Raw genomic sequence first — 72089 nt, forward strand, 5'->3', positions numbered from 1 at the left:
GTATTGGTCTTAAGTAATATTACAATTTTCTGAGAAACTGAATTTGGGATTTTCATTAGTTGTCAGTTATAATCATCAAAATTAAAAGAAACAAACATTTGAAATATATCAGTCTGTGTGTAATGAATGAATATAATATACACGTTTCACTTTTTTAATGGAATTACTGAATTAAATCAACTTTTTATGTTGTTTTTGATTTTATGTTGATATTCTAATTATATGACCAGCACCTACAGTATATATATATATATATATTTCACTGATTCTTGAGAGTCGGGACAAAACACGTTTTAAAAAACGTAAAAAAAAATACACACTATCTCAATTAGAGTTATACGTTTCTGCAGAGAAAGGTCTTAGCTATTTAACCATGTAAAGGAACAGGTTCTAAATAAAAACACATTTTTAACAAATAAACATGTTTCCCTTCAGAACTGGATTTGTGTCAACTCCGTCAGACACACTAAAAAGTAAACAATTTTAATTCTTCCAATCCAACAAGAATCTAAAGTTCTGAAGTATATTGTAATAGTTTAGTTACTCTGAAATGTAAACAAAATACAATAAATAAACTTAAGTTGTGATTTCACACTATTCTGAAAACTCAGATTTCTAAATATTTGCATTTTCAAACTTTGATTTTAATTTAAATATTGTAAAAACAAATTCCTTAAATAAATAAAACATAAGAGGATGTAGATCAGATGGTCCTTTATTACAAAAACAACATCAATTAAAGGAGGACTATTTTTTCCCCAAAAAAATTTACAAAAACATACATCCAAACGTCGAAGATCTGACGGTGTTGACGAAAAACTGACGGTGTTGACAAAAAAAATTGTGCATTGCTGATTATTGAACAGATGTGCTCTTTAAACACTACTACTAAAACTACTCCTTGTATTGAGTATTGAACTTACTGTAAAGCAAACTATAATAAACATATTGCACATACACCGTTTCCAACTATTTTAAATTACACCGTTTCCAACTATAAAAAAAAAAACAATAAGGGAAACCAGGGGCCGTGATTTTTTTTTTTTTTTTGGCCATATCGCCCAGCCCTACACTGTCTTCTCATTTCTCTATCTCTGTCTCTACATAAATAAATATATATATATATATATATATATATATATATATATATATATATATATATATATATATATATATATATATTAAAGTGCTGGCAAAGTTACATGTTACACAATAATAAGCAGACCACTGCCTGCCCATTCTCTACAAGTCAGATGTGTATGGTTAAATAATGTAATGCATGCTATGTATGTGCATTTATGTGTAAATAAAACCCTGAAATAACAGTTTAACCCTTCACTATATTCACAAATAATATTATATTCGCACATTAAGAGGTTATTGGTGGATTTGTCAACTCCGTCAGACATAGAACCTGACGGAGTTGACGTAAGGGCATGTATTTTCCGCCAAAACATGTATTGTACACTGCAGCTAGGTAGTTTTTCCTCACTTGCTAGCTGTCCCAATAACCTCACTAAAATGCTTAAATTCAATCCACTCTGGTTTAAAAAAAAGTATCTTAACAGAAAGATGGTATTGACATGGTGCAGCTGTGACCATAGGAATATTGACATTGTTTGTCTAAAATATTTAAAAATGTAAAACGTACTAGAGCATGTGTGGTAGTGCTGCATTCACCACAGGCAGGGAGATGAAAAGGGGTCCTCGGATATAGCTGACCATGCTATTTCCTGATTTAAAGGTGCACTTGGTAACTTTTTCAACTTAATAAATCCGTTTAGAAATCATTTGGATGGTTAAATAATCTGTTCTGGTGAGAATGGTTACTTTCCCCGCTCCCCCCAGCGTTCCCAGGCGGAAAACCAGCCTTGCAACATTGGGACTAACGTCCCGGTAAGTTGAAAATAGGAAGTCTCGTGAGAAGCGAGAACGAGCGAGAAACACGAACTGCTTTACGGAATACAAAATGTACATGTCAATGTTAAATTATACTGTGTATGATGTATTACCCACCTCGGTAGACATGCTCCACACGACCGGCTCCGACCATAACAAAAGCACATGAGCAGCGGTAGAAAGGGGGAGGAGTGCGCCGGCGCGCCGCAAGTGACTTTACGACAGTGATGTGAAAAATATACGCACCGCAGCTGTAGGGGGAGCTCGTTGAGAAAATCAGCAAAGCGGTGGCTAGAGTTACCGAGTGCCGCTTTAAAGAGCTTTATGAAAAAATTTGACGGAGTTGACAGAAACTGAGGACACAACTTTAATTGTCAGATTTCTATGGAAAATATTGTTTGATGTTCACTTCATGCATTGTTTTTTATGTTTATACCCCTTATTTTTTATTTGATATATATGTTTTCACAATTGTAGAGCTTTTTTAAAGTTTGTTGGGATGGTAAATATTGTGTTAATATAAACAGTATATACATATAGCCTACATACAGTTGTAATCAAATTTATTTAACCACCATTGCAAATCAGGTTTATAGGCAAAATGTACAGACTTTCAGCTGTTTGCTATAAACAAATCAAACAAAAGTAATTGAATATTAGTTTCCCCAAATTCAAATGAAAATGCATTTTTAATGACTTCTGCAGTCTCAAAATAATTCAACCCCCTGAATTTCTGCCACATTCTTCATAAATAAAACAACCACCATCAGCGGCCAATTTTCCACACCACAAACTGACACACACACATCTTAACAGCTAACACACACATTCTCCCCTCCTTCTCTCTCCTCTTGGAGGTAGAAGTCTTCAAACTCATCCGTTCCCCCTACTACCTGTCCTCTTTATCCATATCCCCACTCATCTACTTCAAGCCATTTCTTCTTTAGTTGTACCCACACTTACTCACATCATCAACACCTCTGTTCACACTGGTACCTTTCCTACAGCATTTAAGCAGGCTCGGGTAACCCCACTGCTTCAGAAACCTACTCTAAATCTAGCACATCTGGAAAAATGCAGACCAGTATCGCTTCTTCCATCCATTGCTAAAACACTTGAACGAGTCATTTTCAACCAAGACTGCCTTTCTTACACAGAAACACCTCCTGGACAACAACCAGTCTGGTTTCAAAAGCGGCCACTCAACTGGTTCAACTCTTACCTCTCAGGGTGTCTTGGAGGAGAGAGGTGTCGATGTCTAACTACCTCCTCCACGAGAGCTGGTATTTCGGCTGGTGACCAGGGTGACCTGAGGGTGACGGTGTGGCACAAAAAAACAACGATTTGTCCTCGGGCCACATCCCCCTCTCCAGTGTTGCAACCCGCGAGCCAACCGGATGATGTCCCCGACCAGTCCCGGCCACCGGCCGCGGGCGGGCCGAGGGTGTCATTTGGCGCTCCAGAGCATCACAAGGCTCAACTGTGTTAAGTATGAGTCCTTCGTCCATGCTAGTCTCACGACAGGGAGCTCAGACTTACGCAGGGCACTGGAGACAGCCGAGGTGGCGTGATTGGACTGGGAATCCCCTTTCATAGTCATTTAACGTAACTCGAAGTGACAACAAAAGGGAATGTCTTGGTTACGGATGTAACCCTCGTTCCCTGAGTAGGAACAGCCTGAGTTCAGTCTTGGCTCCTCAGCGAAGAAACATATCTGCATGTTGCGGCGTTCCTCCTTTTATACCCACGCGGTGGGGCGGAGTTACTCTATGCAAAACCCGCAGACCCATGGCATTTCCTTGCCATTGGCTCGTTTTAATTCTTTCGAAGATGATGCTAATTCTTTCTTCTAAGCGAACCCCATTTCGTCGTCATTTGACGTAACGTCTCCGTTCCCTACTCAGGGAACGAGGGTTACATCTGTAACCGAGATGTTTCTTGGGGTGTGTGGATAACTGGCATGAAAAAAAAAAATACAAGCCTTGCTCAAAGCTCTCCACACTTTGCTAGAAATTGTTATACTAATAATTTGTTGTGGTTAAATGAAACTGGCAAGGCAGGCGTGAGTGGGTCGTCTGATTAGGGGTAAGGATTGCCCTGTGGGAAGAAATGCTAATCTGGACATGCAGCATCCCATTTCCTTCAGGACTATGTGCAGTCAGCCACCGAAACAGACAACAGCTGCCAGATGCGTAAATGGGTAATATTAGCAAGCAAAATGTTATTCAATTGAACACAAATTACTTTTCACAATGACTATGATCCATGTGGCACAGAGCCCAACACAAACCATTTAAAAGACCAATAAACAACAAACACAATATTCCTAAAGGAACAGTTCACCAAAATTTTTTAATTTCTGTTATATACTCATGTTCATATTGGTCCAAACCCATATGCTGGTCAACTTTTCTTAGAAGAAAGAGATATTTTGGGTTATACAGTTTTTGTCATTGATGTATGACCACCAGAATCCCTTGTGAAAAATGTATTGAATAGTACGTAAAGGGATAGTTTACCCAAAAATGAAAAAAATATACCATGATTTACTCACCCTCAAGCTATCCAAGGTGTATATGACTATCTTCTTTCAGACGAACACAACTGGAGTTATATTTAAAAATATCCTGGCTCTTCCAAGCTTTATAATATTAGTGTATGGGGCGTGAGATTTTGAAGCCCAAAAAAATGCTTCCATCCGTCATAAAAGTAATCCATAAGTTAATAAAGGCCTTCTGAAGCGAAGCAATTGGGGTTTTTTTTGTAAGAAAGAGCAAAACAAAACACTGGGCACAAATCAGAAGTCTACACGAGAAATTTTACAGAGAAATGTCAGAGGATTTCGATATAAGAGTAGAGGAGCTTGAGGTTGTTGCACAGCCCTGTTTGTTTAAACCGTGAGAGGCGTCTAAGCTTACGATACTCCTACATCCTACGCCATACATCGCGTCAGGGGTTTCTCTTCTGGTGCAAGTCGACTTGTGCAGTATGCGTAGGCCGTCTGCCGGAAGCTAGTTATTATAGCTAATAAAGTTTTAAATATGGATATTTTTCACACAAACGCATCGCTTCGCTTCAGAAGGCCTTTTTTAACCCCCTGGAGAAGTATGGATTTCTTTTATGATGGATGGGTGCACTTTTTGGGGCTTTAAAATCTCGCCCCCATTCACTCCCATTATAAGGCTTGGAAGAGCAAGAATATTTTTAAATATAACTCCGATTGTGTTCGTCCGATAGAAGAAAGTCATATACACCTAAGATGGCTTGAGGGGGAGTAAATCATGGGATAATTTTCATTTTTGGGTGAACTATGCGCACTTTGTAAAAATGTCAAATTAAACTTTTCATTTAAAGTAGGCAGGCCTACATTTTAAATCTTTATTTATCTTTTGTCATGCTTTAAAGTACACTCCTTTTGATGTCTCGACGTACTAAAAAGCACATGTATAGTCATTTTAACTTTGTTTTTCGATATTATCTTTAAAGTTATTATGATTTGTGCTAAATTGCAAGTATTTAAGTGTATAATTAAATACATGACATACAAGTTTTAATAGAAATTAGATTCAAGTTTATTTTAGTTTACCATAAATAATTGTCAATATTGGTATAGAACACCATATTTCATTTCTAAGACTATATAAATAATTGAAATTACTTAAAGATGCACTTAAGTCCTATTTGATAATGATGATATCCATTCGGTCGTATCCTTCTCTTTTTTTCAGCTGTTTTAAACCTGTGTCACTCTTGATGGTGTCGAGCCACCGCTTTTTTTTTTTTTTGCCAGTAGGTAAGACAGCACTGTAAAGATCAACTAATTGCAATTAATCCAAATTTTAACAATAAAACATTGTCATTTTATTGTGATTAACATGCATTTAAGTGCATGAAAACATTACATTCTGTTCACACTTGATATACACTTTTAAAGTAGCCTATCTTTTTCCATAATAAGTATTCTTTTTAAAGGTATATGATAATGTGTACATATTTTTCACAAGGGTCTCAACAAAGAGAGCCACATTGAATATTATTCAAAACTTCTGAGCAGAATATGGTTGTAATGTTTTTTTTTTTTTCCATTTTTTTTTTTTACTGTTTTAGAAAGCACACTGGATCTTTTTTAATTGCCCTTTCAAATCAAGCAGTGGTAAATGTAATCAGTTACCAAATATTGCACCCTGCCTCCAGTGGTGGTGCATTAAAACCTCTCTCTTCTTGTCATTATAGGCCTAACGACTTCACGATTCAAGCAGCCAGGAAACACCTAAAAGCAGACATTCCCCCATCAGAAAATAAGACGTGATAGAAAAGCAGACGATTAATGAAGATTTTAATGCTGTCGTTTAGAATAAGCCACGTTCATTGTTCCGCAGTCTACCGCAATAAAAGCTTCAATGAAGCGTGCTTACTGGGGCTAAGCATTCGTTCAGAGTAATTGGTGGCGTCTTTGAGAGCGCTTTGAACCAGCTGACCTGAACACTCAGCCCTTGTTAAGAGAGGCCAGCGGAAGGGAAGTGAGCAATGCACCTTCAATGAGTTTACATCATGACCGTGAAGCTCCTTGATTCTGAAACATTTGCATTTTTATTAAAAGAAAATGCAGATGATGTGGAATGTCGTCGATTCGTGAACTGGATGATAGAAAGGAAAAGCATTTGCCTTATAATCTTGTATGACTTTTATGCCCCAGTGGTTTATTTGTATTAAAACTAACAGGTTTCAACTTTTTTCTTTTGGTTATATGAAGGTCACATAAGAATTTGGAAGGTTTTCACCATGCTTTCATTTTTATTATTATTATTCTTTTTTTTTTTTTTGAATGCCTTGTATTTTATTGTATAACACTTGTTCTAGACAAAGACTGTGCATCTTAAATTATGAAAAACCATAATAAAAAATAAATTATATTCATAAAACTATAATATTGTGAACGGAGTGTTTGTTTTGGTTCTCACTGTTTCCTTGTTTGTTGTCAGTCATCATTTAGTTCAGGTGTGTGTGTGTGTGTTTAATAATACTTGTTTGCCTGTGTATTTAAGTTCCCTTCTTTCTGTTCATCACTCTCGGGTGTTTGGATTTGTGATAAGCTATTCTCTTTATGTGGATTTAACGTATTATTTTGATTTATAGATAAGTTCTGGATTGGTGTTATTTTCAACACAACCAACAAATTAGATATTTTTTAGAAGTTAGTGTACTTGGTTACCAATGGGACAACAGTGTCAGCCCTTGTGAAAATGAAGTGCACTTAATTGTTTTGAATGTTCACCTGTGGTGTTCTTCAAATGTTTAATTAAATAAAAGACCACTTAAGTGTACTTTATAGACACTTATATTATTAGTTATTGTTTCTTTATTTTATCATTTTTTTAAAGTACATTTTATATCATGTTGTTGTGTCATGATTAAAATAATTACACCTATTTGGTGTGTGGACTAACAAACTAAAGCACATGTAAAGTCATTTTAAATGAACTAAATACAAATTAGACAATTTAAACAAATGTGTAATGATGTATCTTTAAAAAATATCTTTAAATACAGGAGAAGTATATTTTATTGTTTATTATATTTGAGTATTCAAATGTTGAGTAGCCTATTTGAATGTTCAAAGACAATAGAAGTATGAAATAAAAAAAAAATGTTCTACTTACAGGGATAGTTCTGTCACGACACACACACAGGAAAAGGTAAGGTCCAGGCGCAGTATTTATTAGGGGAAATCCGTACTCACAAAACCAGTCCAGGCAAGGGTCAAAATCCAGTAGAGCAATCCAAAGGAACAAGACATGAACAACAAACGGGCAGCAACAGGAACGGAAGTGTGGGGACATTAAACAAGGACTCCGTGACAAACACTGAAACAGACAGGGTATATATACACACAAGTGCAAACAAGGTGACGAGAGACAGCTGAAGGAATTGAACAATCAGTGACAGACAGGATTATGGGAAGTGTAGTGAAAATGCCTAGACACCGTGAAAACTGAGACCTCTAATGTTAAAGGGGTCATGACATGGTTTTTTTTATTTTATTATTATGTTCCCTTAGGTGCAAATATAGTATTACTATAGTTTTTTTTACAAAAAACTTTTAAAATGTAGTGATTTATTACCTTTTCCCACCCTGTTTCTCATCCTCTGATTCAAACAGCCTGTTTTGGGGGGGTTTCCCCTTTAAGAGTTCAGTGTTAACGCCCACTGTTATGATTGGCTAACGTCATGCATCAATTATTAACGTCCCCAGCCAGAACATTTGCGTATTCAGCGTATTTAAAAAGTAGTTTAAAGTTTTAAACACATTACTTACAGTTTGCGTCGTCGTTGTTGAGCCCAGAATAGTCGGCAAGGACTTATCTTTGAGCAACAGTTTTCTGGCAAAGCCAGCATCATTTTGGGATTTGTTCTCAAAACGGTCATCCTTCAAATGTATCTACAAACGCTTAAACTAACACTGCCGTGACTGAGACGTCCGCAAAAAATAAAGTGCATCCATTTTCCCCTGACGACTGGATCTTTCGCAACGTATTCAAAGATGTTGTTTGTCCACAGCCAGGAACAGCACATCTGTGGCATCGTCATTTCCCTGTACACAGACCCACTCGCGCTGTCCGTCGACTGAACACTTGTGCGGCGCGCGGCGCGCGGGCGCGACAACGATACGAAATGAGCGTAGTTGCCTTGCGCTTTAAGCGTAAGTTGTCTTGTGCTGGAGGCGGTCTATATGCAAACGCTGGTACGTCACTTCGTACCGTGACGTCACTTCTTACCATTAATCCAGAACGAGCTGTATTTAGAGCTTGATTAAATAAATGATTCGTTTATAATGGGGAGGACGTCTTAAGCTATGAAACTTGCAGGACGTTTTAATGGTACAAAGACCTCTTATATACCAAAAGATCAAGGGAAATTTGGTTTCTCATGTCATGACCCCTTTAAACCCAGGGAACCACCAGACACTGTGACATAACCTCCCCTCTACGGAGCGGCTACCAGACGCTCCAAGACCACAAGAAACAAACAAAACAAGAGTCCAGGCGGGAGGAGGAAAGGTGGAGGATCAGGGGGTGGGATGGGGGGCCAGGTCCATGGAGGGGAACAGGAACAAGGGGGAATGGCTTAAGCGGCGGCCAGGGCGAAACAGACAGTCCATCGGGCGGCCAGGGCGGTGAAGACCCCTCGGGCGGCCAGGGCGGTGAAGACCCCTCGGGCGGCCACGGCGGTGAAGACCCCTCGGGCGGCCACGGCGGTGAAGACCCCTCGGGCGGCCACGGCGGTGAAGACCCCTCGGGCGGCCACGGCGGAACAGAGACAGACCCTGGCTCAGGAACAGTTACAACCGGCTCAGGAACAGGAACAGTTACAACCGGCTCAGGAACAGCAACAGACACCACCGGCTCAGGAACGGGAACAGCAACAGACACCACCGGCTCAGGAACGGGAACAGCTACAGACACCACCGGCTCAGGAACGGGAACAGACACCACCGGCTCAGGAACGGGAACAGACACCACCGGCTCAGGAACGGCAACAGACACCACCGGCTCAGGAACGGCAACAGACACCACCGGCTCAGGAACGGCAACAGACACCACCGGCTCAGGAACGGCAACAGACACCACCGGCTCAGGAACGGCAACAGACACCACCGGCTCAGGAACGGCAACAGACACCACCGGCTCAGGAACGGCAACAGACACCACCGGCTCAGGAACGGCAACAGACACCACCGGCTCAGGAACGGCAACAGACACCACCGGCTCAGGAACGGCAACAGACACCACCGGCTCAGGAACGGCAACAGACACCACCGGCTCAGGAACGGCAACAGACACCACCGGCTCAGGAACGGCAACAGACACCACCGGCTCAGGAACTGCAACAGACACCACCGGCTCAGGAACTGCAACAGACACCACCGGCTCAGGAACTGCAACAGACACCACCGGCTCAGGAACTGCAACAGACACCACCGGCTCAGGAACTGCAACAGACACCACCGGCTCAGGAACTGCAACAGACACCACCGGCTCAGGAACTGCAACAGACACCACCGGCTCAGGAACTGCAACAGACACCACCGGCTCAGGAACTGCAACAGACACCACCGGCTCAGGAACTGCAACAGACACCACCGGCTCAGGAACTGCAACAGACACCACCGGCTCAGGAACTGCAACAGACACCACCGGCTCAGGAACTGCAACAGACACCACCGGCTCAGGAACTGCAACAGACACCACCGGCTCAGGAACTGCAACAGACACCACCGGCTCAGGAACTGCAACAGACACCACCGGCTCAGGAACTGCAACAGACACCACCGGCTCAGGAACTGCAACAGACACCACCGGCTCAGGAACTGCAACAGACACCACCGGCTCAGGAACTGCAACAGACACCACCGGCTCAGGAACTGCAACAGACACCACCGGCTCAGGAACTGCAACAGACACCACCGGCTCAGGAACTGCAACAGACACCACCGGCTCAGGAACTGCAACAGACACCACCGGCTCAGGAACTGCAACAGACACCACCGGCTCAGGAACTGCAACAGACACCACCGGCTCAGGAACTGCAACAGACACCACCGGCTCAGGAACTGCAACAGACACCACCGGCTCAGGAACTGCAACAGACACCACCGGCTCAGGAACTGCAACAGACACCACCGGCTCAGGAACTGCAACAGACACCACCGGCTCAGGAACTGCAACAGACACCACCGGCTCAGGAACTGCAACAGACACCACCGGCTCAGGAACTGCAACAGACACCACCGGCTCAGGAACTGCAACAGACACCACCGGCTCAGGAACTGCAACAGACACCACCGGCTCAGGAACTGCAACAGACACCACCGGCTCAGGAACTGGAGGCGTGACGTGAAGCTCAGGCTCGCCAGGCATGCTGTGTCTCCTCCAAGCACGCAGTACTGCTACTGCATAAAAAAGGAAGACAGCCTTATAGGCCGTGGCAGGACTGATGGTGGACAGCCCCGGGGCGACCTCCAGGACGACAGCGGGCTGTTCGAGGACGGCCTCTGGGACAATAGCGGGCTGTTCGGGGACGACCTCTGGTACTGGAACGGTCTCTGGATCGGCAGTGCTCACGTGTCTCCTCCATGCCTGCAGTACAACCCCCACATAAAAAAGGAAGACAGCCCTCTTGGCTGTGGCAGGACTGATGCTGGGCTGCTCCAGGACGACCTCTGGGACGATAGCGGGCTGCTCGGGCACTGCCTCCGGGACAACCGCGGTCTGCACAGGCACGACCTCTGGGATGACAGCGTGCTGCACGGGGACGGCCTCTGGGATGATAGCGGGCTGCACTGGCACGACCTCTGGGGTGAGATCAGTCTCCGGACTGGCAGACTTGAGTCTCCTACCCCCTCTCCGTCTATGACGGCAAAACGGTGGCTCCGACCCGTCCCTCACCAGCCCAGAGTCGAAGGGGGACCATGGTGGAGAGTGGTGTTGGATTCCCTCTCTACCAACCACTCCTCTGCGACCTCCCCGGGTCCCACGAAAAATGACCAGACGGGTTCCCTCAAAACGCTCTCTCCTCTCCCGCTCAGTGGCTGGGGCAGAGAAGTTTGCGAACATACTGCTGGATCCTTGTGTTTGACGGAGTCCTTCTGTCACGACACACACACAGGAAAAGGTAAGGTCCAGGCGCAGTATTTATTAGGGGAAATCCGTACTCACAAAACCAGTCCAGGCAAGGGTCAAAATCCAGTAGAGCAATCCAAAGGAACAAGACATGAACAACAAACGGGCAGCAACAGGAACGGACGTGTGGGGACATTAAACAAGGACTCCGTGACAAACACTGAAACAGACAGGGTATATATACACACAAGTGCAAACAAGGTGACGAGAGACAGCTGAAGGAATTGAACAATCAGTGACAGACAGGATTATGGGAAGTGTAGTGAAAATGCCTAGACACCGTGAAAACTGAGACCTCTAATGTTAAACCCAGGGAACCACCAGACACTGTGACAAGTTCACCCAAAAATATTTATTTTGTCATCATATACTCACCCCCATGTTGTTCCAAACCTATAGATGCATTTCTTTCTTCTGCTGAACACAAAATACGATATTTTGAAGAATATGGGTAACCAAAAAGTTGATAAATAAAAATACAATGGACATCAATGGGGCCCATCAACTGTTTACTGTTTGGCATTCTTTAAAATATCTTCTTTTGTGTTCAGCAGAAGAAAGAAATTCATACAGGTTTGTAACAACATGCGGGTGAGTAAATTATATAAAAGCACTAAAGTTCAGCTAGTTCTTTTAATATAAATATGTACTAGGCCTATAATACATTTTCATTTCATTGCACTTATCAATGCGTTTTTGAAGTGAACATTTTTACATTTAGTATTTGATATTAACAGGGTCTTGACACTAACACACCTCTCCGAATTATGATTATGAAGGGAAGAGAGACATGAAAGAGCAAAAGTTGATAAACGGCATAGGAAAAATGCCAGCAAGTCAAATAATGCATTTTCAATACAGACCTCATGTTTCCATAAATGTGCACTTTAAAAGGGTAGCCTAATATCTTAATCATTGGTTCCATTGATATAATGTGTCCACAATTTGCTGCAGATTGATATATCATCATGATAGATAGATCAAATATTTCGTGTGCACATTTTTAATACAATATGTATGCCCACAAAAAAAAAAATGTCAGGGAAAAATCATTTTTATTCATGTGCCACTAGGTGGAAGCACATGCAAACATTTCCCCTCATCGGTATTGTAGAAGGATTTCTTTTGTGTCCTTGTCGAACGATCATGAACGTCCATCATGGAACCATCTGCTGCATACAAGCATATTCATATACTTCCATTCCAAATGTATTAGTAGCCTATTCATAATTATTGTATTTATTTATTTTTACTGAAGGGACATTTATTGTGGAGTATTAACATTTAATGTTCCTGTTTTTCTTGTGTGTAATTTCAAGCCATAATATTTGTCTAAATATGCTTTTAAGATTAAGTGGGTTTAACAGCGTTACACAGGGACAAAATATGCTTGTTGCTTGTAAAATCATTAATAATTCAGTCCCGGTTCTTCTCCTTTTCCTCTGTTTCAGCAGATGATTGTGTTTTTGGGAATGAGTCCAGATCAGCCACTGCGGGCTCTCCAGGCTTTGGCCCACAGTCGTCCTTAAGGAATATGGCCACATGCTTTTACAGACATCATTTGCGAGAAAATGGATTTCAGGGACGGCTCAAACGTGACACTCGTTTGGGCGATTTGCCAAAAAAAGCTCTCGTTTCTTCGCAATCCCCAACACATGGAAGCCAGAGATCACCCCAATGACATGAAGCCTCTTTTATTTCATTAAAGCATAAAACGGAAGTTGCGATCGTCTTTTCTTCTCTATTATAGGGCTTGATTTTGTCCACTGGGAATTGATTGGATGGTGATTGTTTGAGTGACAACATGTGAGTGACAGGTTGTCCCGCTCTCACGACAGCAAACACGTCTTTAGAGAAGAGATGTCGATGCAGGAGGAAAATGAAGTTATTTTGATTAAAGACTACGAGTACGTGAATTAAATAAACAAATAACCTAGGCCTAATGATGTGGACGGATACATAATTTATAATAAATACCCTACTGCAATGTTTTGAACATGATTTCATGGTGACTTTAATGTTATCCATATCACCCAAAAGCAACCATATGCTTGCTTTCTTTCTTTCTTTCTTTCTTTCTTTCTTTCTTTCTTTCTTTCTTTCTTTCTTTCTTTCTTTCTTTCTTTCTTTCTTTCTTTCTTTCTTTCTTTCTTTCTAACTTGACCCCTAATTAATATTCTCTATAATTAAATATGTATAAAATATATTTTGATCATTTATTTAGACCAGTCACTAGAGCAAAGCCATATTCACATATCATGGAAAACGAGGACAGTAAGGGGAGGCGGGAGCGGGCGCCATGACAACGCCCTCAAACCAATAACGTAAAGCGATGAAGGACGTCGTAAATACTGACGGTTCGATGTTGGAAAGAGTCGGTCGCTGTGGATCGTTGTTAGTGCTGGAGATCAGCAGCAGTGTGTGTGGAGACCGCGCTCGATCAAACTCTTGCTCTCAGACGACCGGGAAAAGAAAAAGAGTCCTGCTCCAGAAGTCTCGTGAAGTCGAGTGATTCATATAAGAGATTGAGAATTAGAGGCTTGACCACTGTTTATGTCTCTCGCTAGGTTGCTAACTGGCTGATCCCCTAATGGAAAGAACATCTGAGTTTGTCTGATGTTAGTATGTGAGCCGCTGAACGGATACAATGTTTTTCGTGTGTGTTTTATCGGAGCGTTTCACGCGCTACAGAGTAACAGCAGCGCGAGCGCTCCATCCTGAACAATGATTCAGAGTAACCGATCCAGAGACTCACTCCTGCAGGACTGACTGAAGAAACTCTCTCTCAGGTTTGTTTCCTGCTTTTTTCTTCACTGTCCTGTTGAAAACGTCTATTGTCCAGTCAGCTTGGTCGTTTCTTAGTTGTAGTGAATTGAATTAAAACAAACTCTTGTTTCTGGACACAATCTTCATTTTATGTCTTCAAGTCACTGGACCACTGGACCAAAACCACTGGAATATCTTAATTTGTGATTTAGTATGAAGTGAATACATGTCGACTAGAAGAGTGTCATCTAAATAAAAACATTCTAATGCCAATAATAATTGTATTCACACTGTAAAAAAAAGAAAAGAAAAAAAGTTGATTTAGGCTAACTTAAAGTGGGTAACCTGGTTGCCTTACAATTTTGAGTTTTGAGGTTTTTTTTGTTAATATAAAGGAGATTGGTTTAATCACCAGAAGCTCAAAATATTATGTTATCTGAACCACATTAATTATCTAAGTTGATCTGACAAAATGAAAAAAAGTTGTGATAAATCACGAACATATTTTGTTTACAGTACATTAATCACAAACGCCTGAAAAGTCATAGAAATACATTGGTTAAAAGATTTGCGAGCCCACATAGCAAAATCAAATTTCTCTGTGTTGTTTTTTTCTTGTTACACAGAATGAAAATACATTTCATAAAATAATAAATGTGTGAGATGTTTATGTACAACTTGGAGTCGAATCGAATTAAAAAGACAAGTTATAACGCAGACAAACTGATGTATCATGTCTTGCTCTCATCTTGTATTCCGAAACAGCACAGCTCAGGAGATCATGAAGTAGGTTTCAGATTTCTTGGCACTGATCTGACACTTGAAATAACATGATAGGATTCAGCTGCTGACCTCAGAGCAGTCTGAAAGATCTCTGGATTATAATGTAATTTACTAAGCATTAACACCCATACACTTATCGATTAAGCCAAGACTATTCAAATGTATGGGTACATGTTGTGTTTATCCTATTAAACGGGCGTATAGCGTTTTTAAGTTAAATGTATGAAGGTGTCTTCGGTGCTGTATCATTTCTTTAACGTTTTAACACTGTTTTTAATTGTCTTTTCAACTTCACTAGTTCGTTTTAAATGATCCTGCAGTCTGACACATTGACAGTAGTCTTGGAAATAATAATATTAAACAAGGCTGTCAAACTAAATGTTTAATATGAAGACCTTGTCATGTTTTTAAAGCATCTGTCTGAGAAGTCCTACTGTCAGGACACTGAGTGTGAGAAAGCCACACCTGGATAAGATAAACCACAGCTCACAACATCAAACTCACTATCAAGTGGAGACATTTTATTAAGCCTTATTTTTAACGACAAGCATCTGGCGTAATCCCCAATAGTATGAGAAACAAGACATCAAGACTTTATAAATGGGAGTTTTCATGCACCCTCTTAATAAAGTAAAGACATCAAGTTGGTGGCTGACAGAAAAAAAGGTCTGGTCGCGTAGTAATTGTGAACACAAGGCGATCATTGTGTCCGATTTAAACTGTAGCATTTGTTCGATTGTCTCTATACAACACACTCATTTGCCTAAAGTACTTGCTTACTTTGGGATTAGTGTTATTTCCCTTGTAGTTGCTTCAGAATATCTAGAACGAAAGCCTTTAGAGAAACTCGAGGTGTAACCACATCATTGAGTTTAAGATTCATATGTCAATTTTGAATGAGAATGTGGTTAATCATTAAGTTAGAGTGGTTTTTATTTGTCAGTGTGTGAAAGAAAATGTGTTTCCATTCATCATTGTCTGTGCGGATTGCTGGATAGAGGCGGCTCAGTTGTGGATGACTGTTTTTGTGATCAAACATTATTGACTCCTGCAGTCGATAACCTTGGCAACTGCAGTTCTTCACCCGGACGCCTGCAGCTCAGCATGTGCAAAGCTAATGACAAGGCCATTGTGAAATGCTTAATGTAATGGGAATAAAGTTAACAAAATGCATTCAGTACAGTCTCAAACTTGGACTCAACGTATTATGGATTTAGGGCTAGCAAAAAAAATAATAAAAAATGTCATACTGTTCAACATTTTAGCAAAATTCAGCGTATATCTCCATTTATCTAAATTATATATATATAAAAAAAGTTAATATTTGTTTCCCATTCAGTCAGAGGAACTATTATTTCAGTTAAACAGCCATTGTTGCCATATACAGTTGGCATGACAATGAGAATTTTCTAATTGTTATTGATCTTATTGTTAACAATTCATCCATACACCTACAATAATAATATTACTAATAATGATAATAATTGATTATCTTGATCTTTTGGTAAAACAACATATTTCTCTCTGGGGATGTATGGCTGCCATAGTTTTCCAATCATTTAGTCAATTTGCGACTAATGTAAGTACGGTATACTAATCTCAAATGGCAATAATTGTTGCAAATAATTGCAAATATTACCTACATATCTTCTTACTAAAACATTTAAATGTGTAAAGCTTTGCAAAGTGACTTTAGTCAACATTGAGTTTTGTGGATCATTGAACTTCTGAAGGATTCACTGAAATGAACTGGTTAATAGACTTACCAAATCTATCATTTTTGCTATTGAAATTTAATCTTAAAGCTACACCGTGTAGGAATTACTCCCATCTAGCGGTGAAATCGTATATGACTTCCAACTGAATATTACTTTCTAGCCCCTCCCATCCCGAGGGCGTTTTAACTCCTACGGTGGCCGTATTATTTCAAATCTGCCGGCAGTCGCGAGTAATCTCCCCCTCGCATTCGTCACGGTGCCACTGAGTGTAAAAACGCGAAAGGCGAAGCTTGAATTTAATTTCCAGGTATGTCCCTCTTTGGCTAATGTATTTACAAGGTGGAGGCGCAACATGGCTTCCGCCATTTGAGTAGCTCACCCGTATGTATTAGAAATGGAAGATTCTACGCTTACGAGAATACTTGATTAGTTGGTAGAAGTAATTATACATTAATGAGCACATATCATTTTGAAAGAACAAAGTGTTTTTTGCTAAGAATCATCTTAAAAAATTACAGTGTAGCTTTAAAACATCTGTTTAACAGCAACTTACTGCTAGTCTCAACTAGAAAAAAGGAAATATTGTGACTCTAGTCTTTAGGAAACTTGGTCAACATTAATTATTTTTGCAGAATGAAACTCAATATTAACTCGATAAAAAGTATGACATGACTTGATTTTAACCACTTGGAATTAATTGGAATGTGAAAAAGAGGGTGTTCTGAACCAGAATGGGATCCAGGTGATAGGACAATAGGGGTTTAAAAAGTAAGAGCCTTTAGTGATGTCAGCCAAAAAAGCTTTATAGGGCGGAGCCTCATTTTGATTCTAAATGGAAGCATTCATTTTATTTGGAATAATATGCACTGTGATGCATCATTCACAATACAACAAGGAATGTGATTTTAAAAAGGAGAGTGAATTTAGATTTTACACTGACTTCAAGGGGAAAATAAATATATTCATCACTAGATTCACAATGTAGCATACATCGGGAGCAAATTCCAGTGCTGGCTTATCTGTTCTTCACACTCTTCGTTCTTCCTCGAAGCCAACTTGTTTATTTATGCTGACTGTTCTAAGATACTGTTCAACCCTTTGTTTTGGCACACTCTGAGCTGCTTTTTGGTGTAAAGCGGTGTTCAGTGGCCCTCAGGCCTGGGCTTCCTATACTTTCCTTCCCCGCCTGAGCGGTGGATGAGAGGGAGTAGATACTTTATGTGTAATGGAGTGGTAATTCAAAATAGAGGCCTGTGGGCAGGATGAGGTTTGTTGGAAACAAACATTTCATCAGTGAAGTTAGAGTGAATGTGTCTGTTTGTGAATGGGCTGACTGATGTTGTCCAAACTGTTGTTGTCTTGTATACCTCCAAAGCCCCTTTAGTATGGCTCAAATACACCTTAAGTAAGACCAAACCGAGAAAATAATTAGCATTGGCATTAATTGAACAACGAGTTGAATACCTGTACCTCTGGTCAGTGTCTTTAAATACGATATTCACACTGTTATGTAGTTTTTGTAACTCATTTGACTGATTTCAGTGAAAAACAGGCTAATCCATGAGGAAAAAAGCTTAGCTGTAGGACATAATTGTATCCACCGAGAATTGATTGGATTGTGAAAAATGGAATTTGAAATTGTATATAGCTTTATAAAATTGTATTATGTGGAATAATATTATGCAGCGATTAAGAAAGGACATATTTTATGCCTTAACTACAAAAAGTGATAGGCCTAATTGTGATTTATTTTAGATTTGATTTTTTTCTGTTTAATGGGTTTAACAAAGCAAGGTAAATCTCCCCTTGGCACTTTAAAATAACTCCATGGGGAACACATACCCACGGTTTAGGATTATTCTTTTGTGTTAGTGTGTTAAAGGCTTTTAGTGGCCTTCAGCTTGAAATATGTGATTTTTTTTTTTTGTTGTTGAAATTTACCTGAGTGACACAACCCACTTGGAAGGTTTGTAAGACTGTTTGAGAAAAGTAAAATCTAATTCTGCTGTCTTTTTGGGTTTGTGTGAGTCTTGATCTGAATCATATACCCCCACAGGCTTATCCTACTGAAGTCTGAAATGAGCACTATAAATGTCAAAGTGAAAGAATCAGCAGGAACCTTTGCAAAATGCGTTTGCTTTCCCCACCAAACCTTTCAACATGTCATTCATTTAAAAGAGGCCCCTGCGTTTTGAAATATTATGATTGAGTTTCCATGACACTGGGTGGACATGGACCTGACTGCTGGAGCGAGAACTCCTTAATCTGGTGCGGTGTGAGGCAGGCAGCCCGTGCAGTGAAGCTTGTTTGCTTTCGCTCTGCCAATCTGTACTCAAACCAACGGCAGTGCATCACATAGAGCATGGCTTTCCTTGACTGCCTCATTTTTCCTGAAGAGAAATGCACACAGTTTATCTTTGTCTCTGCTCAGTGAGTGAAAAACCGGGGATGTCATTCTGTTAAATGGCACGCAGAGATCATATCATGTTCAGTTGTTTTATGAACATTCAGTAAATCTAGTCCTCTGTAATAGGCAGTATGCACATTCTTCTTATCAAGATCTGTTAGCCTCTTCATTTCACTGCATTCCAAATTACTTACTTCCCAGGTGTCCACCCCTTAATTGCTACTATTTACATAACCAGTCTAAATAAATCTTTCCCTTCAGTTATGTTTTGTCCTTATCATAGTCTGCAGTTATATCCTTATCCATCCAATGTTCATACCCATGGAACATTAAAATACACCATGTTACATGTCCAAAACACAAGAGCATTTGCAGCATGGCTGTGATTCAGGAAAGCCTATTGGCTTCAATATATCCCTTTCAGCACAGGAAATAAAACTGTTCTTTTCAAATAATTTCATGGGATCTTTGTGTAATGGTGGATAAAACCAAAAAGAAGAAAAACAAAACATATTTTGTTCCATAAAAGTGCAGCCTGTTTTTAGGACCATTCAAATGTTTCACATTTTTCACACATGTTTTGCATTGCATTACTTCAACTTCAACATTTCTTCTAATGGGATTTGCAAATTAAATTAGATAAAATTTTAAACTTCCAGGCGGTGAAAATATGCTAAGAAAATGTCAGATGTCAAAATGCCAATCCTAATGGTCCAAAACAATGCAAATTATAATTTGTGTCTTTGATTTTGAGTTGAAATATGATCAGGACATGGTTTAGTGAGATTTGCCCTTAAACACTACTCTCTGATAAGGGTGTTTCTGGACTGATACGAGTTATAATTTCTGGTGTAGATTCTAGATCCCCCCCCCCCTCCCCCCCCCAACTACGCCGATCTCACTAGGTCAATTAAAATGCACAGAAATTCGTCAACATGCTCGCTAATCACACTGACTCGTCTACTAATGAGCAGAGCTCTCGAAACCCATCGCTTTTAATAGGCATGGTGTAATGAGCTTTAATTGAAAATTGCCCATTTGCATGGTAAGCGGCCATATAAAGAATTTGGTTCTAAGGGTTTGATTTCCAGCATGGAGACTGCACGTGGGTGGTAATGTAATAGCCTGTTTTAACATAGTAAAAAAGTGACTGAGTATTAGCATAGCACTACTTGCAGGTGTCCGCCTCATTTGTCTGATTTGCATGTCTGTTGATGTGCTTCATCAGTATCAGTGGCACCCCTGCGTCAGACACATTCACATGGTGCTTTATACAGCGCGGTTTCACCTCCCCACATTACCTTGGTGACACAAGGCTTTTTCAAAGAGAAATCTTCAAAGAGAGATTAAAACTTACCAGGGCAACTCTGATCAAAGGTTAAACTATGCTCAGCATGACTCTTCTGGTGATACACAGAGGAGCGCATCTTTTTGAAAGTAGAAAGTCTGTCTCACTTGTTTTTTATCACCTGCAAATCAATCACAGAGCATTTGCTTTTATTGTTGACGAGCAGTATTATAAACTGTTTCTTTAACATACTTTGTTTCAAAGAGGCCATATCTTTTTTTTAACGTTTGCTCACTTTTTAAAACACGGATTTTCGGATTTTTTTTTTTTTAGCGTTATTTTTATCCGTAGTTGTTAGGAGTTATTCTGAGGGAAATATGAGCCAGCACAGTCTGGTACAGAGTGTCTTGCCGTTTATTGGTCTGGCAGAAATCCATCTCGTTACAGTTCGGAAAGCAATGTATTCGCTCAAATGACTTGAACATTTCCAATTTGTTAAACATTTTGAAACAACACACAATCTTGGTTTTGCTTAGAGCTTTATACCATTGGAAAGGAGACATTTCAGGTTTGGAGAAATGGATAGTAGCTGTTCAAATAGTGTAAAGTTGTTCTTATAGGAAATTGGCCTGTTTTTTGTTCCATGCTGTAGCTTTGGTAAAATGCAACTTAATGTAATATGTTTGATCTTTCTGTGTGCTTTTTTGCAGGCAAGCTTTTGTGCATTGGCACAGTGTGCTCCAGAGCAATGGCTAAGAAAATGTCTTAGCCCAGCGAGCACTTGCAAGGGGGGACTCTGCTTGTTCCTCCCCCTATGGCAACTTCAGGTGATGAGTCAGCACCAGTAATGGGGATCCATTGAGTCCTGTCCCTGACACTATTCATTGCCCTTTCCCCCTTTACCCCTGCCCTGCCTGGCTAGTGCACGAACATGCTGCGCTTCCTCCCTCTCAAGCTTGGTCGTCTGTACCGGTGTCTAAAGCTTCTCTTTGTCGTGGGGCTGTTTGTCATCTTGCTGATGAACACACACAACCTCTTCGCCTCATTCCAAAAGAACGAACTCACTGACCGAAGGTTCATCAACCTCAACAAGTGCCCAGCCTGCTTTGGCACCAGTTGGTGTCGCAAGTTCATGAATGGACAAATATCTTTCGAGACTTGGGGTCGCCTTCGCTTCCTGGATGTCTTCAATGTGAAAAACGTTTTCTTCGCCCAGTACGGGGAGCCTCGTGAGGGTACGCGGAGGATTGTACTCAAGCGGTTGGGTTCCAACCAAGAACTTACTGATATTGACCAGAAAATTTGCAAGCGGGCGACGGGACGCCCTCGTTGCGATCTCATCCAGGCCATGTACAAGACTGAGTTTGCCCGACTTAATGGAGATGTCAGACTCCTAACTCCAGACGTTGTGGAAGGCTGGTCAGACCTTGTTCATTGTCCGTCCCAAAGACTTCTGGACAGAATAGTCAGGAGGTATGCTGAGACCAAGGACTCTGGAAGCTTCCTTCTCAAGAACCTTAAAGACACAGAACGGATGCAGCTGTTGATGACCTTGGCTTTCAATCCGGAGCCCCTAGTTCTTCAGGTAGGTTTTTTTTTCTTCATGTTGTCTACTAACCCGTCTCTCTCTGACAGACTCTCTAGGCCTGTAATATATTGTCTGTGTTATAAAAGCCAGATCATAACGTATGCTCTTGAATTGCCCTTGATAATTCTGCCAGCGGAATGGAACCTGTCAGTTTGGTGGGCTGCAAATAGGCTAAAAAATGCCGCTGTAAATTGTAGGGTGTGCTACTTTCCCTGCCTCTCTGTTTCCATTCCTGGCTGCATCTTATTTTGTAAGCCACAATTCTCGAGTTTGAAGTCCTGCCCCTGTAATCTTGAAGGACCTCAATTGGGAAGTGTTTAATTATAGCCTTATAGTCCAAAGCTGATGGATTTGTCTTGCCTTGATGCATATTTTAAATAATTGTAATTATTTAAAAACTGTAAATGGTCATTTCAAATTTTTTTCTAAATCTGTGCTTATTACAATAAGAGCTCAAATATATTACAAAGTATGCCTTGCAGAGTAGTCTGATTTTCCTATTAGCACAGTTAAAAGGTATTTCACTGTCTATGTACTCTTTGGCCTTTATATCAGTGTATTCTCCCCTGATGTACCATGCAACTTCCCATTTTGACATGATAATAAGGACCACTATCTGACCACTTTTCAATACTGATTTACAATTCTACGATCAATTTCAATTTCAGTTGTCATTGACCACAGGTGGTAAATGCCTAGAACGACAAAGTAACACAAGCCCTGCGAAGACATTCAGTGTCTTGCTGACCTCTAATCTTTCACAAGGTCCTGGCACCCTCTGGCATTTGCTAGACAAAGGGGAGATCATCCCAATCTATAAAATCTGATTAGTTGTGTGTGTGTGTATGTGTGTGTGGTCCCTGTCATTCAGCACGCTCATCCTTTGTCTACCTGTTTGTTTCTCACTCTCTGTTGCTTTATCTGCAGTGTCCCTCTTTCTGATATCTATATAATTCCATCAAGGTCTTAATGTCATTACATATCAGTTCAAAGCACCCTGGGATTTATAATCCAATCCCAAGGTCCACTTCCAGGACATCTCCTTCCGTCTATCTGTGATTCGGCACATAATTATTCTGTTTGAGCTGTTCCTGCATGTTTTTCAATACTCATAAATAGTTCATTCTATGCTGAACTTGTGAACCATTGGCATGGGGAATCCTTTCTCCCTGGAAGTACTGGATAACCTGAACTCTCCAAGCACCAAAGGAGCTTCCGGGAGACCCTGAAGGGTGGCTTGTTGCCTTTAGCTGTTCCTTAAACAAGAAACACCTTAATGTTTCAGGAATAGAAGGAAATGAGTGGTTGTGCACCAGCTCATAAAGAATTGATGGCAACTATGCAGAGTGTATACCAAGCCGTAGCAGCAGGAATATTAGGCTTCTGTCAATTTAAGACAATGAACGGACGGATCCAATGTACTGATACTTAGAGGTCGACCGATAGTGGATTTTACCGATACCGATATTTAGGTTTGACCGTAAATTGCCGATAACGATTATTCAACCGATATTTTTTTAAATGCATACTGGATTAAAAACAAACATAACACTCCAAGTAAAACAGTGCTGAACTGAAATGTGCTAAATTAAATAAATATATAAATATGAATATATTAAAATGAGAAGTTCTACAGTACAAACACTACAGAAAATTATTTAAACATTAAGATATTACAGGTAATATTACAAATGTGTGTTTCTTTAGCTATAACCTAGAAACATATGTACATTTCATAGGTAACACTCTGCAAGTCCCATTTGTTAAAGGGGTGATAGAATGCAAAACCAAGTTTACCTTGGCATACTGTAGTTGAATAACAGCAGCTCGGTTGGTAAAATGCCCATACACAGAATCTCAAAATCCTGTGTCACCTCCTTAATATGAAAATCTCAAAACTTTAAACTGCAGCTGTAAAACAGTCTGATCTCAAATAAGCTCACATGTGACATAACACTTGGGGATGTCCTTATTTGGATCTGGTCTGTACCTTTGTTACGCCTAGCAGGTACAGTTAGTGTGACTGTTTGGTTTAATTGAAATATTTATTCGATAGTTTAGATACACAGTGAGTGCTGCCAATCTTCATTGGGCATGTTGCGTCTTTTGCTTTGGAGATTCCTCCTAAACCAACCAATCAGTATGCAGCTCATCTAAATATGTATGTCTGCTAAATGAATAAATGTAAATCTGCTGTCTGTGTTTTAAATGTGCGTCTGAAGTGTCAGCGCTCTCTGTGAAGCGTGTTCTTTCTGTGCTGCGCGCAGCAGCTTTATGTGTCAATGTAAACAACTCAGCCAGTGATAGTTTGTTAATTTCCCTCTAGAATGCTATTAGCATAATATTCCATGTAGAGTGCCGACTTTTTCAGTCCGAGCCCGGCCCGCGTCCGACAGAGCAGTAACCGAGCCCGACAGGCACAAAGATATTTATGTTCGAGCCCGACCCGAGCCCGACAGTTAAAATCCCATTTTTTTCTCATACTAATGACAATTGTACGTTTGTTTGTGTGGAAAGCCCGCTTTTATTAAGCAACTGTAGGAAGGCAATCGGAAATGTCAACAGGACAAGCGCATCAGCGCGCGGAGCAACAAGCGCTCTTAACACCTGGCGCGCGCACATTATGCACGCGTTTCGTTGTCACGGCTACATAAACAAATGTCCGCACACAGGAAGACGGATGTTATGGTAATATTTTACATGTATTTTAATAGGGGTGTGCATTGGCACTGCCCTCACAATTCGATTCGATTACGATTCACCAGGTAACGATTCGATTCAATTCGATTCTACGATGCATTGCGATGCATTGCGATGCATCAAAATTCTACTGCACACAACAAGGCAAATTTCTCATCAGTCATGAGCCAATACAAGCAGTCATATATTGAACAACAGATTTTATTGGCTGCTATGTGTGTATTATCACTCTCCTGTATCTTTGACATATGTCATTAAACAAAATAAAATTGAATGGTACAGGGTATTGTATATGGCATTTTCAAACCTGAGAGGAAAACATAAAACACTGCTTTCTAGGGCTGTAATCTCCCAGTCGATTAGTCAATTGTTGGTCGATACGTTCTGGCTTGACCAAAATTCTGATTGGTCGATTTTTTTGCCGTGTTCATTTCATCAGTTTTGCCGCGTTCATTTCATTCGTTTTGCGCGTTCGTTTCATCAGGTGGAAAGCACTAATTGCTAATGGGGGTGTTTTCAGAGCACCGCTGTTTCACAGGTAACAGTCTGTATTCAGAACACCCCCCTTGTTTTCACTTCTTTTGGATTAGCCCAACCACCGGAGAAGAAAGACAGATTGAAGAAAGTAGGCTACTAGAAGGTTTGCTGAATATTATTTATTTAATTGAGAGACCGTTTAATTCATAGTCAGTCCTCCTCTACCATGTCAACAAAGACATTTGCAGTGTGGTAGCATTTTTTTTTTTTAGAAGACGGAAAAAAATTATTGGAGCCTAATGCGCAGTGCCCACTGTTTGTATTATTTTTGAGCCTATGCTTTATTTTTCAGTTATGCACTTTATTTCATTTTTGCTCTTGATCTGGTTTGTTTAATAAATAATATTTTTTTTATTCAAATGGACGTGCCTTTTGTGTTTAAGAGTAACGTTAAAAGCTTTATGTTAGTCTATTCGTGTCTCAGCCGCGAAGTTGCGCTCCTGTGTTCAGCCTCGTCTTGTTAAGTTTCCCATTAACTTCGTAGAATCCGAAATGTGCCAGGATGTCCGCTTTTCCAAGCTTTGGGTGCGTTTTTAACATAGACAGTATATAAGATGGACACAGCGACCCCATAGACTTCAACGGAGAAAAGTGAAGCCCATTTGAAGCACTCACTTCCTGATCGCCAGGCGAACTGCGCAGGCTCAAACTGAGCTTGAACACGTGAGCAACGTGTCTGACAGCTGTCAGTCTTCTAGTAGCTGTGCGGAGAGAAATCTGAATCATTCCCTTCCGAATCTCGCAGAGACGGAGAGCGTGAGTATTAGCTGTCCATGACCTAGCAATAGGATCAACTTTATCACTCTCTGTGGGCTACTCCCTTCACTTTATCGGACTTAATGCCTCCACGTTCCCCCGATTGCCTGCGAGCTTCTACACCGGTCTATACGGTAATTTCTCTACAGTGCGACAGAGAGTCGCGTGAGTTATGACGCAATCGTTAGCCTATTTTTACAAAAACGGCTTCTACGGGGCCATAACGTAAGGTACAAGGTAATGGAGCCTTTTATACATTGTCGAGTTTCTTTAGAAATAAATAATGGACAAATGGAGTCTTTGGACGCCTCAGATGTAAAGTTATTCGCTGTCAAAGTGACGCAAAAATGAATGGGAGTCAATGGAATGCTAACAGCAGGTGAAGTTCTGCTACAATGGCGGCGCCCGCGGAGGCTTCAGTTTCCGGCGGATGGATTACCCCCTTGGTTTTTAATTACCCGTCTATCGCGGTCATCTCCCTCCGCCTCAGCCGTCTTGATTGTTGTTGTTGTTATGCCCACGAAAGTAACTTTATTGTCCAACTCAAGGCCAGAAAATAAACAGTGACATAATCGATTATGGCACTTTGCCGCATCGATGCTGAATCGTGCATATCCCGCATTGCGATGCATCGCCGAATCGATTATTGTTGACACCACTATATTTTAATCACAAAAACGAACGTTTGCATCAAGTGAAAGCATCAGGCACATCGGCTACCTACATAAGCTGTTTTAAATTTAAAATGTTCAATGCCTTATCGCGCTGATGTGACCGAGCCCGACCCGAACCCGAACATCATTTCTAAATATCTGTCCGGGTACCGGCGGGTCCCGTCGGGCTCGGGTCGGGTATCCATCCTCTAATTCCATGTCCAAAATTCCACAGGACTGCTGTGGCACGTGTCGAATTCTATCGTTTTTTTTTTTTTTGGTACTGTAATTAGAGATGCACGATATATCGGCCACCATATCTGTACCGGTATATTTTTTTAATGGTCTCATTATCGGCCCGATAAGAAAATTAGGTCGATGTATTAAAGCCAATAAATAATGGATTATTTATTTCAGCTGAGACACTTCAGATGCTCACTGTTCACTGTTATGGTTTTTAAATTGTTTGAAATATGAATGGGATCACTTCGAAAAGGAAAATGCATTTAAGTGCAACGCAAATCTGTGAGAACACTGTAAAAGAATGTACTGAATTTTTCGTACACTATGTTTTAGCGTGTTACGGGAAGAGCAAATCCAACCACTACATGACTGGCACATGGAAGTTTGCTTGTGCATTTGCAGCCTTTTGTGCAATTGTACGATGTTCATTTTATATCTGATTTATCTCATATAGGATGTGTTTGGTTACTACAGTTTGGAATGCTGTAGTAAAGCGTTACAGTTTACGAATGGTTATCTTTATCTTCAGTGCACACCAAACAAACAGCAATGCACAACATTTATAACTATATGTTTATATGGGACTGTCATATACACTATTGTAATACAATTATGTGAATTCTTTGGTTTTAGTTGCCATATTTTAGTGCGTTATTGAAGGAAGAGTTACACATTCTGAGTATGTAACTTAGTTTAACTTCACTATCTTTTTATTCATACATTAGTTGAAGTGAAGTATAAGTTGTGATATGTTTATGTTGCATAAATATCTGATAGGATGCGTTTCGTTGAGAATTAATCTGGTAACAAGGCGCTTCAGTTTACTGGTGTTCATTCAGCTCTTCACAGCTAGCGCCCACAGCTAAAACAGCAATGCTGTTATTTGAAACTGTAATAATCATTTTAGATCTTTCTTTTTCAAAAACTTTTCATTATTAATAATAACTAGCAGTTTTATTTTTCTTATTTTTTATCTACAACATGGTTTAATTAAAACAATTATTGTCTGTGCATTGGCTATTCTATTTATAGCACATGCGTTTTGATTCTTTATAAGTATTGTTGTCCAATAACTTGTTTGCATTACTTTTAAGGCAGTAGATGTGTTGTTGTTGTTTTTCTTTTTTGGTAAAGTTGGCCATAGTTTATCTTACACTGGTTCAAACTAGGCTACTGTACTGTATTTTGGTATATGTTGAAGTGCTTGGAACATGCACTTCAGCATAAGTGAGATTTAGATGTATCGGCCAATATATATATATAATTTATAGTGTTTCAAATATAAAGAATTATCGGTATCTGCCAAAATGTTCATATCGGTGCATCCCTAACTGTAACTAAGCCAACAATAATCACCTCATTTTCTGAATGAATTCAAGCAGAACTTGTTTTTCTCCCACAAAACTTCTCACTCCCACTTTATATTTTTGTAAAATACCATGACGCCATTTCACCACTGCTTTAGTTTCCAATCTACTCTGATGTTTCTGGCAGTAAAGTGGCCTTTTCTCTCAGCTGTGTGAGAAACCGGCCTGTTTTAGTCAGTGGAAACCAATCCTCAGCGCTGTTGTAAGGTTGGCCAATAACACTCTCCCCTTTTCTGTCTGCCGAAATCATGGTGCTGCAAGTCACATGGAAAGCAATTCATCCCAAAGGAATAAATATTTTTAGAAAGCAATATGATGGCCAGAAATAATGAATAGCATGTGATATGTAAGGCCTTTGTTTTAAAAGGGCCCACAGTCCTGCTGTGAAATGCTGAATCCAGCCATTGTTTATTTTACACTATTCACATAAACTATGACATTTTCCTCTTTCAACCGGCCAAATTTGAACCTTTAAAACAGCATTATCCTTTGTTCTCTGCTGATTTCTCGAGTAGGTTGAAGAGATTCTGTGACCCACATTCTTTGCAGAGACTGTCATTAATTCACACTTTCATGAGCCAACGTTCCCTGCATTTTATCTTCTGTCTGTGAAGCTGTGATGCATGAGGTCATGTTCGATGGATGTAGAGGCTGGTTTAGGTGACCTTGCTCAAATTTAGCCAGAAGCATGGTACTTTGTTAACAGCCCCCGCGTTAGCATAGGCTCTGCCTGCTCAGCCAGCTTGACAACAGGACATGACAGGCCTGTGGGGTTAACGCAGTCAAGGGTGCAGTACTCGCCTTCAGAGCAGCCGCTTGTCCAGACACTCCTCCCTGCACCTGACATATTTTGTGAGTTCAGCTTGGAGAAAAAGTGGCAAAACGCTACTTCTGAAAGCTCCCTCTGGATTGTGGAGTCAAATGAGGGCAGCGTTTTTTTTTTATAAGATAACTAAAAACACATGAAAAGGTTTCACACATAGCCAGTCAATTGCTTCCAGCTATGTTTCCATCCAAAGTTGTGAATTTAACTTGTGCGCAAAATTGGAATTTCGTATAAAACATTTGTGAATAAAGCACCGTTTCCGTCCAGTGAGTAGAAGAGAACAAAATTGTCACTTCCTGATAAGCGGGTACTAAATATATAACTTGGAAAAGGGGGAGAAGCCACTGTATAGCATAACGTGTTGTACATAAGATAATGTTATCTTGCTTTCGGAGGCAGATGCTGCTGTTTGGGAAAGCAGTTGTGTAAGACAGTTCTGGGAGGGAATTATACCGAACCATTTTGACAACAGACTTTGACTAAGGTTTCAGAGCAACCAACAGCATTTCAGATGCTGTGCAAAAAGATATTTCCGCTGGTTAGTCCAGTTATGCCGTCCATCGCTCAGTCACATGATTTTTTTTGATGCGCATCGAGGAAATTAAAAGGTAAATGCGTTTCCATAGTTTATGCTCACGTTTTCTAATCGGATAAAACATTTATCAAAATCAAATAAGCGCATACACTGTAAACAAAAATGCAAGTTTTTAACTTAAAAAAAGCAAGTTTCCTTGTTGCCTTAAAATGTTGAATTTGTTGTAATTGAAAATTTGAGTTAATACAATGAAGAAGAATGGTTTAATAAACAGAAACTCAAAATAGTATGTTATCTTCACACATTAGTTATCGAAGTTGATTTGACAAAAGATAAAAAGTTGTGATAACAAAATAATGTTTTACAGTGTATGTTTTTTTTTTTTATGTGCGTTTTTAGAATTTATGCCCATCTTAGCGTTAAAATGGGGATAAAAAAAAATAGGTGGGTGGAAACATAGCTGATGATGTTTAAGCCACTGCGTTTGCACATTGTTTTATGAATGCATAGTATAGACTAGGGCTGGGAAACTCTGGGCCTCAAGATCCACTTTCTTGCAGAATTTAGCTGACCAAATTCATCTGTCTTTGACTTTCTAGTAAAGCCGCGGTCACACTAGACTTTGAGCCTGTACAATTTGTGATGTGACGTCACTCTCTGCAGCAGCAGCTTCTTTTCTGTAAACATAAATTTAACATTAAACATTAAAAAATGTGCGTTCCTTCAATTCAGACAATTGACTGTTCGCAAAGACCCGCCCCCCTTTGTTACTGTCGCTATGTCCGACAAGTTACGCCACTCTCACGCCACACCATGTTCTCACGCAGTGAAAAATACATCGTGGAGCAGAGAGGACACTGATAACACGCTGACAGACAGGACAGACCAGCTTACTTTTGATATTAAACATATTAAACAAAGTCTCACCTTTCAAATTTGGTAATTTTTTAAAAGAAATTTAAACAATAAATACCGTTTTGTGACTCTTTAATGTGTCTGACAGATCGCTGTAGAGCATCAGTTAAAGCTGCTCGTGAACCGATCATCTTTTCCTTCTAGTTAATTTATAGCATCAAATAAACATGAATGAACATGAGGAATGCTGTTTTAACCGTGGAAAGGCGTCAGACTCAGTGCACTCCGTTTATCAAGTTCAAATCCTCCCATGTTAATCTACTAACTCTCCTGACTGCTTTGTCGGACAAAATGGCGGATGGCGAAGTATGATTGGTCAGATCACCTGTCAATCAAGCTCCCTGCGAAGGGTCAATTGGTCATGCAGTGACAATTCAATCTTTTTTTTGTCACAATTTTTCACGTGATGTGAATGTGCAGGTGAGAATGTTTCAAAATGCCTAGTTGACTGTTTAAATTACCGGGATGCACATCTCTAATTTGCATGCGCTTGCGTTTCTGGTCTCAGTCGTTCGCATGTGTATGAATCAATCAATGAAACGCAAAGTGTAGTGTGAATCTATAAGTATATCTTCAATAAAAATAATAGTTCACCCAAAAGTGAATCAAGGATTTTTCTCCTAAGTCAAGTGTTCACACCAGCAACTCCACCGAGTTTGACAACAACACTTGAATGCGAGTACGTTTTTTGTAAGCAACATTTTGAGCATAAAGCTGATAACATCGTGTTTTTGTCAAAGACTACGTCTGAATCAGATTCAATACAATGATCAAAACATAGATAGCATAGCAAACTAAACAAACTTGATTCCAGCGTTTAGTTGACCCTGGTAAGCGCTCAGTCACAGTTGTGAACAACAGCGTTCTTCCATGAAGGGGTTTGACATAACAACGACTTTGTTTTCAGGTGGACCGCTAAAGAACTCGACACACACGTCTCCCGGACATCCTTTTTGAATTTAACCAATCAGATGAGGACTTTCCAGTTAGGTGTGCCATATGCATCAGATGTTCAGTCTTTGGGCGTGATGTTTGAGCCTGAGACTGGCTCAGTCCTAACCACTTCCTGGGTCGACATTACACTCATTAGGCCGTTTTGATTTATATGCGCTGTTAATTGTTGATGATCGCATTATTTTTCATATGCATCTGCTTACATATGAAATTGCTCGTTTCTGCTGCTTCTTTGCCTGTATTTGAGCTGGAGATTCTGTACTCGTTCAGGAGATGTGTAATAGCGCCCTTTACCTTATAACAGTGAAAACACTGAAAGCCGTAAAATCCTGTCAATGGCAAGGGAAGAGTTTTTTCATAAAAGACGAGATAAGGCCGAAAAATAATTAAAATTAGTTAGCATCACCCATTGGGTCATTCTTATATATTTTTAAATGTCTTGCATGAACTTCTAAAACCTCAGTTGCCCGTGTATGGCTGTAAGATTAATCGAATCCAAAAAAAAAGTTTGTGTTTACATAATATATGTGTGTGTACTGTGTATAATTATTTTGTATATATAAATACACACACATGCATGTTTATATTTATTTATATATAAAATAGTTATATTTATATATAATATAAATCATATAAAAATATATATGCACTATATAAATGCAAATATTTCTCAAATATTTACATGCATGTGTGTGTATTTATATACAAAATAATTATACACAATACACACACATATTATGTAAACACAAACTTTTATTTTGGATTCGATTAATCACGATGCCCGTGCTTGTTCACATAGACCAACAGGCTGAGTACACAACTAAACCTTCAGTGCTTTTTTTATCTCAGGCTCCATTTACACTTTGTATTAACATGCGACCTGTATCTGGATGTTGTCCACATACACACTGAAAAGACAAGTGTAAATGCGCTTCTGAACGGAATGTCATCCGCTCAGCGTGTCCAGGTTCGGAGGTAGCCGAGGACGCATTGTGATCGGATCTCAGTAATTGTAAAAGCAATCCAGCCATCGTGTCTGTATTCACAGGTGGACGTCACACAAAACCCCGTCCACTAACTCTCCCCTCTCCTTTGCTGCAAGTAGCTGTGTGGTTTTGCGATACAGTGGAGTGCGAAGTAGCCTACATCGCAAATATACTGAAATGTTTGCTTTCGCACCCTTAAGTTGCAGAACCATTCTTTTCCTGTAAAGAACGCGCATTTTACCCACCACAGCTGGAAACGTTCTCGGACCCATACGTTTCTCTGCACCGTTTCCATTACGGCATCTATCCACATTATTAGTACTTGCTGCCTCTTCATCCTCCTCATTTTGCGACATTTGTAAAATGTACCATTACTGATTTATTTTTTTAAACACCACTTCAGGTCGACTTTGCACCGGAGCCATCCTTTTTTTTTTTTTTTTGCAGTACGAGATCCGATCTGTTATCCAGATACAGAAGCCACTTGATGTGGACAGGTGTAAACGCACCATATCCCGATTGGCTTATGATCCGTTCGGCTTGATCGCATCACGGTGATCGCATGTTAATGCCGAGTGTAAACGCAGCCTCACTCGTTCTTGTCCTCAGCTGGTGGATTGGTGGTCTGTAGCCTGAGATGGGATGCAGAGAGGGAGATTTTGGGGGAAGGGGTGTAGAAAAGTCTGCCAAGCTGTAGAATAAGCACGGCACCCTGCAGGGACGAGTTCTCTCTGTAGACTGACTCGGTTTTAAAATTTAATGGCCAAGCAAAATGCCAGACGGGGGCTGTTCTGCTTCCACGCCTGCGTGGCGGACCGTAGGTCAACGACGGGGTTTGAGGGAAAAGGGCAGCCGCTTAATGCGAAGAACAAAACAACTTATGTTTAGTTCTTCCTCAACAGTCCTTTAAATTGGCTTATCAGAGTGTGTAATATGTTTCACAGCTGGTGAGAGGATGTTTTCCTCCATATTTTTTTTTTTTTTTTGCATTCACTGTAGCATTTCATCACTCTTCATCTAAACCAGTGCTAGACACTTGTCCTGACATGTCTGTTATGGATTTCAGGGATTGATGACTTGGGATAATGTGGAGAATTTCACCACACCCTGGCAAAGCGTTTTACATGAGAAAGGCGGTTAGTGACAGTTTCTTTTGAAACACTGGGAGGGATGGCTGCTAATTACTGTTGTCTTTAATGAGACCATTTAAGCTTCAGTTTAGGGCTGCAGCTAACATCTTTTTTTGTAAGCGCAAACATCTTGATTCCAAAGGTAATGAGATCCCTAATCCTGAATATATAACTTTTCCCGCACACTGGCCCAGACTGGTAGGTGTAACTACAATTCTGCAAAAATAATATTTTTGCATTGATGGCTACTAAAAGTAATTGTGTATTACAAATTGTATATTATATCATTATATTATAGTAGACATTTTACTCCATTGCACTAGGGGTTATGCACCTCATTACGACAATGAAACTATTTAATTACAACATACTGTTGATGAAATTATGACAAGAAAATAACTTCTTGAAAATGAACAGGGACAGCTGTGCATCACCGCAGCTTATCTTTAGATAAATAGATTGCTTTTCAAATTAAATGACACAAAGATTATCACAAGGTAAGACTTGGCTATATTGTAATTGTTTGATGTTAAATTCATTTAGCAGCACTTTTCCAATGGCCGATGAATATGTGTGACTTCAGATGTGTCACGCGTGCATATCATAATGCTTGTTTGGTGTGTTTAGAAATAAATTGTTGTGAAATGTTCTGCTGCAGCATATGTTACTGTAGAGAATGGATGATAAAATGTGGTTTTGGATTGTTTTGTGTGGGGAAGTAAAGAGAAAACATAATCGGGAATGCCGTACCAAAAATGCAGATTCTGAGTCCAAGTTCGGTCACAAGTCTTTTTATTTTTTATTTTTATGCAACTTATGTGTGACTCGTGGTTCAATCTCTGATTACAACTTGCAGCTCACAAAAGAACGCAAATGCCTTGATGAACCTGATGTGCTTGTCTGAATGTATAACCATTGCGCTCTTCCCGCAACAACAACGCTGAAACACGGGCAACTAAACACAAATAATTTACAACATTCTATTACATTAGTGTTTTCATTATAATGTTATTTATGGAAGATCTGCGCTGCACATCTTACACCTTTTTAGTGTTTTAATTTTCATAGTGATTCCAGGCATAACTGCACGTTTTCAAAGCCATAGTTTCAGTCTCTGGATGGCATCCTAACGCTAACCAATCAGACCCGCGATGCTCGTGGTATGTTCGAGTAGTCGTGCCCATCCCTATACTGATCTTTTTTTTCTTTTCTTGTTATAGAAGTGTTTAATAAATAACTCTTGGTGACACAGGATGAGGTTTTTATTGGGTAAGCAGGTGGTTGATAGAACTGCAACATTACAAGACAGTCAGACAAGCCAGTAACAAGTTTGTGATTAATTTTACTGGCAAACAAATTAATAATAGTGAGTGATCCAGTGCAGGACAAGATGAAACGCTAACTAGAACATCGTAATGATGTTCATGCCGTACTCTTAAATTAAACAACAAAGCATATTTCCAGCCAATTTCACCTTTGACATTTTACCTATATTTGCATTTCATATGGAATAATTAATGGCATGTTAGTCACGTATCATAAGGCAGTCTTGAACTGCGGTACACGCTCTCTAGCCGTGTCTGAGAGCCAATCGTGAGCGTTTACATCTAGCTGCCCTGCAATCCCCCTTGTTTAACAGCTTGAGCAAACCTTGTTAAACAAAGAATACATTACATAACATCATTACAGCACAGTAATTGGAGTTACATGGGAATTGTGGTTTAAGTGACTATTCTCAACTACAGTATGTCAGTTCATGCTGTTAACAACTGTATTTCAAATTTTAATGTATTCTGTTAATACATCGATTGCTATCATTCAGATTCTGTCATTAATGTGGGGAAATACTTGCATTTATATCTGATTACATGTTATAATCCAACTACAGTTACTGTTCTCATAAAAATAGCATTACATGTAGCCTAGGATTTTAAACCAACAAATATTTTATCAAAATGAATATTTCAGGTCAAATTATTACGCTCCCTTTCTCTGTTGCAGTCTGTGGTTAATGCACATATGCTCTCGCTCATTTGATGAAGTCTTTGATGTTTAATAGGGATTCGCTTGCTGTCAGGATGAACCTTTTTGCAAAATGGAAATACTTTTGTGAATTTAGAGATGAGAATATAAACCTAAACGTTATGCACTATGGAAAAAATAACTCTGAAGCACATTTAACAACGTATAATAGAATAAATGTCACAGAAACCTACATTTTTAGTTTGCAAGATAAAAATACACATGCACTACTAGTTCTGCCAGCAGAAATGTCGCACACATTTTTCCATCTTTATTGTGGATCATTCACTGTGATTTCCGCCATCTGACTCTGCACATGTAGTGTTACCAAATAATGATCTGACCCACAGATATCTTACTAGTCCACTCTTACAAACACGAGCGCCCACAACAGACTTGTTCTCGTGTGAGATGCTGTTTGGAAGGGCATGACATTGTAAAAACTGCAGGTTTACTTTTCATCCTCTCCTATGGAGGAAAGCCATTTGTCTGAAGCTGTTTCATTTTCAGCAGGGTGAGTTTCTCTAGAGATCTGCTGGGCACACGGTCTCATTCTCTCTTCTTTGTTCTCTTTTTTTTCCCTTTTTTTTTTCTTGTTTTAGCATTTACATGGTTCATTCATTTAAGGTGTGACATTTAGCCAAAATAATAGGGTTGCCCCCGACTAAAGATTTTCATAGTCGACTGTTAGTCGTTTATTTAAGCCATTAGTTGATTAATCGGGGAGAAATACTAAAGCATAATAATAAGCATTTAATATATAAATTAAGTGTTCCAGCACGCATGAAGCTTGCCGCAACAAAACCGGCAGACATTTCTGAACAATTAAATAATAATTATATATATATATATATATATATATATATATATATATATATTATATATATATATATATATATATATATATATATATATATCCTATAAATAACAGCATTATATATGGACGTAGAAATTAAATGTGTAAGTGCAGTACTAATTTAGCTTCTGCTCAACACGAACACTTAAAAATTGTAATTATATTAGCCACTTTACATAAGTCTTGTTTGACGTCGCACATCACCTTTTTGTGGTCATTCTTTACCCTCTCGAAATGTTCCCACACTTTGGATTTTGTCCCCTGACATAATACCGCATGGACCAGCCGTGTTAGAGATCGGTCACTGCGTGACTTCACAAATTCCTGTGAATTTTTCTTTCTTTTTTTTTACCCGACTGATTAAAGTTTAGTCGAAAAAGCCTTTGCTCGTCGACTAACATTTAGTTGAATATTAGTGGGCAGCCCAAATAAATAATTCATATTCACAAGTCTCAAATACTTAATACCTTCTTGTGATATTAGTCATTTAGCTATATTTATAAATGACATTGGGGTTACGGTTATTAGTAGGACTAAGATTTCAGTCAGATCGAATTGGGATTTTTGTAGGGTTTACAAGATTTAAATGAGTAACTGTGCTCTTGTGTTGTACATTTTCAAAACCAATTTATATAATGTATGATTTAATTACATGTATAATGTTATAACCGAAATAATTATTTAGCTGCTACTATACATTATCATCAAAAGTAGGACCAAAATAAACATCTGTATTATGAAAAATTGCAATTCTGATGTCCTTTTTTTTTTTTTTTTTCACACCACCGACTGTCACGGGTATGGTGCGGATGAAGACAAAGGCAAAGGCACAAAGCTCCAATTCAAACTTTTACTAAAATAAAGCTTACACAAAACGGAAACACTCACGATACACTGTAACATAATCAAACAAACATTAGCATAAACATTGACCGACAACTCAAGGGTGAGAGACAGGAACTTAAATACACAGATGAAAACGAGTGACGACAGGTGATGATGATGATGATTAACAAAGACTAATTAACTAAACAGGTGACGAAAATGAACTAATGAAAATGACGACAGAGATGATGAAAACACTGAAGATGGAAAACAAACTAAAAGTCCATGATAAACAACAGAAAACACATTAACAATGTGACAGAACCCCCCCCTCCCCCCAGGCGCGTCCTCGCGCCGTAAAACATCCAAAGGGGTGGGAGGGTGGGCGCCCTGGAGGCTGATGAACAGGTGGCCGATCTGGAGCAGGAAGCCTCCAGGGCGGAGCAGACGGACCCTCAGGCGTCCATGGTGGTGAGGACCCTTCGAGTGGCCACGGCGGAGACGACCCCTCGGGCGGCCATGGCGGTGAGGACCCTTCGGGCGGCCAAGGCGGTGAGGACCCTTCGGGCGGCCATGGCGGTGAGGACCCTTCGGGCGGCCATGGCGGTGAGAACCCTTCGGGCGGCCATGGCGGTGAGGACCCTTCGGGCGGCCATGGCGGTGAGGACCCTTCGGGCGGCCATGGCGGTGAGGACCCTTCGGGCGGCCATGGCGGTGAGGACCCTTCGGGCGGCCATGGCGTTGAGGACCCTTCGGGCGGCCATGGCGGTGAGGACCCTTCGGGCGGCCATGGCGGTGAGGACCCTTCGGGCGGCCATGGCGGTGAGGACCCTTCGGGCGGCCATGGCGGTGAGGACCCTTCGGGCGACCATGGCGGTGAGGACCCTTCGGGCGGCCATGGCGGTGAGGACCCTTCGGGCGGCCATGGCGGTGAGGACCCTTCGGGCGGCCATGGCGGTGAGGACCCTTCGGGCGGCCATGGCGGTGAGGACCCTTCGGGCGGCCATGGCGGTGAGGACCCTTCGGGCGGCCATGGCGGTGAGGACCCTTCGGGCGGCCATGGCGGTCGTGTCGGCAGGGCCTCCACGATCCCCTCAGAGGACTTATTGCCCCCCCCCAAAATTTTCTTGGGGAGGTCAGCACTGGACTGGACCCGCGGCGAAGAGGACTCTGAGCTGACCGGGGCCAGCGGCGAAGGCGGTCCTGGGCTGGACGGGACCAGCGGCGAAGGCTCTGGGCTGAACGGGACCAGCGGCGAAGGCCCTGGGCTGGACGGGACCAGCGGTGCAGGAAGCTCTGGGCTGGACGGGACCAGCGGTGTAGGAAGCTCTGGGCTGGACGGGACCAGCGGTGCAGGAAGCTCTGGGCTGGACGGGACCAGCGGTGCAGGAAGCTCTGGGCTGGACGGAACCAGCGGTGCAGGAAGCTCTGGGCTGGACGGGACCAGCGGTGCAGGAAGCTCTGGGCTGGACGGGACCAGCGGTGCAGGAAGCTCTGGGCTGGACGGGACCAGCGGTGCAGGAAGCTCTGGGCTGGACGGGACCAGCGGTGCAGGAAGCTCTGAGCTGGACGGGACCAGCGGTGCAGGAAGCTCTGGGCTGGACGGGACCAGCGGTGCAGGAAGCTCTGGGCTGGACGGGACCAGCGGTGCAGGAAGCTCTGGACTGGACGGAACCAGCGGTGCAGGAAGCTCTGGGCTGGACGGGACCAGCGGTGCAGGAAGCTCTGTGCTGGGCAGCGATGAGGGCTCTGTGCTGGGCAGCGATGAGGGCTCTGTGCTGGGCAGCGATGAGGGCTCTGTGCTGGGCAGCGATGAGGGCTCTGTGCTGGGCAGCGATGAGGGCTCTGTGCTGGGCAGCGATGAGGGCTCTGTGCTGGGCAGCGATGAGGGCTCTGTGCTGGGCAGCGATGAGGGCTCTGTGCTGGGCAGCGATGAGGGCTCTGTGCTGGGCAGCGATGAGGGCTCTGTGCTGGGCAGCGATGAGGGCTCTGTGCTGGGCAGCGATGAGGGCTCTGTGCTGGGCAGCGACGAGGGCTCTGTGCTGGGCAGCGACGAGGGCTCTGGCGCAGGGTCAGCGGGCTCAAGATCTGGCTGAACGCGAAGATCTGGCTGGACGCGAAGATCTGGCTGGATGTCTCCCACAGTGAGTGAGGAACCACACACCCAAAGTGCTCTGTCCATAAACTCAATAAAAGGTCTATCTAAGTCCCTGAGCAGCAATATCTGGGCTAGTGGATCATCAAGTCCTCTCCAGAACCGTTGCTTCAAAAACTCCTCCTCCCAGTAAACATCCTGATGAAGATGAAGGTAAACTTCCACCAACTCCTCCAATGAACTCCCATTCTGATTGAACAGAAATGCCTCCATAGCGTTTTCCTCCATAACTTTTTGGTCGGTCAATCTGTCACGGGTATGGTGCGGATGAAGACAAAGGCAAAGGCACAAAGCTCCAATTCAAACTTTTACTAAAATAAAGCTTACACAAAACGGAAACACTCACGATACACTGTAACATAATCAAACAAACATTAGCATAAACATTGACCGACAACTCAAGGGTGAGAGACAGGAACTTAAATACACAGATGAAAACGAGTGACGACAGGTGATGATGATGATGATTAACAAAGACTAATTAACTAAACAGGTGACGAAAATGAACTAATGAAAATGACGACAGAGATGATGAAAACACTGAAGATGGAAAACAAACTAAAAGTCCATGATAAACAACAGAAAACACATTAACAATGTGACACCGACATTGTGTCTTCTCTCTAGCATAAATTCTTTTAAAGCATGCATAATGTGTAATATGTAATTTTATATTGACCTTTTTCTTAATCGACCATTACCAATGACGTTAAAAAATAACATTTATTTACCGATTCCGATATGGCCTTTGATATAAGATGCATCACTAGTATGGAGGTTATTTACATATGAAAAAGTACAGTGATTTTTCAAAAAAAAAAAATGTAGCTGACCACATTAGAGGTGAGTAAGGAACTTTTTATTATGTGGATAAGAATGGAAATTCTGAGTGACTACAGTTTTGCTTCAGATGGAGTTGTGCTTCCTCAGCACTTCTGAATGCCACTGAATTAACATTGTTCTCTCTCATAACCATGCTTCTTAAAAAAAAGATAAAGGGAAATAATTCCACCCAAGCACCTCTTTTTATTAATATTAAAGTTTAGTCAACGTTAAATGAGACCCCAGTTTCCAATTTATTTTGCCACTTCAACGCCTCATCGCTAACGTTAATAACTCCTAGATACTGGATTAGGGCTTTAAGTGAACTAGGGGAATGTTAAATAAGCAGAGCATTTGTTAGCTCTTCATGGACTGAACATGATTAATTACTTGAACTTTTTACTAAATTATTCCCCAATTATTGAAATGTTTGTGAGGGAATTGAGAATGTACTGACCGAAAGTATTGTTTTAAATCTGTATTTTTCATTACTTTAACTATACAGTATTCAATATTATTTCCACTGTGTATCACATGCTCAAACATTGATTCTGATACCCAGCAGATACAAATATGTGCCAATCATCATGGGAATGGCAACGTTTAAGATAACTCCATTCTTCCAAAAGCTGTTATAATGATTATAATAGTAAGTAACAATACTAATATTTAGTTCAGTCATGAAACTTTACATGCAATATGCAAGCCATGTCACCATTACCTTGTGACACAAGCTGATTGGCCTTTGCTGATTCAGCAGCCAATGCGATTTCTTGCTCAACATTGCTTTCTCAACACAGACTATTTAAATACCGGTAGTCTTGTTAAATAGTCTGTTTGCAGTTGGCTAGTCCTGAGACAGTTCCTCTGTAACGCTCTACCTCCCCCAGCTCCACCTGCTATGGGATTTATGAACGTCTATTCATGCAGAATATGCACCAGCGTGCCTGTGTATCTAATAGCAGTAGCTAGTCCATATTTGCTCTGCAGACCTAATACTATTTACACATATTTAAAAATGTAATTTATTCCTGTGATATGTTGATTTGGTTCTCAAGAAATATTTTCTTTTTATCAGTGTTGAAAACAGTTGTGCTGCTTAATATTTTTTGTGGAAACCATGATATTTTTTCAGGATTCTTTGAATAGAGAGTTGAATAGATTTTTTTTGCAAAGTAATAGTCTTTACTGTCGCTTTTGATCAGTTTAATGAATCCCAGACTGACAGATGCTGCTGCTGCATGAGCTAAGCTATGTAAATGCGCCTGTATATGCTGTATTGCTGAACAGCCTCCGGGCCTCCTTACGCATGTCTTTCTTTGGTAAAGGCCACCCTTAACCCTCTGGAGTCTAAGGTGTTTTTGGGGTCCTTGAGATGTTTTGAAATGCCCTGATATTTTTATTTTTTTCAGTTGCTTATAAACATATTAATGGCAAAGGTGTAATTACACTCTATTTAGCACGAACATGACTATCATAATATGTGAGCAACATGTATGTACATGTTTGCATTTTTGAGAGAATATTATTTATGCGTGGTTATTCAAAAAACTCAAACTTAAATGTTCTGATATAAGACCACAAACGACCAACTTCACATATTCCCACAATACTGTTGACTAATGGATGTTGTCGGCTAGAGTATTTACTTCAAAATGATCTGAAAATCATCCGGGCTAATCGTTCACATTAAACAATAGATTGATTTAAATTTTGTAAGACACTTTTTGTTTGGAAAGGCAATATGCAGGGGGGCGTGAATGATCCAAGAAGGTCATGAATAATGTCCTCATTCACACCTGGAGAAGACAAAGAAGAGCTGCTAATGCTGCATACTAATGAGCCTTTCACTGAGTGTGTCACTGAGCCACACAGAATGCAAAGACAACACACACACACATATATATATATATATATATATATATATATATATATATATATATATATATATATATATACATACACATACATACATACACACACACACACATCTACAGAATTGGTTCAGAGTTGGAAACATCTTGAAAAAAAAGTGTATTTTTCCACAAACTGTGTAATGCTTGCAAATTGTATAATATCCAAGGTAAACATTTCTAGTAATTGTGCAGTTAATTCTCATTCGTATTTTCAGAAAGTTTTGGATTATGTAGGCTATCCTCTCCCCAAATTTGTCACTAATAAAACACAAAAATAATTTAAAGAGAAGGCTTATATTGACCTTTTAAGATTTTGTTTGCACCTTGGAAATTAGGTTTTGATGTGGCAGTACAAACTTCTTTCATATTTCGTCTGTAACATATCGTCTTTTATAATATAGCCTATATTAGGGCATAAATGTTAATTTGCAGTTTAAAACGTTGCTTATACAAAGACATTTTATTTCAACGTATTCAGTCGATTTTTACTCATCTCAGTAGGCAATAGATATTTCATTCACACACACAGACACGCGCGAGCTGTAACGTTAGTAAACAAACGCATGCACATGTGCCGTTCATTCATTCAAACACAGAAACGCGATTCAAATTTAAACAGTCTTTTGCGGATTACAGACACCAGTTCATATCACGATTAGAACAAAGCACTTACTGATGATCTGCAGCTGGGTCCGTTGTTCGGCTACTCCAGCACGTTTGAGGTAAAATTTCCAGGATAATCACGATATTATTAGCAGAGCTATTCCTCACAGCGAGTGTGTTGTCCAGCTGTTGTGGGCGTTGACTGGTTTGCATGTGTTGCTCCAGATTATCTGTGTTTGAATAGCGCGCGCGCTCTCGATGGGCGTGTCACATTAGCGGAGTAATGAGGTGCCAGAAAGATAATGAGCACAGCTGATCTCTCGCTCTTTTTATATAGATTACATAAACAGAGAATATTTGTTTTAGATTTGAATTAGATAATTTAAAACTACACACTTAAATGATTATAGAGATATATAGCTCATGTCTGAGTGAATAGTATTCGCTGAGTTTTATTTGAGTTTAGAGAAGTGCTTCAGAAAAAAAGTTCACGGAGACGGAGAGGCATAAAGCACTCCCTGTTTACTTTCTTTATTTTACAAAAGCACAATGTTTTATTTCGATTGTAAGTGGACACATAAAAAAGTAGACATTTAACAGCTAATTTTTTCATATTTCTTAAGTCTGTATGACCAAAACCGACGGAGTATTTTAGGTCTATTTTGCTGCTATGTAAAAAAAAACGAGCAAAACGCGCCCGCGCGTTTGCCGACCTCAGGGGGTTAACCCTCATTAACAGAGCAAGACTTCAACAAATCCCAACACAAAAGCTACTGGCCTGCTGTTTCTTTATTCAAATCCTTCTCTTTGAGGTTTGGGAGGTGTATTCCTCCCCTCTCCATGGATTTCTCCCCCTTCCTTCTGGAGAGCCCCTGATCGAACAAACACAGGAAGTGTGCTGAGAGTGAGCAGCGCTTTGAGGCTGTGCTGTTCTCTGTTGATTGACCCAGTCCTCTTAGAGTATTGACCGCCCTTACTCGCAGACTGCACGCCCGCTTCCGCTCTGCCTCACGCTAATTACTAATATCAGAGTGGGCTAATATTGTTATTATTGCACACTCCATTTTATAGTGCTTTGGAACAAATTGGATTTGTAGAAATTGTTGGCACGGTATAGCACTGATTAGAAGGGAGTGTGCGTTTTGTTTACCGCATGGATTTGTTGGTCTAACTGGAGCGCGGCCTGATAGTTTAAGTCTTATCTTATCGGTCCCTTCTTAGAGGCCACGGCTAAAGAGTCAAAGGCTTAGTGCAACATCAAAGCTGTCTACTTTCTGCATGTACACTGCTGATGGAGAGGAAGACAAGGAAGGGGTTTGACACGAAATAACTGATGAGGGACAATGACATTGCACTTGCTTTCACAGTAACAATGTAATGTGTTTGGTCATTTGGTCACAAGACTGGTTCATGCAGTAGTGGGCTACATTGTTGTCATGACGACATTATGTTGAGTCGTTATGCGGCAAAGGCACACCTCCAAAGCACCTAATGTCTTGAAGCACATAACATTACAACTATAATGAATGTAAACAACTTGGAGCTCCGACTTGTACCACCCAACTTTTGCAGATTCATTTTGGTGTCATATATTTATGAATTAGGTTAACATTAACACTCGCATCTATTTCCTAGAGGTAGGAGGAAAATATGTTTTACTTGGTTACACCACATGAATTTTTTTTTTTTTGTCATTAAATGTACAATTTTCAAAACCATATGAAACCAACAATAATACAAAAATATTTCTTAGAAATTGGCACATGCATTTTAAGATTTTTAAAAGATCTCAGACACTATTATTGAGATCCAATTGCGTCTTGGGGGTATCACTATCACTCCAAACTTCAGTAAATTAACTTATCTGGGTATTCCATGCACAAAGAAAATTAAGATATTGTGCTCAACATACTTCATACTGCAAAAATAGCTCAAGCAGTGTGGTAGTATGGCATTCTAAATGCACCATTTGTGTTCTACTGTTCTGCATTACCAGTCTAAGAGTGTGTAACAAAAAGCTCTCGGGCTGAACTGCAGCCGTTTTATTCTGCGTCCTTTTACTGATTGTATGTTTTTAAATAATATGTGTATAGTGAAATATTAATGAGACTCTACATTAAACTTTAACCAGATTCTGAGGCAGATTAAACTAGACTATTAAATTTCTCTGACTGTGAAATAAAAGGGAATCCAATTGCAGTTGTACGCCTTTTTCCCTTGCGCAGCGCTGTCTGTCAATATCAATGAAGCCCGTGTGAGTCATTTGAGTTGCTCGGAAAAATAAAGCAGGTGAAATTATTGCTGAATATCAACTGTAAGTTCCCCGAGCAAAACCAGACGAAGGTTTTGTACATTTCAAATATGAATCATTAAAATAGAGTGGCACTCTGATTGAATAAACCAGATTGTATGTCCTGGACAGTGAATGTATTTGGTTTTTCCTTTTATTTTGCTCTAATTTGTGCTCTTTCATATCTAATTGACTCTGCTTTTCCATGCTGCGGTAGATGGAATAGACAGAGTCGCTGTAATGAGACGTGCCCACTCAAGGCCCTGAGAGACCAACCCAGTTACTGGGGTACAGCTGCTTTACTTGCCTCATTTGTGTATATCTGAAGAGGATAGCAAAGTAAAGTCACAACTGACAGATGCCTCCCCAGCATCCACAATTTCCCTGCCTCGATGTGAGTCAGACAAAACAAGCATCATATTAAAATAATAACCTGCTGTTTTGCATGCAATTGATGTCGTGTTTTCCCCCCTCTTCAAGTAGCCCTCCTACCAGAGCTGTTAGCTTTCATCTCAAAACATTTCAATTCCGACGTCTGGACACCAGAAGCATTACCGTCAGCGTTGAAACCAATCACAATTCCCCATAGTCCAATTTACTGTTGTTCTGTGAAGGTATTTGAAGTTCATATGGAGTAGCCAACTTAGTTTGGCCGAAGAAACGTTTTCATTTGAACTTGACGACTGTTGAAGGGGTACGATGGGAATTTCGAAAACTCACTCAGTATGTTCTTTTAACTGTCATTGTACATAAAGTCCAAATCGTTCCCTTGTGTGCTCCTTTTCAGAGTTTCCCTTCAGACGAAGGCTGGCCGTTTGCGAAGTACCTGGGTGCTTGTGGGCGGATGGTGGCAGTGAACTACGTGGGTGAGGAGCTGTGGAGTTTCTTCAATGCTCCCTGGGAGAAGAGGGTAGACCTGGCCAAGCAACTGATGGACATTGCTGAGCAGCTTACCAACAACGACTTTGATTTTGCTCTCTACCTGCTGGACGTCAGCTTCGACAACTTCGCTGTGGGCCCGCGGGACGGGAAGGTCATTGTTGTGGATGCGGAGAATGTTGTGGTTGCCGACAAGAGGTTGATAAAACAAAGTAAGTAGATTGCCCCTTTCCTACATGTCCAGTACATCTCATTCTCTTCACACAGAGTTTGATGTACTGCAGGTACAACTGCATTCTACACTGCATTTTCTCCCCAAAAAATGTATAATACACATAAAAATAAACGTCTCTTATCATGTGCACACCCTCATGTTGTTCCAAACCCTAATTACGTTTTCTTTCACAAAAGGACACATTTTAGAGAATCCACTGATATTTTTTTCCTAATGCAATTACTATTAAGGGGGACTGGAGTTTTCTAGAATTTAAAAAGCACCATAGATGCACCATAAAAGTAGTCTGTACGGTTAGTGTGCTAAATTCCAAGTCTTCTGAAGTCATACGATTGCTTTGTGTGAAGAACAAACCACTATTTTCAGTGATTCTCTCCATTGAGCTGTTAACTGCTGCCACTAGATCACTGAGTAAGTTGACTTTGAGATGAAACTGTCAGTGATTCTGTCCAATGGTTCAATAGTTTAAAACATGAGGCTTGAAATAACTTATTTGTTTTTTGTGAACCAGGCATCAGTATTTTGGTTTGGTCTACTCTCAAAGCTGAAAAAGACTTGAAATATGATGCAAAGACTATATTTCAATGCAAACGCACCACTGCTATGATCATTTTGTGGTGTTGTGCATCCCTGTGAATAATTGTACATGATACCTATGAAACGACAAAATAAAAAAAATAAAAAAATTTGGCGGACATTTATCAAAATATCATCTTTTGTGTTCCACATTAAAAAAGAAATGCACACAAGGTTGGAACAGTGTTGCTATTGTTAACTAAAACTTAAACTGCTAAAAAATATATATTAATTGGAGTAAAGCGGTAATAAAATATGAATATTAGCTGAAAAACTTAGGCAGGTTGGGGGAGGGGAAAACAATACGATTTTTTGAAAACTGTCTCATTAATTTTTGCATATAATGATGACCAGGCAGTGACCAGTTGTAACTGAAGTGCTATGTGCAATAATTTACTCAAGGTACATTATAAACCCTGCTAAACACCTGTAGAACTCAGAATGACGCAGTGCTGCGTACGTCACCAGCACACAGAGACATGTGCCTTTGTGCCTGTAGACCAGAATCTCAGGGGAGATGCCCAACATCAGATAGAACACTATTCAGACAACAAGGTTTGTTCCTGAAAGCCTAAGATAGAATACATGTCTATGTGCGGACTCACACGTGAGGACAGAGTGACGCCAGTTGGTTCTCTCTTAAATGGCGACTTGTCACGGTGCCAAAAGCCTCACAGAAGAAGCTCTGTCATTGAAGTGGGAGCGAGCCCTCGATGGGAGGGTGTCCCCTTTTACCAGTCAAACAGCTCCGCTAGGATGAATTTAAATTGTTTAGCTCAGCTTTGTAGAAGTACTGAAGCACTGTTTTTACAAGCTAGCTTAAGGACATTGGGTTTCATTCACAATTAATTACCTTTAAGTTGCGTAATTATGCGAGGAGAAAACATTCTCATGCTAAATGTTCAACAACAGGTGCGATATTGGAAAAACTGACATTGCAATATTTTTTTTCTATTGATATATAATATGCTGTGTATAATCATATTGCAATATGAAAATAGTTTCACCAAATGACTTGAATGGCTCTATATGGAAAGAGTTAATCATTATAGAAAGATGAAGGTGGTTTTGTAGGGGAGTGAATCTGCATAGAAAATAATAAACACATTTTTGCAAATTACAAGCATTACATAAACCCAATATAACCAAGATATATCTGGAATAAGCAATGTTTTCTTGTTTTTGAGGCAAGTCTAACAGTATTCAGCTACGCAAATTGAATGATCAAATGTAAAATAACCGCACAGCTTTCACTGTATAAATTAAATAATGAATCTTTGTTAAAGCTTCAAAAGTGATTTTCACTTTGTATTTTGTTGTTTTCTTAACATTGACACAGCAGCAGGAACATTTGGCTGCTGTCACTTTAAGATTGAATGCACGGATCCAATAAAATTATACGAATCCATTTTCTTTTGTTCATATTATAATAATAGTAGTATAATACACACATTAGCCATCTCAATATAAGGTCTTATCATAAGTGTTACATTTCTATGAGTAGGTGCTGTTATGAGTGAAAAGATGGATATAATGTCCTTGAGGACATAGATGATTTCATAGAGGAGTAATAGCATGCTGGTGTTCATCAATCTCAACAGAAACACTTTAACAGATGAAAGATACATCCAGTACATACAAGAAAGAGTATGGTTCGTCTATATTCTTTATTCTGTCACGGGTGTTTTTAAATTAATCAAATATATTTGGAAGAAATGCTGGTCAGCATGGTGACCCTCTCTTCTCTTAATTCATCTCATTTAAAGCAGTACCGCTACCGCCATCAAAACACCATTTGTGTATTATAAACACACCGCCTAAAACAATAAATGAAGACACTCAATGTCAGACTTCAATCTTCTTTTTGATCACCCAGTGAGTCTGAGCGCTCAGATTATTGAAGTGCATCATTCTGCATCTTCTGCGCCAATCTCAATATGAGCTGTTCTTGAGAGGACTTTGATACTGATAGTGTACAACACATGGTTATGGTTATTGTGCTTGCTTATTTGTTGATTTACCCTGTTGGAGGTCTGGGCTTAGTGTCCATATATCCCTGAAAAATGTGTCTGAATGGGGTTTTGTGGACCTGACGCAGTCTGATTAATTATACAAGGCTCCCTCAACACGGACTAGTCGATTATGATAATTGGTTGTTTTGCACAACCCTAATAGTAAGAAAAACAACACTTAAAACAAGATAAATTTACCTGAGAAGCAACATTGGCTACATTTTATTTAAATACTTTTCTTTTTTGTTTCCAAAAAACACTAGAACACTTATGTTTTGTTGACTTGTGTACTTAAATTATCCCAAATGTTTCCAAAAATGTTTAAAAATCAGCATTGATCATTGCGTCACCTGTCAATGATGTCATATCCGCGTTACCCTCGATTTCCGATTTTTTTTTTTTTTTTTTTTTTTACACTTCCGTAGAAACCATGGAAACATCAAAGACTGGACAAAAATGTGTTTTATTAGACAGGCGAGCAACTGTCTCAGAGACAACACTATTTTGTCAAGTGGCTAACAGCATAATCAGAAAGAGCTTTATTTCTAGTAGCAGTAATACAGCATTTCCTCCACAATATGTTTTAAAATTAATTGCATAATTAAATTTTACGTAATGTATTCTGTAATCTGTAGTGGAATACATTTTAAATGTAACACAAGTCCCAACCCTGGTGTATAATGTAGTGTCACTAAGTTTTTCAATTAATATTGTTAATAATAATAATTATAATACATATTGAAACTTATTGTTTCATGCATTTATTTATCCTTACTTATCCATCCATTATATTTATTTATTTATCTATCTATCCATTCATTATATATATGTTTTTATATATCTATTTATCTATCTGCTATATTTATCCATTTATATTTATTTTTGTATTTATTATATCTTTTTTTATTGTTTTTTACCAAATCCAGTTTAAATGTCAACTTACTGATGAATCACAATTTTACACATTTAAGTGTGTATGCACAGTTGATTATAAATGCCAGTCATTGTAATCAGACTCAACAGGAAGTTTAGCATTGCATCAAGAATTTGACGTAGAAACACATTTCGACAGCTGTGCAACTAGATAGCGACTAAAAAGACCCTTTGTTATGAACAATTGATGGTACAAAAGCCAGTCAATTAGACTGCAAGTTCACCAGTGCAGTATTTAAAGAGCACAAAGCGTCATTGATCCACAGATCTGTAATGAAATTATCTGCAGTGCTTTGGAGAGAGCCCAGCAGAAGTCTTGGAAACCGAATGTTTGTCTAGACCAGCGATGCAGGGAAAGCCACAGCCTAAAATGAATTTCGATCTGAAGCACGGCTCCGCACCACTGACGCTCACAATCACATTTGTCTCCTTGGCCTGCTAAAAATGATCAAGTGGCTTCCTTCCAGCCTTGCAATGGGCGGATGTCTTGTCCAGACATAATACAGCACAGATTAAGATGATCTGTTTGTAAAGACAAAGGAGAAGGGAAGAGAGGGAGGGGATTCAGAGGAACAACCTTCAATATTGTTATAGGAATTGCTCTGAATGCAGATCATTTTCTGTCTATTTTTAATAGTTCAAGGTCAAATTAAACTGAACGTTTATCATGTTTGGCGTGCTGTTGGTCAAATTTTGATATAATTTTCTGAAATTCCAACCTTTTTTTTCCATTGGTTTTCAAGTTCATTGATCCGTTACACACACACAATTTCTGTAGTTTCCAAATTTTCTGTAGTCAATTTTCTTTTCTGTAAAAATGTCAGTTCTCTGTACCAATTTAAAAATAAATGCATATAATAGTTGTTATTAGCATTAATGATTAAATCCCGATAAATAATGCATTTAAAACCTCATGTAGCTGTCAAATGTTTTTCATTTAAGTAAACATTGATGTTGAACATTTTAATTTAATTGAATAATTGTTAAAGGTGTCATGACATGAAAAAATATCACTGCCCCCTCGCTATTATTTACAGGCAAAGCATTATGAAATTGTTTACTTATGCTTTGTGATGTAAAAAGATAAAAGGGACATTTTTCTCATTTCATGACCCCTTTAAATATTTATCTATATTACTAATTAATAATTTAAAAATACTGCTTAAAACATTTGATAACACTTTACAATATTATTTAATTTAGGTTTTACTTAAGAACAATACTTCTACATCATTTATTAATTAAAATGAGTGTTAATTTCAACATTTACTAATACATTATTAAAATCAAGAAACATGAACAAACAATGAACGACTCAATTTTTATTAACTAACATTAACAACGATTAAAGGAGAACTCCGGTCAATTTTAACATTGAGCTCAATTTTTAGTAAATTTGGAGTGCTGTCAATACAGAGAACAACGACAAAAATCGGTGTTGCCTACACTGTGTTATCCTCTTTTTAAAATTTACACCCTATTGACTTGAATGGGGCAAGTTTTAAACCTGCTTTTATCCTCTTAACATCTTTGTGTCATACAAGTGCCCAGCTATGTTGAGTGATTCCTTCAGAGTGAACACGAGTGAATCTGACTGCAGTAGATGTGAAAGATATGAATAAAAATGATGTTAATTCAGCCAGCGCAAATACCTGTATTTAGTTCCTGTTTTCGGTGGAAGTCTAAAGTAGTCGATTGTCGAGTTCACGCGCGTGATCATAGTAACTAAACCTATGCGCGTGAACTCGACAATCGACTACTTTGGACTTTGACCGAAAACAGGAACTAAATGCAGGTATTTCCTCTTTCCATATTTGCATATAGCATTCATTTGCGGTGCTGTACGCTTTCTCGCTAGGCTTCTAATGTAAGGGTATTAATGCATATAGGGAAAAAGTTAAACAGAAAAAAAAAAATTCTGAGCTAATTAAAAGCACACAACAGTTGTGCATATTAAAGTTGTACCTCACCGGGCATAATCATTTAAGAGCTTTGTCTTCCGTGGATATTAAACCAATGTGAACTTGCACAAAAACACAGACCCACATTCGCCCATTTCTTTTCCCCATCTATTTTTTGTTATTACAGAAAAGACGTATGTAACAGATTTGTGCATTTAGAGGCAAGACAGGGTCTGATCACGCATCAGTCACACAGACCGACGTCTACAAGAGTAAATGACATCTCTTCACCTTGGCTCTCAGAGTCTGCAGATCTGTGTTGAGCGGTGATTGAGTTTAGGCAATGGTCTGGGGCCTGGGGCAGAGCCTGATGCCGGAAACGTAGATTGAGTCATTGGAGTGGAGGAAGGAGTAGCAGGAGTGCATTGTTTCTCAAACATGATTAGGGGTTGGCATCTCCTGGGTTGTTTCACTCTAATCAATTTGATCATTAATGCAACTCCAAAGAGTTTCTCATCATAGAGAATGTTATTTATTTGCCCTGGTTGTCAGGGTCTTGAAAAATAAGTGTGGAGATGAAGGTTGTATGTGGTCTGTGTTCTGGGTAGAGAAAACTGCCAATTTGTGTCCCTTTATTAAGGAAGGAACATGCTGTACTTCAGAAATGTCCACCTGATTGCTTCTGTGCTAAGTCACAAATTGCTCTCTTGGTCCACCGACTGATATTTTCATTCTGTTCAAACTGAATGAGTGCGTTCAAATATGATTTATAAGAAAACTAAAAATGTTTTCAATTTTAAAGGCCCGCTGAAGTGACTTGAAATGCACAGCATTATTCAATGCGTTGATGTAATTTCCACTAAAACAGAAATACAGAAATACAGCTGTTCACATATTGAACAGCTCCACCCCTATTTTTAAATAGCCTATAGCGTTTAGTTTATATCACAGCTCGGCCATTGAAAGCTGTAATTATTATTTATAATTGTTTTACATTTATTAGGCTTCAAAACATATAACATATTTTTATTTAAGTGAACTTAAAACTTCACACTAACCCATAATAAATGTGACCCTAGATGACACATCACAAGTCGCACGGGTATATTTGTGGCAATAGCCAAAAATACATTGTATGTGTCAAAATCATCGATTTTTCACTACTCCAAAAATCATTAGGATATTAAGTAAAGATCATGTTCCATGAAAATATGTTGTACATATCCGGCTGTAAATATATAAAACATTTATTTTTGTCAGTGAACGCAGCACAATCACGAACATAAATGTACAACTTTAAAGGCGATTTGCTCAATTTCAATTTTTTTGCACCGTCCGATTCTAGATTTTCAAATAGTTGTATTTTGGCCAAATATTGTCATTTCCTAACAAATCATACGTCAAGAGCTTTCAGATGATGTATAAATCTCAATTTCAAAAAATGTACCCATGTGACTGATTTTGTTGTCCAGTGTCACGAATGTCATATTTTCCTGTGTCCTTCCTACCTGTCTAACCTGTTTCATAGGTAATATGAAATATACAGAAATTGAATAGTTATCAAACAGTCTGCACTGTGTAATTTTTTTTTTAAATTACATATAGATTAATCCCTATTAAAGCTACAAAATGTATTCAGTCAAGAGCAGCAAGTCATTTTCTGTTACCTTTGTTCTTTGATTAATGACAGAATAACAGTCTGCTGTCACTTTAAGACCTGTCGCTGCTGCACATGACGGGGATATCACACGCCTCTCATTTTCTCACAACTCTTTACGTTCATTTAAGACTTTATTTAACTCATTTAAGAGATGTCAGGTCTATTTCAGTTGTGTCTTTGATCTATTGTTTGTTTTCCTATATGATTGTAATTAAATTATTTGTTTATTTATCAATGTTTACTTTAGTAAGTTTGACTTGTTTTTTCTTTTTCTTTTTTACTTAGGCTAGTAATATTTTTGTATTATATTGGAAATGGTGAGGAATTTATACAATTTCAATGGTCTCAATGTTGATATCACAACAACCTTATTTGAAGCAAAAATAAGATGTATTATTATCATTAAATAAAATGACTCCTATTGTGATATAAGATTTTGGTTATATTGCTCACCCCTATAATAGCTAATAAAAGTAATTGTCTGAAAACCCTATTTAAAAACATGCCTATGCACATCTAGTGGTTATACTATGTATTACATTTTATTTTATTTATTTCTTCCAGGTAGCACCAATCTGTTTATTTTAACTTAAATATGCTGCATTACTTTTAGTTTTTTATATAGATGTATTATTTTATATAGAAGTAAATGGTGTTTAATTTAGAGGTGAATAGTGTTTAATTCCTTGAATTTCCCCCAAATTACAAAATATTTATAGAAAAAATTATTAGACTATGAAAAATAGTACATTCATTTTACATTCATTAAGCCCGCTCGACCAAACATATAATCCCATTTGAATTAAAATCAAACAATGATTTTACAAGATATGAGACACTTCCTGTTTCCCTTTTTTTGTCTTACTTTAATCCCTCGCCATAGCAACACTGTTCTAAATATCCTATAAACATTTTGTTTCATGTTGACTGAGTTTGGTGGTGATCCGCTGCGAACCGTAAGTCCGAGCCTCCCCACATAGTACTTGCAGTTTGCTAGGGGGCTCCTTGGATTTGTGCTACACCACTGTATTTAAGATATCAAAAATATTTTCACTGGTCTACATTTTCCATGTCAACATTATTCTGATGAAGTTTGAAGCAAATTGGGTAAAATAAGAGAGTGGTTTCAAAGAATTGTGAAAATGACAAACTTCCTGCTGCCAGTTGGTGGCACTGGGACTTTGACTCAATAGTCACATCCATGTGATTGGCCTCCTTCAATGAACATACAGATAGTTTAATCAAAATCAGTCAATGTATGCAGAAGTTATTACACTTCCTGTTTTCCGTTTTAATAGAGGGGGGCTGGGAAAGAGGACATTCTCAGTACGATGCTTGGCTAGGATTATAGAGTGTGACTCTTGGGGTTATGGTTTGGTTCGCTGGTCTGGATTAAATTCATATTGAAAATGTTGTACTCCTGGGTAGGGATAGGGGGAGGTTGGTTATTTTTTGGAGTTTTGAGTTAGAGTGAGATCTGGGTAGGATAAAAAATTAATATGGTTGGGATTTTAATCATTATATAATATATATTGATAGTATGAGTTCAATTGTAGTTATTAATTGGTTAATTGTAGTAATTAATTTGTTAATATCTAATTATTTAAAGAGATTATGGAACTAAAGGAGTTATTCTGCAAAAATGGATAGCTCTTATATGGCTGATATATATGTATATAAAGATGGTCCATCATCTAAAAAATGTGTTGGAGACCAAAGAAGATCCCGGTCCAAGATCCTTGCAGCAGGATGCAAGATGACTGGGAGTGGTGGTTGTTCCTACAGCCCCAACACCAATGGCAGGGTGGCAACTGTATGGTGGTGCGAGGAGATGGCTGTGCGAGAGCCTGGAGATTTTGAAGAAGCAATATCTGACGGTGACGGGGGAAGTGCAAGCACAGCTGTTGAGGATGGATCCAGCCGTGGATGAGAGGGTGTTGGAGGTGGCCAGTAGATGGGCCAGAAGAAACTTGAGGAATATGCAAGGAGGGACCTTGCTGGTGGCCATGGAAGAGATTAGACAGATGTGGTTGGTGAGGGGTCAAGCCAGATGGGACCAGAACAAGAGGAACAAGGGGAAATATCACAGCACGAGAACAACATCACACAGGAGGTACAAGAGCAAGGAGAACAAGTGGGGGGAGAATAATCAGAGGAGGTCAAGCCAGAACAAGAGATGCTAGACCAAGTAACCGGGGTACAGGAACAAGGGGAGGAGAATGAGAGATCTGGGTCATGATGGATGAGGTAACTGGAATTGGCTAAGCACCGATTGATGGCGATGAACATCAGGAAAAGGAACAGGGAAGTTCAAGGGAGGAAGAGGAAAAGATTGGGCAAAGGATGGAGGACCCCAGAGAAAGGGCAGGTTTGGGAAGGCAAGGGGAACAAAGGGAAACTGTTGGACAAAGCCTTTGTAAGAGACAAGAGCACGACTGGAACAAGTTCAGAAATTGGACTCTTCAGCCAAGGAGACCAAAATTTGTGCTGGGGGACTCCAATGTTGGTAAACTACAAGCAGTGCAGGATGAGAAAGTGCAAGTGGTGTGCAATTTCCAACTTCTGAAGAACAGGACACCAACAAGTTCAGAGGTATTAAAGGTGCTGCTGTCATTTTGCATTAACAACAGGAAGCAAACTTGCATTGCTCTGCTAACCTCCCCAAATGCCCAAGTCTGCATGCCTATGATCAACTTACACTGGCTGTTGCTAGTGAGAGAAAAAAATGTTGCTGAGAGAACTGAATGATCACAACAATACCATGGGGAAGGCCATAGAAAATCTCCTGTATGGCCTGTTTCAAATGGAAGCTGACCTAACCCAATTTACCCAGGAGATGAGGGAGGCGATGTGGCCGCACTGGGCAAAGCATTTAAACTGCTAAGGGTGAGGCACCCTGTTATGGTACAGTGGTGACCCTCTCCAAAACAAGAGTGCAGAATGAAGATGAAATGTCACTGTTGCGACATCTTTGAAGGGGAGGAAGGGGGGTGGGAGCCCGAGGAAGAGTCAGGTGCCAGAATTGGTGTGGAAGATAGTAGAGAAGGATGACCGGGTGGTCAAAGGAATGATAGAGGCAGGAGAAAAATGGAATTTGTACAGAGGGGATTGGGAGGCCTTGAAAGGGTTTAGAAGGGACAACACAATTGTTATTTAGCCAGTGGATAAGGGTAGTGTGGTAGTAGTGATGGACAGGGAACAGTATTAGGGAGGCTATGCGGCAGTTGCAGGATGGGGAGTTTTATAGACCGTTGGACAAGCCAATATTCTTGGAATCCGTTGACATAATTGAAGAAGAGTTAAAGCAACTGCATCAATAAGGTTATCTGACTGAGAAACAGACGCAGTATGTGAAGGGACCATTAGTTGAGAGATTTCGTTTCCTTGAGAAAAGGATATTTGGATATATATCCAAATTGAATCAAATTATCTAATCGAATTGTGAAATTTGTGTCAATACCCAGCCTTAATATTTTTGAAGATGTGGTAGTTTTCCAGAGGTAGTTTGGTAAAAAAAAAAAAAATCTAAGAAATGATAAGAGTGATATACAATTTTCCATTATGATCTAAGTACAATTGTATCACCCTGACACATTTTTTTTGTTCAGATATCAACATGAAATTGAATTCAGTGTTTAAAAACATGTTTATTTAAGATGACGTGTTTCACTAAGTCATTGTATGTTTGAATTGCATTCAAGATCATTTAAAAATACATTTAAAGATACAAAACATAATTGTCCCAGTTAATTTGAAACTTGTCATGTTCTTTACAAAATATGAAAGAGCAAATTCAGTGTCTTTACATTTTCATCAACTGCTGCAGTTTTACTCTTGTTTCTGCTATCTTCCTCTAGATAAGCCTGAGAACTACGACGTCTGGTACGAGAGCAAGTTTGAGGAGTGCGACAAGGAGGCCTGTCTTTCCTTCTCTAAAGACATGTTGTGCTCACGGGTTACAGTAGACCACAACTATTACGCCATCTGTCAAAACTTGCTTTCGCGATATGCTACATGGCGGGGCAGCTCCGGTGGACTTCTTCATGACCCCCCGCCACACATTGCCAAAGATGGCCAGCTTGAAGCTCTTTTGGATGAGTGCGCCAACCCCAAAAAGCGGTATGGCCGCTTCCAAGCAGCTAAAGAACTGCACGAGTACTTAACCCAGCTCAGCGGTACAGCTAGGTAATGACCGCCCATACCTGTCAATGCTCAACGTTCACTCATCAATGTCCGATGATGTCTTTAGGGTTTGGGGATCCCCATTAGACTTATGACAAAGAGACTTAAGGTCTGACGAAGCTTCTGTCCTTCTTAACTCTATCTCAGACCAATTGTCCATCACTACAATCTGTTATGTGTACATTTTGTTTCTCTAAATCTTTAAATTATTGAAAAGACTTGGGTTCATTGCTTTTATTCAATGGTTTATTTTGCAATAAAGGCAGCGGTTACATCATCATTGTCAACATCTGGGTTCTCGCTGGAGGTTTACTTGCAAAATGGTGACACTGGGAAAGGCAGCTTGGGAATGCTAGTACACAAGCATTACACAAGCAGAATGCTAGTACACTCTGTCCAAAACGTTATAGTGAATGTCTTCTGCCTAATTGATTCACTTACATTCCAGGAAGAATGAGTTTGGCATAAAGCATAATTTTGAGATGGTAGAGAGGATGTGGAAATCTGTACATAATTAGAGCAGATTGGAGGGGAAATGAGTTGGAATTGCTTTGCATATACCAAAGAGTCTGGTTCTATATAACTAAAAACCTCTGAACTAAAAGGGCAGAACCTTTCAGTAAAAATTTTGCATTGTCAAACCATCAGAATTTCCCCAGAGCAGATTCATGAATGTGGTTAGACTTGTTACAAAGATTTGTGTTTGTATTAATCAAGCAAAGTCCAGAGAGGGCCGCAATGAATCCAAATTACGTGGCACTATTAAATCAGAGAGGGCCAGGTCTCTAATCGGCCGTTAACTATAAATAATGTACAGGCACATGGCGTGATGCAGCACTATCAAACTGAACATGCATCTGCACAGGCTAAAATGAACTTTCCATCTTTAAAATCCATCTTAACAGTTCAATTTCACAGCTCTGCAATTGAATTAATCAAAATTTAATCAAATGTCTCTAACACTTAAGATCATTTACCTTTGAGCCAACAGCCTGCTGTTTTTTTCCCCCTCCCTAGTTTGATTTTGCACTTGGTGGACCAATGAATTAGATCAGTATGCTAATGAGTATGCGTTAGATAATGAAGTACGCTAGCGCTTGACTGACAGCATCACTCCATTGAGCCTGGATTTTGAAAGCTAGCTAATCACTTTCAACTTGATGTTTCTGCCAGAGCAAATGAATTAAATTAATTAAGATTTTAATCTTTTTATTTCCATGTTTGGGTTCTGGCCAGTCAGGCCCTGAAGAGTCAAAGCAATAAGTGTCGATCCGCCATTATCACTGAAGATCCCTCTGCTCTTGTCAAAACTAAACCAGTGACCGGATGGCCTCTTTGGGTGTTGGCACGTGAGAGATTTTTTTTCTGTGCATAAGTAACTGTCTGCTTTTGTACTGTACTTCTTTTTCAGTTGAGTATTATATCAGCCATGTCTGATTTTACTGTGCCTTTCATTCAGAAGTTGTATTTACAACTTTTTAGTCTGTTTAAATATCAAATAAACGAATATATATATATATATATGTGTGTCTCTCTCTTTGCCACCTGAGTGCCTCTAAGTGCCATCTGAAATGTTCTTCAAAAATTAGCATTTTTATCAAGCTCGTATATTTAAGTTCAGTAATTTCACTTTAATGACAATTAATAGGTAATTTCCATTGCCATTAAAGTGAAATAACTGAACATAAATATACAAGCTTGATTAAAAATGATAATTCTAGAAGAAAATTTCAGGTGGCACTTAGATGTCACACTCTGAAGTCTTCATATACATGCATTTTATATATATATACTGTGTATATATATATATATATATATATATATATATATATATACAAACACACACACACAGTGTCGGTTTTATTTTTGATGTCATAATGCTTTGAATCTCATCGATTTAAATTAGAATTGTTACAGAAGATATTAAGTTTAGGCATTTGGACATGCTTGGTTACAATCATTTGTTAACTATTACAATTCATAACCACAGTGTACTTAAACTGAGGGGTTCCTGCAATATATATAAAAAAAATGATATATCAAGGAACACGTTCATTCAGGTGTAAAGGCTGACTTGTAAGCTTAGTTCCATAACATACTATCGCCTTGCTGTCTGCTACCTACAGGTATGAAGCTTTAGAGAATGTTGGTAACCAGACAGTTGACGGTTAGCCATTGACTTTCTTAGTTTTTTCTTCTTCTTTTTTTTCTTCAATGGATGTCCATGGCTACCGTCAACTGTCTGGCTACCAATATTTTTTTAAATATCTTATGTTTAGTTCAACAGAAGAAAGAAACTAATGCATGATTGAACAACATAAGGGTGAGTAAATGATGACATAATTAGAATTGTTCGGTGAACTAACCCTTTGAGTGACTGACTTTTCATGAGAAGTAACTCAAATGTGGCACACAGGATATGTGACTAATATTTTGATTAATAATTGCTATGCACTGGTAATGGGTAGAGACACTTTTTAAGAAAATTGATTGGTATACTTTAAGTGAAATCAAAGAACAAACTGGTGTGGCTTCATTTTGAACAAAATCAAGTCAAAAAGGAATTTGTTTCAGGAGCTCAAAACAGCTTGTTAAAGTGAACTCTCCTTAAAAGTTCGCACCAACTGATAAAACATTTTCAACCTATCACAGGATCCGTGGCGATAATGTAATCAGGTACTGTAGGTGTGAGCTGAGGTCCGCTGCCTTTGAGGTGGAAATAAAGTGAGTTAATTGTACCATGTCGTAGTTACCGTAATTACGAGATTCCGACTTGTAAAGTGGAATCTTGTAAGTGTTCACGTCCTCATAGAACTCGTAATTACAACTTGTAAACCGAATTTAATGAAAACTCCCACTTGTACCACATGACCATTGTACCACTTGACATCTGCAGATTCATATTGCTGTTGTTGATGGTATATGCCACAGGAATGCCTAATTCCGAGTCACAGCTCCTAGTAGAATGTTGCGAGCAGTCATCTCATAATTACGACATGGTGTGAACCGAGCAATATTCTCTGGTTAATTTCTTATATTCAATATGTCGTAGTGATGGGAGAAACAAATGCCTGCTGCTACTGGTCAGAATGGAAGCTCAGCCCAGACATGCAGGAAAACTCACAAATCAGTTGCAAATGTTTTATTGAGTTATGGGTAACTGTTGTTTAGACGCCACACTGGGAGGATCACACTGTCTTTCTGTTAGTGAGTTTAAGGCAATATTTATTTTTATTTGGACATTTCTACCATATGATGGTTGAAGCAGCAGCGAGCACCCGGCACGTGACACTTGTTTTCATGATAACGTGAAACTTTGAATTCTACAAAACTATGGTGAAAACATCAAATTATCATGCAGTACGATAAAATAGCCCCTCTTTCCTGCAAACGATACCATGAAGAATGTGAATACTCATTTTCATGGCAAAAACACAAAACAAAATGTAAGCAGATATATTGGTATACTTATAAGCAGCAGAGGGCAATCCTCACAAAATGATGGTGCATACCCAGCATGCAACGCAGCATGACGTAGCTACACACTTTCTATTGAATATTCCATACAGTTATGATGTAACAAAGCCTCAATTACTGAAATCATGCTCTGTCCCAAATGGAACCATAAGCCCTGGCGATCTTCCTTCGAGTCCACATGTTCATGACGTAATTCAGCTTTGACTGCCAGGTACAAGTCTGCTGTGGAGCTCGGGGGCTTGCGGGCTCTGCAAAACAAAAGTATGCATCAGGTTTGCATATCAGCCACAAAGGGGGCGCTAGTGAGCACCCTTCTGAAACCTGAAATAACAAATGGGACACTCTACGGTCTTGAGGACTTAACGGACACGCAAATGATTCCGAAAGGTTTTGAAGTTTCACAAAGCAGTGTTTCGAAAGCACCCATCACATCAAACATTTGGACTAGACTTAGCTCTTGAAATGCTGTCTCAAGACATATTTTAATAATTTCCACCTCAAAAAAATCACAAATCACAGCCAATCAGAAGAGCGTGTGGGCGGGGCTTTCTCTGCAAGCCCACTTCTGTCTCGAACTCGATGAGACATGGATAAGTATAAGCGTGCCGCACAAGTCCTGAAAAGTGAAGCCAAAGCGTCTTGATCGCCCCCAGATGGTTGGTACTAGTATAGGTCATAAACCCCGCCCTATCCATGTAGTCCAATGGGACGCGAACAAAACAATGTTTTCTGTCATTTTAGGTAGTTTTTATCACGCTGATGTAAGTTTAAGTGTTCCTTTTTTTAAATAAGTTTGGTCTTGATGCTTTTTATAGTTTGATGCTATAAAAACGGGAATGTAACGTCATGATTGACGGCTGTGATTGACACCTTCTGTTAATGAAGTAGTCACTGAGGCACCAATGGACTTTTGGGGGGATTTTTGGGAGGAGATTAGAGCTTCAACTTTAATATCTACATTTCCATAACTGTTTATTTAACATCGATATAATGAGTTGTTCTGCAGTGAACTGTACTAACCATTTACTGCAAGAGTGTGGGCAGGACCTTGATATCGCGGCTCCACTTTACGCTCATTTACGCACATCCCGCGTTCACTACTGCCCAGAATCAGGTCCCAAATCAGCGCAAGATGTCAGCGTCATATTGGGACTTCACTTTTCTACAATGGAAGAGAATGAAGGTGCATCGTCCATCTTTTTTAGTCTATGCGGTAAGTATAAAACCAAATCAATTTAAACAAATATATATATTATTCACACTGAGTGAACGATATAATATTTGCCATTGGACACACCCTTGAATTTATTTTCAAGATCTGGGGTGAATTATTCTATGCCGCTTTCATTAAGCACAATGTCATTTAAAATTATATTCAAACCCAAATCAATCCATTTTAATACTATACTAAACACATAATAAGTACCTGAGATTGCTGTCAACTGTGAGGTTGTATCACTGCGAAAATGTAATACTCCGTCATTCATCCTGACCTGTATTGCTGTCTCTGGTGATTTTTTTTTTCTTATCACGTGCCACTGATATGCTATTATACATTCCTAGAGCACATTTTTTATAAGAATTGTCTGAAATTCTGTTTATATAATCATTTAAAAGCAGGACTAAAGCCGAGTTTGCGCTATACAATTTTGGCCAATATTTTGCTGCCTGAGATATTTTGAGAATCCTAAAAGATTCTTCTGATCCTGGGCCATAATCTGATTAATGAACATTGTGATCAAATTTGATCTCAGACGAAATTCTCAAGTGGTGCTCACTGCAGAGCCAAGTGACATCCAGCTCCACCTCTGTAGATGTCATGGGTGGAGTTAGGGTGTGGTTGGATATTCTAGCTCCACCCATTACACCCAAATTACATTCTGAGAGGTGGAGCTGGACTTCACACCCATAACTGTAGTGCGCAGCCTTTCGAAATGCTGGCACAGTGCTGGTTTTGATGCACAGTCCTACAGTTTCTCCTAAGACAACTATCATATCAAAAACCAATAGGAGCGCAGAACCAGATGACGAAATTAGTGAGACAACAAACAACCACATATCCTTTTTTTTTCCTTTCAGGAAAAGCTATGATAAAAATGTATGCTAGAGATTGTTTGTTTGCTAGCCACCATTTCTCCCCCGCATGTAAATGCAGATCACAGTCACTGAACGTGTCACAGATTGATGATGATTGACTGATGTGAATCTTATTGAATGTGTCTGTTTTTAACGCGTCTTGACTGCCGTATAGTCTGACATTAATGACAACTGAGATCCTACAGTGTGACGGCATGTTCATACAGCTAAAGCAACAGTCGTAAAGGACTATTAGAAATCGTACAGTGTGCCTTAACATTATTAATTACATTAGACAATTACATTTTTTGACATGCAACCTTACATTAGACAATAACGTTTTTTAAAACTCTTGTTTACATGTTAATGTACACACTGGGCTTAGCATTTGTGTTATTTAGATAACCGTTTTTATTTATTTTATTTTTTTAATAAATTTTTGCATCCGAATGGTCTTCTCTTTTCTATCTGGACAGCTGTGTTGGGGATGGGAAACTCTGGCTAATGTGAAGCATATACGGGCTGAAATGAGTCCCTGTGCTGCAGCTAAGAGAGTCTGACAGCTATTAAGATCAGCTTCATTACTGCAGCAGCTCCTCTGATAGCAATCACCATTTCAGAAGTTGTGTGTATGTTCAAAGATGTCTCACTGGCTAAAATAATTACTTGATCCCCTGAGCCAAAACACATTTCAGACTCGATGCATATAGGGTGGAACTGCTAAGTGTCTAAATTATGTGTTTGTGAGTGTGTGAGAAAAAAGAGACATGTGGACGTACTGTAACTGTCTGTCAGTCTATAATTATGCCTCTCTGTTTTGACAAACACATTGTTGTCGGTATTCATCATAAAACAGACACTCAGACACAAATTGTCTTCTTAAAGTGCCTTACGGAGCAGACTCATTCCAATAGTGTGCGCTTACAGGGGAGCACTGCAGGAAATGGATCTGACTCCAGGGGCCCGTACCATCCTCATTTGTTGAAATAAACACAAGCCTGAAACGACTCAGGCCCGAGTGTTTTTATCGATAGAGCACAGGAAGAGAGGAAGTTTAAAATCTCCTGCTGTCTCCCATGAGTCGAAAACGGTATCTCAGAGAATCGTTCAGAATGGTTCTCATGGCTAATTCTATTCCTTAAATATGATCTGTGATACATGATCACTTTTTTTAATTTACATGATCAGCTGTCCAGAAATACATAAATAAAAAGGCCAGTTCCTGGATAGTCTCTGATCTAGAAGTTTATATCTGATGGACTGGCTTTATGCAACCTCTGATAGTCAGGGTTCACAGGCTTTTAGAAATCATGTTTACAAGGGGTGTGCTCAATTCCACTGTGTGATAGAAGTGTGTAGGGGTTGAACATATTTTTCAAGTTAAAATAGATGTGGTTACGTGGTTGGTAGGTATTGTAACTGTGACGTAATTGTTTATCAGTGAAGACATTAGTAGTGAAATTTTAATAACAAAAACTATTAATTATTAATAATGCTAAATTTTTAGCAATTTTTTTTACTTCTTTAGCTCAAACGAATTTAGAGTATAACAACAACAGACATGGCTAGTTAAAAAAGCAATACAAATACAGATGTTTAAGGTTTAAAGATAAAAGGTTTTAAAATGGCTGCTGATATTGTTCTTCCTTCATAGTGCCCTAGGCATCATTTATGTTATTTAGAATGCACTTGAAAGAGTACTAGACATGACTAGAGGAAACAATCTTCAGATTTATCAAAGTTTGCTAGGTAAGTGATTTAGTATGTTTGAAAGATTGTTTAGAATCTTACTTTTGTTTGAGGAACTTGAGCACAACTGTCCTTTCACTTATGTGTTATGTGTCAAATAATAGTTTAACAGTTTAGTACATATTGCGTTAGATGGACGACATTTTTGATTACAAAGTCAAAAACACATTTCACTATTTTCCTGAGTGTTTGATGTATAGCTGGCCACAGACTGACACTGCATGCTGTGCGATTATTTGTTGTTTCCAATGTGGTGTATTATGTTATCAACTGTTTCAAATGAAGCGCTCCTAAACCACACATCTTTCTGTCTAAGTGTGCGGATCTTGGCCAAAATAATCTACAAAGTGCACCAGCCTCCATGCCAACAGTCAAAAGTCTGGTTGTGTTGCCAGCCATATGATTTGCACCTCTGTAAATGTTCTGCTTGTCATTTGATCTCACCCCAGCAATAACGACAGGGCAACTCAAATCTCCCACCTTTGAATCGTGTATTTCTCGCTTATCGGTGGAAGTACTTTAAATAAGAAGCATGCTGGTAAGGTTCTGGGATATGTTATCTTAATCTGAACATAACTCCAGCTTTGCCTGTCAGAAAGCAGGGCTTGTGTTAAGGCCCAGATATCTCATTTAGACCAGAAAGTGAGAAACCTCCCTGGCTTCCATTACGGAGCCAGAACGGAAAGAAAAATGAACAGCGACAAAAGGAAATGTTCCCAGCTCACCGTTGCTCTGCTAACTTGATAAAAAGTCTATTTAGTGCTTGTCAGCCTGAGCCAGAGAAAGAGAGAGTGTATGTGTGCACTAGAGAGAAAGCGTTTTTAGAAAAGTCTGGGTGTATTTGTTGGGAAATAACTTTGGCCAGCATATTCAGGAAAGGTTGTGATGTTTGTCAGGGCCGGTAAGGAGAATTTACTCTGAGGTTATAGTCTAAATCCATCTATGTATGTGTTTTGGCAGTGCACAAGGTCTAACAGAGGGTATGCAGTTGATGGGTTGACATACCCAGCCAGTGGTAAAATGATTGCTTTTGTAAATGATCTTTCCTTTGGAAAGGTTAGGGTCAAACAAAAAATGAAAGCCATATTCAATGGCCATCTTCAAAGTAAAGCTGATGATGACATCCCAAGTATTTCATAAGTAGAGGTCTTTAAGCCAGGTCACCTGAATGAATAAAAATGCTAAAAGCATTAAATAAAAGTTTTGTACCTAGTGACTGCTCACCTAAGCAACCTTTTTTTCTCGCTCCATAGGCTTCCAAACAGTAGGAAGCAAAACTATATCTGTGCATGTTATGAAAAAGATTTGAGTTGTTCTTGTCAATGCCAAATATCATAAAGTCAAAATACCGTTTTAATATTCCGCCACAAGGTATGGCTTGACTTCCTCTTTCAAAATATGTCTATAGGATTTTTTATGATCACTTAGAAAAGTAATAGCATACCTTTCCTCAACAAGCCGTATGATGTTTTATTTGTAATTGGTAATTTGTGTCGGCAACACAAAACGACAAGTTATTTGTAAAGAATTCAAACTAACTTCTAACCCAAAGTATAAGCATCACTAATTACACAGCCATATAAGTTCATTTTGCCCCCCAAAAATCACCATTCTCAGATTAGGCAATTCCAGAATTCTTTGCCATGAGCAAGATGGTCCCCTGGTTCAAGTGCTTGCTGAGACAGAAGGCCTTAATTTGTGGAGTTTGCATGCCTGATCTAACTAATCAACATATTTAAAGGGTTAGTTCACCCAAAAATGAAAATAATGTCATTAATGACTCACCCTCATGTCGTTCTAAGCCCGTAAGACCTCCGTTCATCTTCGGAACACAGTTTAAGATATTTTAGATTTAGTCCGAGAGATTTCTGTCCCTCCATTGAAGCTGTATATACAGTATACTGTCCATGTCCATAAAGGTAATATAAACATCATCAAAGTAGTCCATGTGACATCAGTGGGTTAGTTAGAAGTTTTTGAAGCATTGAAAATACTTTTTGGTCCAAAAATAACACAAAATAAGACTTTATTCAGCATTGTATTCTCTCCCGGGTCTGTTGTCAATCCTTCACAGTTACGCTGATGGCGTAAGACGCTGATGACGTGTTATCTGGTGCGCCCGAGCTTCATTTATAGACTGAGGGAAATGCACGCTGTAAAAGTGTCTCATCCGTGACATGCACATTTACGCACCATTAAAAAAATGATATCCACGCAAACAATGTAGAATAGCTTGAATATAGCGTGCGTCTCCCTCAGACTGTAAACGAAGCTCGGGCGCACCAGATAACACGTCATCAGCGTCTTACGTCAGCAGCGTCACTGCGGAGTCCTGAACGCAGATTGACAACAGACCCGGGAGAGAATACAATGCTGAATAAAGTCTTATTTTGTGTTATTTTTGGACCAAAAAGTATTTTCGATGCTTCAAAAACTTCTAACTAACCCACTGATGTCACATGGACTACTTTGATGATGTTTATATTACCTTTATGGACATGGACCGTATACTGTATATACAGCTTCAATGGAGGGACAGAAATCTCTCAGACTAAATCTAAAATATCTTAAACTGTGTTCCGAAGATGAACGGAGGTCTTACGGGCTTAGAACGACATGAGGGTGAGTCATTAATGACATTATTTTCATTTTTGGGTGAACTAACCCTTTAAGAGTACTAAAAATCCAGACAGGTTTGACAGATGTGTTCTATTGGAATCAGCTATAATTGTTTATTTTGAGCGCTTCATATAAGAAGCACAACGATCCAATGTAAATGACTGCTTTAGCCGACCATGAACAACCAGGTCAGCATTGTCTGTCAGGTTCCATTGCTGCTGCCTTAGAAGGTTTATGTCGAGTAGACAGTAGACAGAGGGGAAGCTCATAGGGTTTAAACAGAGCTCAGGTCTGTTCAAACTTCCATCCACTATTAGTAGAATAACGAACCCATTGTAAACAAGAACTTTCTATCATATACACTAGGTGCTTTATCTTGTTAATGATTTCCCTATTGCGCTCGTTACCCCAGCACCACCTCACTTTCCCCACCTCTGAGATGATTTTGTCCATCCCGTATCCTGGATTTCCAGCTCTCGCTAGCTGTCAGAGAGAGGTCTGAAGCTTACCCAGCAGGGGTTCACAGGCCTTAGTGCAATTCCATTACTCACCCGCACTGCAGCTTAAACCCACATTATCATCCACACCGGAGGGGTTTGGATAGACAGATGATTTGAGCCCCCCTTGCCCCCTTCCCCCATCTCCTGTTCCCTTGCTTATCTCCCGAGGCACATTAGCAGACACCCTGCTTCATTATAATAAACATCGTTTATTCAGCGTGTGCTCTTATCCAGAGTGTTCACTCACAGCCAAAAACAATATATGATCCAATGCTCACACTGGAGGAAACACACACTAATGTGAAGAATAACAATGAAGGAAATGCAGGTAACCAAATCCTGTGGCAGAGCTAATCTATGGAAGATACATTCACAAAGGGTCTCATTACCTGCACTGGCTAGTCAGTGAGCTATGTTGTATTTGCAGGTTTTGGAAATGTATAAGGAAAATAGATTATTGGGATTGAGAACAACAAGAGAAAAATTATATCATAGAGAGGACTCCACAAGACCCTCATGACTGTGTGTAATAAGTCTCCTAAATAATCACATAATTCAACCTATTTATGACAAGACAAGGTTAGTTCAGATTGTAAAATGTCCTGTGGGTGTTACTCCCTGATTTTTACTTGATGGGTACGCAACATGACATTTTTATAGTCATTACATTTATAAGGTATGGTTTATAAGGCTTTCATCAACAATGACAGGCCCAGATTCCAAATGTTCCAAATATCCCAAATGCCAAATGTCACTCATCCCAAATGTTGGGTACTAGTGTGCAGTGAATTTTTCACCATATGTTTTATTAACAAAGTTCGGGAGGAGCACGTTAAAATTATTTATTCGATCAGTGTGAGAGGAGGCCTATAAATACATAGACGACTCATCTATGTTCCTCGACAGTTTTTTTCTGCATCCCTCCACCACCCCGTCTCCTCACAGTCGCCTTGTTACTATCCTAACCAGAGATACGGGGGAGTACTCTGGGTTTGGCCACATTCCGAGCTCGGAGCCCTCCCCCGTACAGCACACCAAATATGCATACTCTTTTACTCTATCTAATCATTTGTAAAGTGTGAATGTGCGCTACTCAAAAGAGGTTATGTCCCGGGCATGGGCTAGTGAAGGCCACAAGTCCACATCAAATGTGTCATTTGGAAGAGGGCCACCTTCACATGTGTATTGACTTTTTTAAGAAGGGGTGTTCCAAATCTTTTTACGGTTTCCTTTACAGTTTCTTAAAGAAAGCATATCCTTTCAATTGGGCAAATCCATTGACATCAATTGATTTGTGCTCTTTCTTAAAAAGACAGATTATTGGTACGCTGTGACACTTCTTCCATTATTGTATCGATCAATATGTCTCTTTTTTTTTCACTGCTGTATGGTTCACTAATAGTCCAAAGTGTTCCAAGCTGACAATGAGAGTATGCACTACACACGTGCAGACAATAAAGTGCTGACGTGGAGCAGGGGATAAATTTAGCAGAGGCCCCTGACCCTATATGCTGCCCTTTACTTGCCCTTGTGCAGAATTCACCATGTGCACCCCATCCTCGGCCCCTTTTCACACTCAAGCTCCATACGGCTTTCATCCTCACACCCCTCCTGAGCTTTATTTACACTGATATGACCCCAACTCATATGCCTGCCAGAGGGACACTAGATGCTTTTCACATCTGTCTAGCACCCCCTTTGGTGTCCTCCTAGGAGTCTTGCACCATAACAGTGTATTTTTTTTTTCTTCCATCCATTAGTGGCACATAGGGAAGATATGCAATGAAGGTTGCTGCTAAAATGTTTTTGGCACCTCAAAAAGTGTTTAATTGAAAGATCTGGTAATGTTGTTTTCTCGCACCACAAGATGAGACTTGTTTCGATGCTGTCGGCTTATACATGTGATGCTCTTTGAGAGTTGAACAATAAACTGTGCGTGTCGAAGATTTAGCTTTGGACACTGCATTCTTCCTCTTGAGATCAAGAGTTGTGATGATGATGTTCTCGATTTGCTCCATAAATGCATCTTGCTTGACTCTTCAGTGATTGAGCTTCCTATGTCTTTCCACTTCATGCTGTGCTCTTGCAGGCTAAATGTCTGCTGGGCAGACGGTGGGAAGCATGTCCCATTCTCTCAACTTTTGTCACCTCCCATTACAAGGAGGATTTCAAAAGGTCAGTGCCATGCTATTACCACAAAGGGAATCTTTGTTAGCAGAAAAGCAGATGAAAATGTGAAACTGCTATACCCCTCCTGGTTGCCATCAAAGTGGAGCGTGAAGTTCTCAATGCATATAACTGTTGTCTGAGTGGCTCCTGCATTGCAAGGGGGACATAAATTTGTTGAGACTGTTTTGTGTGTAGTGCTGCCAAGCCTTCCAGATCTTCCTGTTCCTTTTGAGTCCATTTGAGAAAATATTTTTAGCTTCAAGTAGACTTGCATCGTGATGTCACGCTTTAAGCTTTTGGAGATAATCTCTCATCTCTATGGGTTCTTGCTACAATGGGATTTTGATGACACAAAATATGCTGAAAAATATTTAGCTAACAGTGGTTAAACCTGCAATTCTTTGTTACATGTGGAAGTGGAGATGATGCCCACTAGAAACGGACACAAAGGATTACTGTAGATCAGGAACTTAGGAACAAAAGGATTACATGCAGTGAATGTGGGTCACACACTGTCATGAGTGAAACTAGCTACTCGCTGGATTACCTAAATCCCTCCACTGAAGGTCAGTGTGAACAAAGGTCAATCCAAGGGTTAGACAGGGTTACTGCAGCCCATCTGCTTGTCCGTATGCAGTATAGAGAAGCAGCTTTAAGTAGCAGAGCATGCATCTGAATGTTACCATAAGGGATGGTTCTTTCAGCTTGTAATACAGTGTTTTTGTTACCTTACACAGTCATCTGTCTTTTGACCCTTAAAGGAACACTCCACTTTTTTTTGGAAATAGGCTCATTTTCCAACTCCCCTAGAGTTAAACAGTTGAGTTTTACCGTTTTTGAATCCATTCAGCCGATCTCCGAGTCTGGCGGTAGCACTTTTAGCATAGCTTAGCATAGATCATTGAATCTGATTAGACCGTTAGCATCTCTCTCCAAAAAATTAAGAGTTTCGATATTTCTATTTAAAACTTGACTCTTCTCTAGTTACATCGTGTACTAAGACCGACAGAAAAGGAAAATGAAAAGTTTTCTAGGCCAATATGACTAGGAACTATACTCTCATTCCTGCGCAATAATCAAGGAACTGTGCTTGCCCAAGAAAACTTTTCATTTTCATTTTCTGTCGGTCTTAGTACACGATGTAACTACACGTTTTAAATAGAAAAAATATCCAAACTCTTTGGTCATTTTTTTGAGAGAGATGCTAACGGTCTAATCAGATTCAATGATCTTTGCTAAGCTTAAGCTATGCTAAAAGTGCTATACCGCCAGACCCGGAGATCGGCTGAATGGATTCGAAAAAGGTTAAAACTCAACTATTTAACTCTAGGGGACTTGGAAAATGAGCCTATTTCCAAAAAAAGTGGAGTGTTCCTTTAATGCAAAGGTGAGAGAAAGAGAAATAGACTATGGGGAGAATTTTGTCAATGAGTTAACATGATGGCAAGTGATTCTCAAAATTGTGTTCTTGGTCTTGAGAGCCCTAGATATGATACAAATATTGTATATTATACATCTTAAATTATCTATATTATTACATATCTTAAACAACAACAAAAACACTATAGTTTCACAATTTCTTTCGTCCATGTTCTAGCATGTACTAGCAATGTTTTGGAACTTTGCGTTTTAGCACATCTCACATTATTACTTTTAGGTGGGGCCCTGTCTTATGGTTTGGTGGCAGTTCCCTAGGATTTGCAGGACACCAATGACCTATACTGCATAATTGGTGTGTGTGCAATGGTAGTGTGCTATTTCGAACATGCCATGTCTCTGATGTGCATTATCTTTTTTGATTACATTGCCTCTAGCCTTTTTCACATATTTAAACCACAAAGAAAAATGCAAGTATAATTGTTCTAACATCAAATATATACTGTCTGAATCAACGACTGGAC

The 72089-nt window shown here is 39.6% G+C and overlaps 2 protein-coding genes across 11 annotated transcripts; one reads left to right on the plus strand and one right to left on the minus strand.

Annotated features, from left to right (window-relative positions):
- Nucleotides 1–7597: 7597 nt before the first annotated feature.
- On the minus strand, nucleotides 7598–11731 carry LOC306992900 (uncharacterized protein). The gene is made up of 3 exons (XM_079602174.1): nucleotides 9987–11731; nucleotides 8837–9223; nucleotides 7598–7900 (listed from the first exon to the last, which is right to left on the minus strand). The coding sequence occupies exons 1-2, from the start codon at nucleotides 11511–11513 to the stop codon at nucleotides 8966–8968; spliced, it is 1785 nt and encodes a 594-aa protein (XP_079458300.1). The 5' UTR covers nucleotides 11514–11731; the 3' UTR covers nucleotides 7598–7900; nucleotides 8837–8965.
- A 2129-nt stretch (nucleotides 11732–13860) lies between these two features.
- On the plus strand, nucleotides 13861–59117 carry dipk2ab (divergent protein kinase domain 2Ab). 10 transcript variants are annotated; one of them, XM_079600954.1, is made up of 7 exons: nucleotides 13928–14197; nucleotides 14271–14368; nucleotides 21252–22126; nucleotides 45438–45614; nucleotides 45704–45914; nucleotides 46008–46311; nucleotides 57274–59115. In XM_079600954.1, the coding sequence occupies exons 6-7, from the start codon at nucleotides 46065–46067 to the stop codon at nucleotides 57603–57605; spliced, it is 579 nt and encodes a 192-aa protein (XP_079457080.1). In that variant the 5' UTR covers nucleotides 13928–14197; nucleotides 14271–14368; nucleotides 21252–22126; nucleotides 45438–45614; nucleotides 45704–45914; nucleotides 46008–46064; the 3' UTR covers nucleotides 57606–59115. The 10 variants fall into 10 exon arrangements, with proteins under 10 accessions (XP_079457073.1, XP_079457075.1, XP_079457080.1 ...); XM_079600951.1 differs by having other exon boundaries at nucleotides 13933–14368; nucleotides 45701–45914; XM_079600952.1 differs by having other exon boundaries at nucleotides 13933–14368.
- Nucleotides 59118–72089: the final 12972 nt, after the last annotated feature.

Source organism: Phoxinus phoxinus (genome assembly GCF_949152265.1).
Source record: "Phoxinus phoxinus genome assembly, chromosome: 24".
NCBI lineage: Eukaryota > Metazoa > Chordata > Actinopteri > Cypriniformes > Leuciscidae > Phoxinus > Phoxinus phoxinus.

Bases quoted from the DNA above. Each gene is read 5' to 3' on its own strand.
- LOC306992900 (XM_079602174.1), bottom strand. From the start codon at position 11,513: ATGTTCGCAAACTTCTCTGCCCCAGCCACTGAGCGGGAGAGGAGAGAG. The intron at 9,224-9,986 runs GTGGTGTCTGTT...TTCCTGAGCCAG, and splicing joins CTGTTGCAGTTCCTGAGCCG to GGTCTGTCTCTGTTCCGCCG.
- dipk2ab (XM_079600947.1), top strand. From the start codon at position 21,473: ATGCTGCGCTTCCTCCCTCTCAAGCTTGGTCGTCTGTACCGGTGTCTA. The intron at 22,127-46,007 runs GTAGGTTTTTTT...GCTCCTTTTCAG, and splicing joins CGGAGCCCCTAGTTCTTCAG to AGTTTCCCTTCAGACGAAGG. The intron at 46,312-57,273 runs GTAAGTAGATTG...ATCTTCCTCTAG, and splicing joins CAAGAGGTTGATAAAACAAA to ATAAGCCTGAGAACTACGAC.